Source organism: Sphaerodactylus townsendi, linkage group LG02 (genome assembly GCF_021028975.2).
Source record: "Sphaerodactylus townsendi isolate TG3544 linkage group LG02, MPM_Stown_v2.3, whole genome shotgun sequence".
Lineage (NCBI taxonomy): Eukaryota > Metazoa > Chordata > Lepidosauria > Squamata > Sphaerodactylidae > Sphaerodactylus > Sphaerodactylus townsendi.
The window spans coordinates 165,395,366-165,467,454 of NC_059426.1; positions in this window are offsets into that span (position 1 = coordinate 165,395,366).

A 72,089-nucleotide genomic window follows, 5' to 3' on the forward strand; every position below is an offset into this window, starting at 1 on the left:
CACTCCACTCCTGCTTCCCCTGCCACACAGCCAAGTATGCACGGAGACATAATGGGCTTAATTTATAGCTTATTTGTTATGCCAACTGCACACCTATAGAGCCCTTTTAAATGGCTGAAAGAAATACAGGTTGGAGGCATTACAGGAGCCTAATTGTGTTTTTACTGCTCATTAAATTTTGAGTTAATTACATAGCAACCCGGTTTATGTTTTCTTACATTACATTTTTTACTCCTCGTGCCCTTAACTTGAGGGGGAAACGGTTTCTTTATGGCTTTATTTACCCGATGGTTATTTCTTTTTATTCACCTGCCATGAATGACTGCATGCAAATTTGAAGACAACAAAAGCCACTTCGGTTCTTTGATCTCCATTGGCAAGGGTGACCGAGGCCATTTCGCTGCCCTGAGAAACTGTGCCCACAGATGAGGACTCAGGATCTTTGTAAAGATCGCTGGGGGCACTCAAGACTTTATATTAGTTCATAGATGTCTCTGAAAATGTTGCTGAATGTTGCTAAAAACAGAGAGCAGAGGCGTAGCTATAAGGGGATGGGGGACTGCTCCACACACCGGGCATGCGCTAATGGGTCACGTGGGGGGAGGAAAATCACCCCCTCCCCCTTCTCCCCATGCTGCCTCCCTTCCCCCGCTCCATCCACCCCTTTCCCCTGCACCCCCCACTTACCTTAGTTTAAAGCCACCTGGTGGGAGCTACACTTCCCAGGAGATCTTGCGAGCCCCAACTCCCTACAGGAGTTGAGGCTCGCAAGGTCTCCTGGGTAGTGTAGTTCCCACCAGGCAGTTTTTTCTACAGCAGGAAGCGTAGTTCCCACCAGGCTGCTTTAAACTAAGGTAAGGAGGTGGGGGCGGAGGACAGGGAGGGGCAGGGGGTGGGGGCATGGGGGTGGTGGGGGGCAGGGCAGGGTGCTGTTTCCCCCACGCCTCTGACAGACAGTCAATGTGATGTAGCTGCTAGTGCATCAGTAGGATTTGAGAGACATTGGAAGAAGAAGAGTTTGGATTTATATCCCACCTTCCTCTCCTGTAAGGTGGCTTACAAGTACCTTTCCCTTCCTCTCCCCTGAACAGACACCTTGTGAGGTAGGTGGGGCTGAGAGAGTTCAGAAGAACTGTGACCAGCCGAAGGTCATCCAACAGGAACGTAGGAGTGCGGAAGCACATCTGGTTCCCCAGATAAGCCTCTGCCACTCAGGTGGAGGAGTGGAGAATCAAACCTAGTTCTCCAATTAGAATCCACTCTGCTATGGAACTTTCCTGAGTGATCCGGAGCCAAAGACACACTTTCAGCCAGAGTTGCCTCACAGGGCAAAATGGATAAAATGGATGAGAGGAGAACGGTGTAAACCACTTCGGTTCTCCACTGGAGGGGGAATGCATGTTCCATTTTGGGGTCTCACCAATGAGAAGCGATCAGGCCTACCCTCTTTCCATCCTGCCCAAATACCAACTGGTCGCATTGGATGGTGCCATTCCTTTGGACGCATGAGCTAGTGTGGTGCCATGGAGGTGAAAGAACAGACTTCGATGAAGAGCTCTGTTCTTTCCTGAAGCCCACCAGGTGATATCCCCGCCTACCATACCTCACAGGTGGTTGTGAAGATAAAACGGAGAAGAGAAAATCCACTTGCTCCTGGGGAGGAGGGTCAGTAAAAAGAAGTACACCATTGCCCATACTAGGAAACATAATCCAGCAGAACATCTAAGGTAGGGCAGGTATGGTCCATGCCCTGGGTGCCACTTGAAAGTAGGCACCATCCCTGCCTTCCTGTGTAACCCCCTATGTTAAGAATGGGATGACCCGGAAAGGGGTGGAGTCTGAAAAGAAGCAGAAGGCTGCCGAACTCATGAGGTTGGAGGAAGCAAGGCTACCAGGCTGGGACCTTGATTGATTTTATTAAGCCCTTAACACCTTGTTTAAGGTAACTGCAATGTTGTGGGGAACTAGTGGGAAGGGAGTTGTTTATTTTTGCTGTATTGTAAATGTAAGCATTTATTGTTTCAGGGTTTTTGTGTATGTAAATAGTGAGAGTTTTTTCTGGGGACCTTCATCATCTTGAATCCATTTCACCAAGCCTCTGAAGTCTCCATGAGCCAACCACCAGCAGGAAGAATGGACTTGGCATTACAAGACCGTAAATAGAAGGACTTGAAATGCAACTTAACAGGGCTATGAAGTGTTCATGATAAATGTTAATGTTTAATGTGTGTTCTTTGTTAGGAAAAGTCAACTTTTTTGTTTAAAAATTTAGTTGTTGCCAACTCCTTCCAAGTTCTGCCCCACAGAGCCCACAAGCTGAGATTACACCTGCCTGCCTACCTGCTTGTCGGGATGCCATTTGCTGGGAGGGAGGAATTGTTGGGGAGAGCTTTAGCTTTTTGCAGGTGCCGCTGATCTGCTTCCCTGGCCTTGGAGCTCCGCGGCTGGGACGAGCTCTCAGACTCTTTCTGGACTCTTTCTACTGTTCTGGTTTTAGTGCCCTTTCGCCAGAACTGTCTTCTCCCGTCTTTCTCATGTCTTCAATAAAATCCTTGAATCCTTGAACCCATAAAGTGATTTATTGTCTGAACGGGGAAATTGACACTGCTGACCTATGCCATCCGTGCACCTTGCCTCACTCTCTTTGCTATCTTGTCCCTCAGCCACTGGCGGAAGCCGACTAAAGGAAGCTCCACCTCTGGTCCGCCCCCAGAACACTCCCCAACTATGCCTGTGAGCTTTTTGTGCTGGCAGGCTAGGAAGGACTGCAGCTACTAGGTTGCGCACCACATAGCTGGACGGCACCCATTTGCATGGTGTAGGGGTGGGTCTGCTCCCCTGGATTAGGCTATTAGTGTTTTCTTGCATACACAAAGCTTACCTTTGATTAGATGGGGAAGATCTTTGAGCAGCAGTGGCGTAGTGGTTAAAGAGCAGGTGTACTCTAATCTGGAGGAACCGGGTTTGATTCCCTGCTCTGCCACCTGAGCTGAGCAGGCTTACCTGGGGAATTCAGATTGGCCTGTACACTCCAACACACGCCAGCTGGGTGAACTTGGGCTAGTCACAGGTCTTCTGAGCTCTCTCAGCCCCACCTACCTCACAGGGTGTTTGATGTGAGGGGGGGAAGGGAAAGGAGTTTGTAAGCCCCTTTGAGTCTCCTATGGGAGAGAAAGGGGGGATATAAATCCAACTCTTCTTCTTCTTTCTTTCTTTCTTTATCATATTTATATACCGCCCTCCCCCAAAGGCTCAGGGCGGCGGAGGCGGCTTCTTCTTCTTCTTCTTCTTCTTCTTCTTCTTCTTCTTCTTCTTCTTCTTCTTCTTCTTCTTCTTCTTCTTCTTCTTCTTCTTCTTCTTCTTCTTCTGCTGCTGCTGCTGCTGCTGCTGTGTTCGGCTCAGTCATCCTGAAAGTAGTGTTGTTTTTTTAATACGCACAGCCAATCAGGTCTCCAATGGCCAGCCTGAGACCCTGCTAAAGAAAAGGCCAACCTGGCCTCAACTGCTTTCTAAAAATGCTTAGCAGGTGCCAGGAAAGATATCCGCAGGCCCCCTGGCCCCCGTGGCTAGCAGTCTGGTGACTTTTACTTTCTCGCATTCCGTTATTTTTTACACCCAAGTTTCCAATGCAAAGTAAATACGTTTTGAATCAGACTTGCTTCCAACTTCGGGCCGAGGTGAAAACGATGCACCGCAAAGTTGCGGATTCTGATGTTTTCGTTGGCCGGATCTCCGACGCTGTCGACGCTATCAGATTAGGTGTGAACAGAATTGTCAATGAAGCAGAAAACAGGACACCGCTGATAAAACATCTGAGCAAAAGATAACGCCAACGCTGTAGAGCCAGCCAGAACACTCCCCCCCCGTGAATTAATTTCAGTGTAGAGTGCTTCAGCAATGCAAAATCAGCCAGCACGAATTTTCCTTCTTCAACTAAACGCAGATTGTTTTTGCATTCAGGAAGGCTGGAAAGTTTGGGGGAGGTGTTTTTTTTAATGCTTGGCAGAAATGAGACTATCACACATTTCTTATTATTTGCAAATTATTTGCGAATGGTTGCTTATACACAACCAAGGTCACTAATCTGCTTTAGATGAGAAAGTCCAGCTAATAAGCCACCTGATTAAATTTATAAAAATGGTCTAGCCAGTGGTTAAATTGTAACAGCAGAGAGGTGAATACAGTTTTTCTAATGTGAGCCCAAACACCGTCATGCTAACGAAAGGTCCCTGAAGGTCTTTTACAGCAGTGGTATCCAACATGGCACACATGGTACGGACCAGAGTGTTTGGGGGTATCTGAAAAAAATTATGTAATGGTTTTGCTAATATAAGGGTACAGTTTTGCTAATATAAGGGTACAGTTTTGCTAACATAAGGGTACAGTTTTGCTAATATAAGGGTACAGTTTTGCTAACATAAGGGTACAGTTTTGCTAATATAAGGGTACAGTTTTGCTAATATAAGGGTACAGTTTTGCTAACATAAGGTACAGTTTTGCTAATATAAGGGTACAGTTTTAGTGAAACGAGTTGCCAAGTGCTATGTGAGTGAAAAGTGAGTGGGAACCACTGTTTTAGAGGACAAAAATCCCTGTTTCAAAACAAGATTCTTTTTACACATTAGTTGTCCCACAAGTAGGGATGCTTTATAAAAATCAACTCCTCCTCCTTCAAAATCAAATATCTATCTATCTATCTATCTATCTATCTATCTATCTATCTATCTATCTATCTATCTATCTATCTATCTATCTATCTATCTATCTATCTATCTATCTATCTGTCTGTCTGTCTGTCTGTCTGTCTGTCTGTCTGTCTGTCTGTCTGTCTGTCTGTCTGCTCCGGTCCGTCCGTCCGTCCGTCCGTCCGTCCGTCCGTCCGTCCGTCCGTCCGTCCGTCCGTCCGTCCGTCCGTCCGTCCGTCCGTCCGTCCGTCCGTCCGTCCGTCCGCCCGCCCGCCCAGCCAGCCACGCCATGTAGCCGCCCAGCCCCGCCCGCCCGGCTCGTCTCATTCAGTCCGTCTGGCCTCAATTCACTGGGTCTCGCCCGGTCTCATTCTGCCCGTCTGTCTGGTTCACGTCTGGCCCGGTCTGGCCCTAACATGGCCCGTCTGGGCCGGGCTTCTCAGCTCGGGCTCGTCTCAAGCCAATACCACCAGCCCGCCGTCGGGCCAGCCGCTCTCGCCCGCCTACATACATATGAATGTGAGCAGTGGTGGGATCCAAAAATTTTAGTAACAGGTTCCCATGGTGGTGGGATTCAAACTGTGGCGTAGCGCCAATGGGGCTGGGCGGGGCATGATGGGGGCGTGGCCAGGCATTCCAGGGGCGGGGCATTCCTGGGCGGGGCTGTGGCAAGGACACAGCCGCTGCACTGGTCCTCGAGCGGGAAACGAATGTACGCAGGCGCAGGCGCAGGCTGCCACGCACGCCGGTGCACCTCCTGCTAGACTGCTTCCAGTTCTGCGCGCTACTGCTGAGAGGAGGGGCGTAGCTAAGGCCAAAATCACATGGCAAAATCACCCATTAGTAACCCCCTCTCGGCACCCACAAATAATTAGTAACCTACTCTCGGGAACCTGTGAGAACCTGCTGGATCCAACCTCTGGATGTGAGTGCCAAGAGGCATATCAGTGTAACATGATTCCCACAGGCATCAGGTACTGGATGGATTATAGAGAAGAAATTGTTACAGTAAGAGCTGTTCAACAGTGGAACTGGCTGCCTAGAAAGGTGGTAAATTCCCCATAGCTGGCAGCCCTTAAGCAGCAGCTGGAAAAATGCTTGTCTGCGATGCTGTAGGCTGATTCTGCACTGAGCAGGGGGTTGGACCGCACGGCCCATATAGCCCCTTCCAACTCTATAATTCTGTCACAATAGGGATCACTATTGATACTATCTTCAGTGTACCAATATATTCGACACCATCCTGTACATGCAGAAGATACTCTAGTAGGCCATAGGTGTCAAACTCACGGCCCTCCAGATGTTATGGACTACAGTTCCCATCCTCCCCTGCCAGCATGATGCTGGCAGGGGATGATGGGAACTGTAGTCCATAACATCTGGAGGGCCGTGAGTTTGACAGCTGTGCTCTAGGCAATAATTTGGTTGCACCTAAAGTGATTGCTAAGATTGACTGCCTTATTATTTTTGTTTCTCTCGAAGCTTTCCGGTGCATCCTTTAATGAGTTGAAGAGTTAAACAAAGACGTTCATGCATTTTGTGAAAACAAAACACTTTTTTTGTTGTGGTCTGTTAGCCCTTGCGTCACATGAACAGGGTCATGACAAATATATGTTCTTTAGCTCTGAGCGCTGGACGGTTAAGACCAGAAAACTAAACCTGAAAAAAGGATGAAAATAGTATTTACTACACCCAGGTAGAAATGAAAGGAGGGTCTTCCGTCTGGCTGCGGGGAGATCAGGGGAATGATTTGCATTCTTTTCACTGGCTTGTGCTGTCAGCCTCAAAAAAGAATGCACAGTAATTTCCAACTGATATAAATGCTTGGAATAAAAATTGAGAAACGTTCACGGTTACTGGTCAGCCGTGGAAGGAAGAAGCTCAGGGGCAGAATATCAAATGCCGTGTATTAATTTTGAGGAGGCGATGGAATCAGGAGTTCACCTGCTGATTCCGCAGAGAAACACAGTATTCTGATGGTTTTATAATCCTGGACCTTTGATCCATGTTAATGGTGCCGGCCACTGTCACGAGAAATTGGGGTGCAAAGTCACTGTCACGACTGCAAGGTGGGACAGCTTTAATTGCAACTCATTTTTTATTCCGTGGGATGCTGGCTGAGCGCCTCATGAGAAAGAAAACTGATGGTTTAGTAAACAAACAAACAATATCAGGCGCAAAAGCATACAGCAGAGTTGTAACATCTATGGAACGGTCATGCAGGTTCCGGCTGCTTAGGAATAAAGCTGTCAGCAATAGAATGCCTGCAAACATTTCAAGTTCTGTGAGGTTGCTTGCAGTTCTCAATTTGGTTGAAAAAACCTAACTTGGATTTGGAGAGGAAACGGGGCAAAGCCAGGGCTCAGTCCAATTGGGCCAATCCAAGGAGCTCCTCAGTGAAATATTGTGATTGGCAGCACTGGAACTATTTATTTTATTTACTTTATTTATGCCCTGACTTTCTGCTCAGTGGGGACCCAACGCAGCATACATTATTCTCCTCTCCTTTTAATATTCACAACAATTCTGTGACATAGTGGTAAGGCTGTATGTCTGGCCCAAGGTCGCCCAGCCACCTTACATGGAATTCCCATGCTGGGGGGAAGAATTAGGACTAATAAAAGGAAACACTTCTTCACGCAATGTGTGATTGGTGTTTGGAATATGCTGCCACAGGAGGTGGTGATGGCCACTTATCTGGATAGCTTTAAAAAGGGCTTGGGCAGATTTATGAAGTCGATCTATGGCTACCAATCTTGATCCTCCTTGATCTCAGATTGCAAATGCCTTAGCAGACCAGGTGCTTGGGAGCAGCAGCAGCAGCAGCAGAAGGCCATTGCTTTCACATCCTGCAGGTGAGCTCCCAAAGGCACCTGGTGGGCCACTGCGAGTAGCAGAGTGCTGGACTAGATGGACTCTGGTCTGATCCAGCAGGCTAGTTCTTATGTTCTTATGATTTCCCAGGTTCTAGGCTGACACTTTAATGACTACACCAGCCTGACTGTCATATTTCACTTACCTCCACTGTAGCAGTGGAGAGGATTTATATCTGACATCATAAAAGATGGCAGATGAGAAACAACCTCTCCAAAAGGCTGTAACTTTCATGAACTTCAGTTGAAACCACAGTCTATAATGTTACCCAAAACTTAGCTTCATGAGGATGTATCCAATGATTGTGGATCTCATGGACTTGACAGTTATGCTTCCCACTTCTTGCTACAGCCTATTGATCAGAGGTGGGATCCAGCAGGTTCTCACCAGTTCCCGAGAGTGGGTTACTAATTATTTGTGTGTGCCGAGAGGGGGTTACTAATTGGGTCCGCTTTTCCAGCTCCACACCCTCGCCTCCCCGAGAGGCATACTGCCTTTGAACGTGAAGGTTCCATATAGCAATTGCGACTAATAATGTCACTCCCTGAACTGGGTTAATCCCTTTCAGGTACTGCAATTCATTGATTCTCAGCCTTTCATACCTTTTATCTCGCCAGTCTCTATCAAAGAACTTGTGTGTTTCACCATTGCTGTGTTCAGATTTGTGAGTTGGGGCATTTTCTATAATGTGATGATGATTTAGAAATGACCTGGTGCAAAAAAATTTTTGGGGTTGTGGTGGGGGGGCTGCCCATGGGGGGGCATCCAACTCAGGTTTTGCCCAGGGCTCAGGTTTGCCTAGGAACGCCTCTGCCCCCTTTGCTGGGGGGGGGGGGTGGCAAGGGAACCTGTTACTAAAATTTTTGGATCCCACCACTGCTATTGATCCCTCCCCATTTTATTCCTGATGATCAGCAGACCCTTTGAAATAGTATAGGAAGGAGGAGGAGGAGGAGGAGTTTGGATTTATATCCCAACTTTCTCTCCTGTAAGGAGACTCAAGGTGGCTTACAAGCTCCTTTCCCTTCCTCTCCCCACAACATATACCTTGTGAGGTAGGTGGGGCTGAGAGAGTTCAGAGAGAACCGTGACTAGCCCAGGGTCACCCAGCAGGAATGTAGGAGTGTGGAAACAGATCTGGTTCACCAGATAAGCCTCTGCCACTCAGGTGGAGTGGGGAATCAAACACTGTTTGTAAGTGCCCTCCCCCCTCCCCCCGCCAGTTGCCAAGGTCGACCTGGCAACCAGCATTCCAGAATCTTAAGAAGAGGACTATTCCATCACTTACTACATGATAACTGGAGATGCCAGGGATTGGACCTGAGACCTTTGGCATGCAAAGCAGATTCTCTACTACGAGCCACATTATTTCAGTGCAAAAGCGAAGGACGGATGACAAGGTGCTTTCCATTGGCCAGCTAAAATGGCGGCCTCTCGACGGTTCCGACCCCATCGTGTTGTTCATCTGCGGCCAGCTCCTGCTTCACCTGCCAGAAGAAGAAACTCGTGAATCTCTTCCACGGCTCTGAATTCAAGCTTTTTAAACAGTAGCTGTTTGGGTCGCTTTTGTTTTTTTTTTCTTTAGGTGAAGAAAGGGACCCTGGAAATACTGAAATATAAATAAAGTGCCATAGGTTCCGGGCAATCTTCAAAGAGTGTTTTGGCTGTCTGTCATTTGGAGTGTCAGTCAATTTCAAAGCACTATCCTTCTCCTTCCTAGCCTCCCGTGAAACCATTGTCTGAACCTTGAAATGACTAATGGCATAAAAAAAAAATTTCTTTATACTTTGAATAGACAAGGGTGCATTGGCTGTAGTCCCCGCTCACTCCAGAATGATCCAATTATCGTAATGGGACTACTTTGTAAAGAACTGCTAAAATACGCAGGGGAACAATTATTGCAATTATTATTCCAATTTATATACAAGACAAAACTTTGAAAAATTGGCAAATAAATAGATTTAGCTGGAATAATTAAAAAAAATAAAATCAGATTCAAAGTACTGCAGAATGAGAAGAAAAGAGTTGTCTCACTGTGCCTATTAAGCCGTATTACCAGGCAGCAGGCTTGGTTTGTGTTATACATTGGATCGAAAATCCAAGACAAAGAATAATAAAATTAGAGACAGCGGAGATGACTGTAGGTGTACAGAATTGTTTAAATCCAGAAAAGTTGCTGCAGGGGAAAGACATAAATCAAAAAGAAATACATGCATTAAGAAGAAGAATAGTTTGGATTGATCTCCCCACCCTTTCTCTCCTGTAGGAGACTCAAAGGGGCTTGCAATCTCCCAACCCCTACACCCCAGTGAGGTGAGTGCGGATGAGAGAGCTCCGAAGAACTGTGACTAGCCCAAGGTCACCCAGCCGGTATGCCTTGGAGTGCACAAGCTAATCTGAATTCCCCAGATAAGCCACCACAGCTCAAGCAGCAGAGCGGGGAATCAAACCCGGTTCCTCCAGATTAGAGTGCACCTGCTCTTAACCACTATGCCACTGCTGCTCCCTGCTGAAGAGGGGGAAACACATGCGTAAACGAGAATCAAACCCAAAGTGAATGCATGCTCAATGCAATGGAGACCACACGTGTAAGAACGGCCACACAGATAATCTGCCACTCTAGCCACTGCACTATATGTCTCCCTGACATTTGTAGGTTTTCAAAATTTGCCATTTTAGAAATTCTGATTGGGCGATACATACCATATTTCCCAGCCACAAAGTGTTTCCAAGATTTTTTTTACTAGGGTTGCCAAGCTGGAATTATACCTGATCTCCAGCTTACAGAGATGAGCGCCTCAGAAGAAAATGGCTACTTTGGAGGGTGGTCTCCACAGCACTATACCCTGCTGAAGTCCCTCCCAAACCACGCCCTCTCCTGGTTCCATCCCTAAACCTCTAGACCAGTGGTTCTCAACCTTCCTAATGCCATGACCCTTTAATACAGTTCCTCATGTTGTGGTGACCCAAAGGGGTTGCGACCCCCAGGTTGAGAACCACTGCTCTAGACATTTCTCAGGCCAGAAACCCTCTACAGAGTGTACTCTAATCTGGAGGAACTAGGTTTGATTCCCCGCTCTGCCGCATGAGCTGTGAAGGCTTATCTGGGGAATCCAGATTAGCCTGCACACTCCAACACACGCCAGCTGGGTGACCTTGGGCTAATCTTCGGAGTTCTCTCAGCCCACCCACCTCACAGGGTGTTTGTTGTGAGTGGGGAAGGGAAAAGAGTTTGTCAGCCCCTTTGAGTCTCCTATAGGAGAGAAAGGGAGGATATAAATCCAACTCTTCTTCTTCTTCTTCTTCTTCTTCTTCTTCTTCTTCTTCTTCTTCTTCTTCTTCTTCTTCTTCTTCTTCTTCTTCTTCTTCTTCTTCTTCTTCTTCTTCTTCTTCTTCTTCTTCTTCTTCTTCTTCTTCTTCTTCTTCTTCTTCTTCTTCTTCTTCTTCTTCTTCTTCTTCTTCTTCTTCTTCTTCTTCTTCTTCTTCTTGTACACTGAGGACAGATATTTGGCTTCCTAATGGCCACACACTTCCAGAGCTAAAATGATGATTCAGAAAATCTTGAAGGCAGCTTTGGTGCCATTCCAAAGCCCAAGGATTGAGATATACGATATGTCAGTCGGCCTGAAAACAATCAATCCATCACTCGTTTGCCCGTGATGTCTAAACTATTGACAAGAGTTATAACAGGAAAGATTAACAACTGTTCCCCCCAAAACAATTTAATATTAAACGCTGAGCCTCGTACGTGCCGTAAAGGAATGAGATTGTCTGACTGGCTTCAAGGAACTCTGGTTGAATAATGAACCTTCACTTTCGGTTGGGGGAAAGCTCAAAGTGGGTTTTCTATCCGCCCACAGAGACAGAAAAAGACAAGAGTTGCTTAAAACTTCTTGTTTCAGTTTGAAAGGCACACAATGCCGTGTGTGTGTGTGTGTGTGTGTGTGTGTGTGTGTGTGTGTGTGTGTGTGTGTGTGTGTGTGTGTGTGTGTGTGTGGAGAGAGCACAATGCAACAGCCAGTATGATATATTTATTTTATTTCATTTATTTCCTACCCAAATGGGGACCAAATGTGGTTTACATCACTCCTCCCGTCTGTTTTATCCAGAGGAGTAGCTAGGAAAAATGGAGCCTGGTGCAAAATCTGAGTTTTCCGCCCCTACCCCCCACTCCCTGCGTATGGGCAGCTGCCCTCCCCCACCACGACCAAACAACTTTTTTTTCACACCAGGTCATCTCAAAGTCTTGAAGTCAGTGTACGGACCCGGGGGAAAGGAGGAGGGGAATGGGGGCGATTTTCCACCCCATAGGTGACTAAGGGGCTTTCCGCAAGACTCACAGAAGGGTTTAAGGTTGAAGGCTCCACTCCTCGGGTTCCCTTCAGTAAGGTTGAATTCCAGGCTGTCCCAAGACAGCAACTCTTACTTGGCCCTGGAACCCGGAGGCCAAGTGGGCGGGATCATCTTAGTGCCTGCTTCGGCTCTCAGCCTCCCTGGACTCGTGATTTGGAGCTTTGTGTTTACTTCATGGGAAACGGGAAGTCTGCTCTTTTTGCTTTACAGTTTTACAGTTTACAGCGTTACATGCCTCAGCCACAACTCTCCACTTCCTGTGCATGCCACAAAAAAGCTGCTCCCTGATTGGTTGAATGGATGAGGTGTCGTTTCGATGCGTCCGCACTTCAAAGCTTCGAAGCGGTATCGACCTTGTTCCAGCAGAAAGGTACAGTTCATAACTGTGACAGGGATGTCGCAGTTCTGAGTGGGGGGGGGAACTGAGACAAAACAACGTTGAGCTCAGTTGCAGTGCGGATACACTGAGGTGAACCTGGATAGAAACTAGTACAACTCTGTCAGTGCGGAAAGCCCCTAAATGGCCGCAGCCTGGGGACGTTTGACCCCATATTACCCCCTGGGCAATTTGTCCCTGCTTTTATCCTCACAACAACCCAGTGAAATAGACTAGACTGAAAGTGTGCGGCTGAGAGCTGAAACCTCTTACGGCTGTAATACAAGGAACTGAACATTCCTGTTTGATCAGAAGAGCAGTTCGGAAATATTTAAGGGGAATCCGAATAATTGCAACCAAATGGCAGTAACTGTTCACCAGGTATTGCTCTGTTATGATCTATTTATAATAACAAGGTACACCATCTGTGATCAGCGAGCTTTTTTATCTTTAAAACACAGATAAAGGGGATCAAATGGGGAATGCACATAGATCAAGAGCATCGTTAATAAGGAGCTTTTGCCAGCTATATGACTGAAGACAGTGGTAATTAACAGCCAGGTTAGAGCAGGGAATTGCTCATGGACTGACAGACATATCAAAATGGGTTAGGAAAGCTGTGCGATTTGGCAAATTAAATGTAAAACCTACATGCTCGCACAGTTTATCTATCTGTCTGTTTGCCTGTCACCCACCCACCCATCCCAGTGCCCTAAACCAATACCATGGGGCAGATACTGGCGTTCATTTCCATTAATGGAAACTGAGCTGACTTTTTGCCATCCCTACTCCAGAACATGGTAGACTCATTGTCCCCTCATGGTGTCCCTGCCCCCCACCCCCGTCCTCCAGCAGCAACGTCTGGGGGAGTATTTTGAGTCACAGTAGCCCTTTCCACATGGACCATTTAACCTGGGTCAGGGTCAGGATTAAAACCATTTGGGGTGGGAACTTTGCATAGCTCCCATCCCATCCCTAAATTGGCCCTACCATGGGTTAAATGGCAGAACCCGGGATATTTGAGAATCATGCTATGCACGATTCTTTTTTAATATCCTGGTTGCCGCCACACCTGTGTGAAGGGCCCCACGGCTGCACCGGGATCAATTATCCCAGCTGCACCTTGCGTCCCCCGGCCCACGCGGAAAGGGTCAGTGGGGAGGGGAGGCAGAGAATTTACACGAATTTTCTGTAAGAGGCAAGCTTATATCCTCCATGAATTCATCTAATGGCATCAGCATTTGTAGGAAAGATATGGGGAACAGATTTACTTCTAGGTTCTGTAAAACTGGGTTTTGGTGAGACAGCCTGTTTTATGCTGGTGGTTGTTTTGTTTTATTGTGATGTTTTAATTATTTTTCTAGGAATCTTTTTTGCGAGATTGCCAGTAAAGACCCCCGGCATCTATGGATCTTCTGACTTTATGGGGATAGTCTTTGCCTATAAAGTACACTAGCCCCTATCGCTCTCGTTCCCAGCCATGCACTGGAACGTAACACCTGGAGGCTGTAAACCGTTCCGAGCATTCTAGCAAGAATCTTCAGCTATGATCATCAGATCAAATAATAAATTGGCTGACCTACATGTGGATAACAAACACTTCCAAGAGGCTCACACACAGACAAGAAGGAGTCTCTACATACTCGGGAACATCCTTGATATGTAGGAAATGAAACAAAAATATGACTGACATTTACCCAAAGAGAGGGGGGAACAGAGCCGTCTTAACGTCATGATAGGCCCCTGGGCAAAGCTGTGAGTGAGATAGGTACACATGCATGCACGTGTGGTTTCAGAGCTGACCATGACACTAAACGAATGCCAATTTCCACTTGTTCCCATAAAAATTAACATTAATATTGTGAAAGACTTTCACGGCCAGATTCCACTGGTTGTTCTGGGTTTTCCGGACTGTGTGGCCGTGATCTGGTAGATCTTGTTCCTAACGTTTCGCCTCCATCTGTGGCTGGCATCTTCAGAGGTGTATCACAGAGGGAAGTCTGTTACACACTGTGTCCTGGACTTACCTCTGTGCTACACCTCTGACTTACCTCTGTGCTGCACCTCTGAAGATGCCAGCCACAGATGCAGGCGAAACGTTACGAACAAGACCTACCAGACCATAGCCACACAACCCGGAAAACCCACAACAACTAACATTAATATTGTTCGTTAGCTTTAGTAGAATACACATGCTAAATATGCATCTCTCCGAAAATGTAAACAAATATTGGATCAGATTTGGCATAGTATAGTATTTATTTATTTGTTGACAGCAAGTCACAATATGCATAGATTAGCATGGGGCCACTTCATGTTTTGTGGGGGGTCCCTGGTTCATGTATTACAAGGCAGCCACTGGGGAGGGGAGTCTTCAAAAAACAGCCTGATAAGAAGAAGAAGAAGAAGTACAAGAAGCAAGAAGAAGAAGAAGAAGTAAAACAAAGAGGAGGAGGAGGAGGAGGAGGAGGAGAGGAGGAGGGAGGAGGGAGGGAGGGAGTTGATTTATATCCCCTTTCTCCAGGAGACCAAGGCTTACAATCCTCTTGCCCTTCCCCTCACAACAAACACCCTGTCAGGGTAGTAACAGAGCCCGGTGAAGCTGTGACTAGCCCAAGGTCACCCTAGCTGGCGGTGGGAGGGTACAGGCTAATCTGAATTCCCCCAGAGAAACCCTCCCACAGCTCAGGGTGGTGGCTGAGCTAATCAAACCATTCCTCCAGATTAGATACACGAGCTCTTAACCTCCTATGCCACTGCGTATATATCCCACAACCCTGTATTACCTGATCATTACACTATTACACTGGCTGTTCTAAGCTCCTTCACTTCAACTCCACTGTAGTGCTTGTAACAGAAATCCGCTTCTTAAAAATAAATGGAATGTCTGGGTTTTGTTTCTCATGTTTCTAATGTATTTTGTCACAACAAAAAATCAGTATAGGAAGACTCCCCAAATGTGCATGTTCTGCTTTGGTGGGGGAGGAGGAGGAAGAAGAAGAGTTTGGATTTATATCCCACCTTTCTCACCTGCAAGGAGACTCAAGGTGGCTTACAAGCTCCTTTCCCTTCCTCTCCCCACAACAGACACCTTGTGAGGTAGGTGGGGCTGAGAGAGTTCAGAGAGAACTGTGACTAGCCCAAGGTCACCCAGCAGGAACGTAGGAGTGCAGAAACACATCTCATTCACCAGATCAGCCTCTGCCACTCAGGTGGAGGAGTGGGGAATCAAACCCGGTTCTCCAGATTAGAACGCACCTGCTCTTAACCACCTTTCTACTACCACGCTTAGCTACACCACTACACCACCATCTCCATAAGTCCCTGTGCAACAGGCATGTCTCTCTAGTTACCAACTTCTTGCTGTCGTTTACCCCCACTCCTTTTTTGAAAAAAGAAAAAGAGAGTAACAGAAATCTATGAGTATGTCTAAAAAAAGTAAAAATTTTGGCACAAATAAATTCCATTCCCGATAACATGAATCATTGCATCTATCAGAGCCGAACTGTTTCCAATGTTTATTTCCATCTTGTGGAACAGGATCCCTGAGGACGTATGGGGGGGAACGTTAACATCTGTATGAGTTTTCAGAAGATGAGGCCATTTTAGGGTTTTAATAGAGTTTCAGCTACAAGCATGTCTGGAGGGAGTTAATGGGTTTTTTTCTGCATTGTGTACGGCTTTTGTAGGGCTAGCTGGGTAAATTATTTTCCTTTCCCACTAATAATAAACGTTGGGAGATCTTCGTTCTTTGAGAAGAGAAGAGGAGAGTTTTCTGCAGACGAGTTGGATTTTTGAGGCCTACCTGACAGAAGTATCAATATTTATAGAGCCATCTCACTGAAACTCCCCCATGTCACCTCTCTCACACGGCTGCCAGGTCAACTCTTGTAGGTTGTCTTTCGGATCATCGGTATTCGGAACGGCTGGAGAGGCTGTTGATTCAAGATCGTTATCTTGGATTGACAAGCTCCTGTCTGGAAGAGAATCGTGCTTTAGGAAAAGAGTGTGATCAAAATCAAATAGAAGCCAGAAATTACTTCAGGTGAAGGGCTAAGATGTGAGGATGACTTGCGTCTCTGTAACAGTCTGCCCCGAGGGCATAGCCTGGCACACAGCGGTGTCTCTCAGAAGGGTTGCCAGTGAGGGGAATGAATCTGCCCTGGCACCTTTTCATAGCAGCACTGGGGGGAGAAGGGAATGCTGAGACATCACTTTCTCTTTGGGAACTGTTAAAAACCACGTAGATTTACACATTCTTAGAGCGCTCTGATGTCACTTCCTGATCTGATACAGGAATCTCACAATACCAGAACCAGGGGGCATCCATTGAAAATGCTGGGGGGAAGAATTAGGACTAATAAAAGGAAACACTTCTTCACGCAACGTGTGATTGGTGTTTGGAATATGCTGCCACAGGAGGGGGTGATGGCCACTCACCCGATAGCTTTAAAAGGGGCTTGGACAGATTTATGGAGGAGAAGTCGATCTATGGCTACCAATCTTGATCCTCCTTGATCTGAGGTTGCAAATGCCTTAGCAGACCAGGTGCTCGGGAGCAACAGCCGCAGAAGGCCATTGCTTTCACATCCAGCAGGTGAGCTCCCAAAGGCACCTTGTGGGCCACTGCGAGTAGCAGAGAGCTGGACTAGATGGACTCTGGTCTGATCCAGCTGGCTTGTTCTTGTGTTCTTATGTAGGAAGTGATGTCCCAGTGTTGACCGACACCATTCTCCCACAGTATATTACTGAAGTTTACTCATACTGCCTGCTGGGATTGCTAACCTCCAGATGTTGGAGGGAGATCTCCTAGGACAGTGGTGGTGAACCTTTGGCACTCCAGATGTTATGGACTACAATTCCCAATTGGCCATGCTGGAAGGGGCTGATGGGAATTGTAGTCCATAACATCTGGAGTGCCAAAGGTTCACCACCACAGTCCTAGGATTACAACTGATTTCCAGGCAACAGAGATCAGTTCACCTGAAGATCATGGCCACTTTGGAAGGTGGACTCTATGGCATTCTGCCCCATTGAAATGTCTTGCCTCCTCAAACCTCACCCTCCTCAGGTTCCATCCCCCAAATCTTCGGGTAGTTCCCAACCTTCATCTGGCAGCCATACTGCATTCACAGAGGCAGCGAGCTAGTTCACAGGTATTGCCAGCCCTGTGGAAGGAACCTCACATGGGTAAGATAACTAGACCTCAGTTGTCTCCTAGAAATCTTGTTCTATAGAAGAATGGGCCTTTCCTGAAATGCCAGGAAATGAGCTGGAATAGGGGGTGGGGTAGGGTTTAAGCAGTATAATGACCAAATTTGCAGATGACACAAAATCAGGATGGCGAAAACCAAGGATGACTGTGAAGAGCTCCAGGAGGATTGTCACAAATTGGAGGAATGAGCAAAAATGTGGCAAAAGTAGTTAAATGCAGGTGATGCATGTTGGAACAAAAAAAATCCCCACTTTAAATAGGAGCTTGCTGAGACTGAGAAGGAAAGAGACCTTGGGGTTGTAGGGGGTAGGTCAATGAAAATGTCAACCAGGTGTGGCACAGCTTTGAAAAGATCAAGGTCTGTGCTGGGAATTATTAGCAAAGGGATTAAAAAGAAAACAGCCAATATTATAATGCCCCGCATAGATTTATGGGACATCTTAGATCTATGATGTCTTAGTGTGGTGTAGTGGTTCAGAACAGGTGGATTCTAATCTGGAGAACCGGGTTTGATTTCCCACTCCTCCACCTGAGTGGCAGAGGCTTATCTGGTGAACCAGATGTGTTTCCGCATTCCTACATTCCTGCTGGGTGACCTTGGGCTAGTCACAGTTCTCTCACTACTCTCTCAACCCCACCTACCTCACAAGGTGTTTGTTGTGGGGAGAGGAAGGGAAAGGAGCTTGTAAGCCACCTCGAGTCTCCTCACAGGAGGAAAAGGTGGGATAAAAATCCAAACTCTTCTTCTTCCTCCTCCTCATCATCCGGAAGACTGTGTGCAGTTTTGGTCACCTTATCTCAAAACGAGATTGAAAAAGTACAAAGGAGTGCAATGAAGATATTTAGGATGCTTCATGTGGAAAACCAGGACCTTTCAATTTAGAGAAGAGATGGCTGGGAAGAGGGGTATCAGAAAGGTGTATAAAATGATGCATGGGTACAGAGAGTAGGCAGAAATAACTTTTTCTCCCTCTCCCCAAATACTAGAACCTGAGGACTTTCAGTGAAGCTGATGGGCAGTAGATTCAGGATGGACAAAAGAAAATACTTGTTTAACAGATAAAGGTACTCGCCAGTGGTGGAATCCAAAAAAATTAGTAACAGGTTCCCATGGTGGTGGGATTCAAACTGTGGCGTAGTGCCAATGGGGCTGGGTGGGGCATGATGGGGGCGTGGCCGGGCATTCCGGGGGTGGGGCATTCCTGGGCGGGGCTGTGGCAAGGACGCAGCCGCTGCGCCGGTCCTTGGGCGGGAAACTAATGCTCGCGAGGGCGTTAGGTGGCTGCCACGCATCACCGGGTGCACCTGCTGCTAGACTGGGTTTCCAAGTTCCCATGCTGGCTTACTGCTGGAGAGGAGGGGCTTAAGCTAAGGCAAAAAATCACGTGGGTAAAAAATCACCAAGTAGTAACCCTCCCTCGGCACACAATAACAAATAATTAAGTAACCTACTCTCGTAGGAACCTGTGAGAACCTGCTGGATCCCACCTCTGGTAATTGCCTTTGCCAGCACTGGGCCACTACTGACCCATGGGCTGATAGATAGCACATCATGCCGTTTACTAGGCAAACTATGATTAAAATGTGATTTACCATTGCCTTCCCCAGTCTTCTACACATTTACCCCCAGTAAGCTGGCTCCTTAGTTTTCCAACTTGGGAAGGATGGAAGGCTGAGCCAACCTTGAACCACTCTGTGCCCTGGGGCTACTCCAAGTACTTCTTTTCACAGGAATAAAAAATGGAGTGATTGAAATGTGACATTTTCAGCCAGAGGATGTAGTGATAGCTACAGGCACAGAAAGCTTTAAAAGACACACGGAAGATAAGTCAATCAGTAGCTGCTAGCTACGGTGACTAAAGGGAATCTCCACATACAAAGTTAGTAAACCTCTGAATAGCAGTGCTAGGAGGCAACATTAGGGGAAACTCGGCCTCTACGCCTTGTTGTTAGTCCTCCACAGTAACTGATTGACCACTGTGTCAAACAAGATGGTGGACTAGCTGGATCTCCGGTATTCTTCAGGGCTGTTCTTATGAAGCATATTAAACACAATTGTAGAGAGATACACTGCCAGGCCAGGCCATCTAGCCCAGCATCCTATTTCACACAGAGGACAAACAGTTCCCTGGAGGCCACCAAGCAAGTCATAGGGGCTTTCCCCACTACAGAAGGGAGCTAAGGTCGACTCGGTTCCCTTCAGTGGAGGGCGATTCCAGGCTGTCCCCACAGCAACTGAGTTGGCCCTCTGGAACTGAGCTAAGTGGGCGGGATCATCTTGGTTCCTGTTTCGCTCCTCGATCGTGATTGGCGCTTGTGTTATGGCGGGAAACGGGAGCATTCTTTTTTTTTACAGTTTACAGTTTACAGTTACATGCGCTTTCTGCCCGCCACGACTCTCCCGTTCTGCGCATACCACAAAAGCGGCTTGTGATTGGTTGAACGGATGAGGCGTCATTTCAATGCTTCCCCACTTCGAAGCTTCCAAAGCAGTATCGAACCTTTGTTCTGGCAGAAAGTGAAGTTCATAACCGCGCATAAAGGATGTCGCGAAGTTCTGAGGGGGGACCTGAGACAAAACAATGTTGAGCTCCGTGGCAGTGGGGATTTACTGAGGCGAACCTAGGTAGAAACCAGTTCAACTCTGTCAGTGGGGAAAGCCCCATAGAGGTCATGGTTGTCTCTTGATGTTGACTAATTATACACTGCTACTCTGCCTTGCAGCGAGGGGACATTTGCTTCAGGGCAGAGATTTCTACACTGATGTGCTCTGTATTACGGTGCTGCAGATCCCCAAAGCCCCACAGTTAGTGAGAGTTGGGAAACCCCGATGTTTTCCCTCACTTCAGGGTTCCTTCTGGCCTTCCCCTGCCCCATTCCTCACAGGCATTTCTGGGGGATCTACAACCGGCTTTTGCGAAAAGCACAACAATATTGATACAACACCAAAGTATCAATATGACACAGGTATATTGTTATAACGTAGTAATATCAAAGTATGGTGTAGTGGTTAGGAGTGGTGGAATCGGGAGCACCTGCTGGGTGACCTGGGGCCACTCACCGTTCTCTCAGAACTCTCTCAGCCCCACTGACCTCGCAAGGTGTCTGTTGTGGGGAAGGGAAGGGCAGAAGTTTGTAACCTACTTTGGAGACTCCTAATGGCCGAAAAAAAGGGGAGTATAAATCCGAACTTTTTCTCTCTTCTCCTCTGAGCACAGAGATTCCATTTAGTCACCATGAATAACAGCCAGTGGTGGGATCCAAAAATTTTAGTAACAGGTTCCCATGGTGGTGGGATTCAAACTGTGGCGTAGCGCCAATGGGGCTGGGCGGGGCACGATGGGGGCATGGCCGGGCATTCCGGGGGCGGGGCATTCCTGGGTGGGGCTGTGGCAAGGACGCAGCCGCTGCGCTGGTCCTTGGGCGAGAAATGAATGCACGCAGGCGCAGCTGCCACACACGCCGGTGCACCTCCTGCTAGACGGCTTCAAGTTCTGTGCGCTACTGCTGAGAGGAGGGGCGTAACTAAGGCAAAAATCACGTGGCAAAATCACCAATTGGTAACCCCCTCTCGGCACACACAAATAATTAGTAACCTACTCTTGGGAACCTGTGAGAACCTGCTGGATCCCACCTCTGATAACAGCCATTTATGGACCAACTCTTCCTTGGATCTGTCTAACCCCTTTTAATGTCACATGAACGCACGGGCATCACCATGTCTACTTTAAGCGAATTCCTCAGTTTAATTACTTGTTGAACAAAGCAGTATTTCCTTTTTGTCTGTCCAGAATCCATTGTTCCTCAGCTACAGCCGATGTTGTTTGGAGTATGCCTGGTATTTACACCTTGATGCTGTTTATTTCCTAACACACTTCTCATGTCTCTTTGTTTTCAGTTGAAGGGCACCTTGCTTGGGAACAGCCAGTGTGTGCTAAGCTGAAAGCAGAATGCAAGCAAACAAACATTATGCCTTAAATGGATTGCTCTGAAACGTACAGCCACCTTGACTTTTAAATAAATGCTCAGCGCAAGGGTATCTGACTCCTCCACATCGGGTGGCAATTACACATTTCCATTATGCCTTGTCCAGAGGAAAAGAGGCCTTTACCCATTTGCTCTTGTAGTATTTTGCAAATCAATATTTATTCTGGTCCTCTGCAGTGAAGAGAGTCGGTTGTTTAGCTAATATTTGACTCGGCTCATGTAAGCCAGGGCAGTGTCAAAAACCCTTTCCTGGTCACACTTGCCTGTGTGTATCTTGGAATGATTCACCTGTTATATACAAGGCACTCTGGATGAGGAAATGGTGCAGGAGCTCAGAAACATCAGTGGGATGAGGAACAGAATTATGTTTCTTAACGGCCCAATCAGAGGTGATACAGGAAAATTCCATTATCTGATCTTTTCCAAATTTCAAAAGTAAATATGCAGCATCAGGGTGTAGCATCGATGGCAGGGGTCCCCAATGTACTGCCGTGGTCTGCCCCTTCACATCTTTCCTGGTGACCACCAAATGTTTTGGAAAAGTGGGTGTGGTCAGGTGGCAAGCTTCTGATCAGGCACTGGATATTTTATTGGTTGTGTCGATTTTTCAAAGCAGCACGTGGACATCATATGCCACCACAGCACAACAGTCTTCACTGCGTGACTGAAGATAAGCCACGGCAGCCATTTTCTGCATGGCCAATATATCCTGGGAGAAGGAGGTGAAACATCCCAATTCAGCCCGCAAGTTTTCCTTATCACATGGCTTTCAAAAAGGTTGTACTCAGTGGTGGGATCCAAAATTTTTAGTAACAGGTTCCCATGGTGGTGGGATTCAAACAGTGACGTAGCGCCAATGGGGCTGGGCGGGGCACGATGGGGGCGTGGCCAGGCATTCCGGGCCAGGCATTCCGGGGGCGGGGCATTGCTGGGCGGGGCTGTGGCAAGGACGCAGCCACTGCGCCGGTCTTTGGGCGGGAAACGAATCCACGCAGGTGCAGGCTGCCACGCACGCCGGTGCACCTCCTGCTAGACTGCTTCAAGTTCTGCGCGCTACTGCTGAGAGGAGGGGCGTAACTAAGGCAAAAATCACATGGCAAAATCACCAATTAGTAACCCCCCCCCTCGGCACACACAAATAATTAGTAAACTACTCTCGGGAACCTGTGAGAACCTGCTGGATCCCACCTCTGGTTGTACTGGAATCTAATTGCCCAACCGACAGGATTCATCCCAAGTCAAGGTTGCTGTTTTACCACACCAGGTTCCTATCCATAGAACCTGCACATGGAGGTTAGGAATAGGGTAGGCAGCCTGGTAGTATCTGGAGATCTCCTGGGATTACAGCTGATCTCCTAGTGACAGAGATCAGTTCACTTAGAAGTTGCCATGGTGCCCCTTTGAAGTCCCCAAACCCTCCCCTCCTCACGGTCCACCCCAAAATCTCCAGCTATTTCCCTTCTCAGAGCTGGCAACCCCAGTTAGGAATACTGGGTCCTTCACAGAATGCTTATTTGTCTCATTAAAGCAAGCTTACTTCCTCAAGCCCACCCCAAACCGTAACTGAAAGATAAATTTAAAAAAACTGGCTAAACTTTGCTGTCATCCAGAGACAACCAACATTCCATCTGAGGAGGAAAGAGCTACTTCCCTGTTCCTTTCTTAAGCTGAGGCTAGCTCATGCTCTCCCATCCAGTGGAGTCCCTTAGGCTCAGATCCACAGACAATCTGGATTTGCATGGGGATGAAATCATGGCAATGGGTTCAAAGCCCTGGTGGAGAGGTAGGACTTTGGAGATGACAGTCACACAAGGCCTTAAAGATGGGGGCGTGGCATATGGACAGAGAAGGAATGCATTTGGACAGGGGGAAATCTTCCCATCCCTTGTGGAATTTCATTGATCAAAATTACCTCTGGGCTATTCAGCTGAGAAGGGAAAGAAAAGACAGAACAAGAAAGCTGCCTGTCTTTTTCACTTACCCAAAGTAACCATTGATGAGTAATGCGGCAAGCCAGGGGCATATCTTCAGAAAATGGTGCCTGTGGCAAGCTCTCCAACTGCCCCGCATCAGCCTCTTGACATTTGGACGTTAAGCCACTATTGATGTATCCCAAGACTGCATTAGTCCATTTTGTCACTGCATCACACTGACTGCTCATATTTAAGGGGGAAAGAGAGAAAGGGGGAAGAGCGAGAGAGATGGGGAAAAAGAGAGAAAGGGGAAGACAGAAAGGGAGAGAGAAATGGAGAAAGAGGGAGAAAGGGGAAAGGGAGAGAAGAGAAAGAGAGAGGGGAAAGAGAGAGAAAGAAAAAGAGGGGAGGGAGAAAGGGGAAACAGAAGACAGAGAGGAAGGCAGAAGAAAGGGGGAGACAGAGAAAGGGGAAAGGGAGAAAGGGGGCAAAAGAGAAAGGGGGAAGAGAGAGAAATAGGGGAAAGGGGGGAAAGGGAGAGAAATGGGGAAAGGGAGAGATGAGGAAACAGAGAGATGGGGAAGGGAGAAAGGGGGAGAGAAAGAAGCGGGGGAGAGAAATGGGGGAAGGGAGAGAAATGGGGAAAGGGAGAGAAATGGGGAAAGGGAGAGATGAGGAAACAGAGAGATGGGGAAGGGAGAAAGGGGGAGAGAAAGAAGCGGGGGAGAGAAATGGGGGAAGGGAGAGGCAGGGGAAAAGAGAGAAAAGGGGGATGAGAGAGAAAGGAGGAAGAGAAAGGGGGAAGAGAGAGCTTCAGCGGTGGCAGCAGCAGGGCAAATGTCACCCACATTCTTCCTCTGCTGGCCCCACTGCCTCCACCACAAAAGCCTCCAGTTGCTTTAAAATTAAGTTTAACTTACTTTTAGATGAGTAGTGTTGTGACCAGGAGGGGACTGCAGGGAGGGACAGGCCAGGGAGGAAACTCTTTCTCTTGTCCCCCCTCCCCCCCGGTCCCCTCCTGGCCACTGCTCACCTAGAAGTAAGATAATATTAATTTTAAAACAACCAGAGTCTTTTGTTGGGGTGGTGATGGTGACGGGGGGGGGGACAATGTGGGCCACAGGGAAGCAGGGGGACACAGTGGTTTGGAAAGGTGGCCAGGGTATGTAGCCCTCTCTCGTCCCACCCTCATTACGCCCCTGCTGCCAGCTCTGGATTGGAAACATTTCCTGGGTGGACTTCAAAAGGGTATAATGCCATGGGTCACAGGTGTCAAACTGCATCATTCTGGCAAGGGATGATGGGAACTGTAGTCCATAACATCTGGAGGGCCACGAGTTTGACACCTATGCCATGGGTGGACTTCAAAAGGGTATAATGCCATAGAGTCAATCTTCCAAAGCCGCCATTTTCTCCAGGGGAGTTTTTATTGCGCCTTCACACACTTGCTTTCGCATGGATAACATTTCCAGTAGCGCCTACAAAAGGTGTTAATTACAAATGCAAGCTTAATTTGCCGGGGTGCGCTTTTCCCTTGCAACGGATCTGAAAAAATGCGAATCATAAAACTCTTCCGACAAATATCTTGGTCAATTTGGATCTCTCTCTTTCTCTTTTTCGACAAACAAAAAACACAGAAGGAGCGTTTCCAAACCAGCCCCATATTCATGGAGCAAAGAAGGAAACAACTGTGACCCAGGGCCAGTCCGTGCCGAAAAACCTCTGCCACACGTTTCCGCTACGTGTTGTTTTTTCCAAACCTCCCTCGGGCTGAATTGAGCAACGTGCAAAACCCAAATCAAAATAAAAACAAAGGGATGGAGGAAAGGACCGGCGGTTGTAAAATTCCTAATTTGCTCTCTCTAGAATTGGGATTTGCACATGTCGTTCCACGCAGTAAACTCCCTCCACATGGAAAATGCAGCGCTAGGCTGAGCTTGCTCATAAAGTTTAGAATAACTAGAAAGTGCGGTTGATATGCTTATGTTCAGCCGGCGTATATTGCACGCTGTGATATAAGAAGGGTGCATTATACCAAGCACCCGGCATAGACAGGAGACTGCAAAAGCTATTATCTTGAGGAAAAGAACAGCTTAGGGGAGAAAACTTTCTCTCTGCCGCTGTTACCAGTAGGTATTCCAGGTGATTTAGTGCTATTCTGAGAAAGAGGTGTTTTATGATCATCCAGCAGAGAAGGAAAGTACTGAGTTGGCATGATTTACAAAAAAAGAAAAAAGAAAAAGGGATATATGTTCTGGATGAAAAGTAAAGCCAGTTAGAAAGACAGTGTGGGGTAGTATATAAACTGTCAAAGTGGGACCAATAAGACCAGGATTCAGATTTCTGCTTTCCTGGCAAGTTCTGTAGGTGATTGTGGACCAACCATTCTCTCTTACAGGGCTTTTCAAACAGTGCAACTAGACAAAAAAAATTGCAGTCCCACGAAAAATAAAAAATCTAGTTCTGGGGTGGGAAGAAAGTATGTTCATTTCCATAAAGTATATCTGTGCAGTTCTCAAAATTCGAATTAATGCAAAAGTCGTATTGCACGTTTATTTCTTTTTAAAACAAACGTTAACTGATGTGCAGACTGATAGAAATGAGAAAAGTCAGGTGAGTAGCTTAGGTCGTTTCCACACTTACCTCGACCACCCTTTGCTGCGCACTACTCTCAGCGTGCGTCATTTCTGGCGTGCTCCCAGGCTTCCCCATGACCATCAAAAGGCGCTGTTTTGAGGAGCGCCAGGAATGACGCGCGCTGAGGGGGCGCGAGAGCGGCAGCGTCGGGGCGGCTACGTTGTCGCTGCCCCTGTAGTGGGGAGTGCCGCAGGACCCCGCGCTACTTGGGGAGAGTAGCGTGCAGCAGACGGTAAGTGGGGAAACGACCTTAGACTCATATAGAACCCATTGTCCTGAGCAGTCATATCCATTTTTTCTACCTCTGTCAAAGACATTTGCTACTAAGGTCCTATTATTCTCCACAGTGTTGCAAAAAATGTAGGAAATCATTGTAAAACAGTTGCTGCACAAGGTTAACAATTTCCTCCAGCAGGCGAGTTGGAGGAACGTTTCACTGGGGGACAGCACTCGAGCTGCCCAGTGTACAGATCCAATCCCATGCTGCACCTCATGCTTCTTTGCATCCTTGGTCAATAAAAATGGTTTGGCTATGGTCAAAATCTTACTCCACAGACAAGAGTGTTGTGCCGTTATTTTGATTTGGGACTCTGAGCAGTACCAATCCTTCCCTCGGGTAGCAAAATGTTGCTATGGGAGCAGCAGCCACCGCAGGACAAGGAGCTGTACTATGTTACTGAAGTTGAGCTGTAGCAACCATTTTGCAGCTTGCTCAGCCTCCAGCGGCAGCCATATTGTGGCAGCCATTTTTTTCTGTTGCACCCACTATGCTGTGTCAAAATTCCAACTTTACCTGTAGCCTGTAAAAATTGAAGAACCCTGTTTTGAAAAGACTGCTTTCAGACAACAGGAAATTCCAAAAGTCAGGTGTGAACATCATCACGGGGGTTTTGTTCTCTGAACGATCTTCTGGTCATAGGAGCAAATATACAACTTGGAGTAGAGGTCAGCGGGAAAAAAGTTTCCACTTTAATGGTGCACAAAAGAGGGTTTTGCCATAAACAGGAAGAAGCAGGTTGCTAAATGCTGGCATGGTTCAAATTCTAGACAAGGGCAGGTTATTCAGTGCAGAGCATCTAACCTTTTTGGAGCACCACAGCTTCATTCGGAAAGCTCGACAGCTAGATGTTAGCGTGCGGCAATTATACAAATTAGCACCCAGCAGTCTGCCTGCACAGCTATGGAACAGGCATTTTTACCTGTTAACTAGCTTGGACGTAACAAGATTGTGGTTCTGATGGAAGACACGTGAAAATTGTGGTTCTGATGGAAGACACATGAATGTCCAGGGTGGGGGAAAGAACCATTTCCCTCTTTCTTTCTTTCTTTCTTTCTTTCTTTCTTTCTTTCTTTCTTTCTTTCTTTCTTTCTTTCTTTCTTTCTTTCTTTCTTTCTTTCTTTCTTTCTTTCTTTCTTTCTTTCTTTCTTTCTTTCTTTCTTTCTTTCTAATGCTTTATTTGAGTTCCATAAACATATAATAGATATAACATTACATTGTTTATCATTCATATATCTTAACTAGAGAAAAATAAAAAGAGAGAGAAGAGAAATCAACAGAAAGAAAAAGAGAGAGAAATCGGCATCGTGGAAGATAGAGAGGGAGAAAAAAAGAGAGAGAAAGAAGAAAAGGAAAAAATAAGAATAAGAATATCAATTTGTCAACTTCCATCCTTCATTTTTCAAAAAGTCTCATGTAATATTTAACGTCTTTATATCTCGGGTTCTGTTTCTTTCTCCTACCCTGGACATTCCACAGGTATATATAGGCCCCTTCCGCACACACAGAATAATGCACTTTCAATCCATTTTCAGTGCGCTTTGAAGCTGTGCGGAATAGCAAAATCCACTTGCAAACAGTTGTGAAAGTGGATTGAAAACGCATGATTCTGTGTGTGCGGAAGGGGCCATACTCCACTTGCTTTACTTCTGTCAGATCCTCTGAAGAAACCTGCCACAGATGCAGACGAAACGTCAGGAGAAAATGCTACTAGAACACGGCCATTCAGCTAGAATGCTACTAGAACACGGCCGGAAACCACACAACACACCAGGGATTCTGGCCACGAAAGCCTTCGACAATACGCAGAATAAAAATGGGGAGATAGAAGGGGAGGGGGAAATACAAATGAACTAAGTGCTGCCCGCAAACAGCTTGTACATCAAGGCTAGAATTCATTTTGGAAATCCTTCTAAGCAAAGGAGAATAAAAAGCAGTGCGGAGCGACGTTCCGTAAAAATACAGTTGGCTTTTGCTGACCTGCAGACAAATGCAAGTTCTGTGAATCTAAGGTCATGTTGACATGACAGGTCAGCTATGATTATAGCAAATAAAATATGGGGTGTCAGTATTGAACGCCGATCCCTGTACAACAAACCCTTTCTGGCTAAGGTAGCCGCCCTTGTTAACTGTATATAAGATTTCATCACACAGCAGCTGAGCACAGCGCAGGTTGAAATGGCTGTCAGATACCCAGTTGACCCGCAATTAAGACGCTCAGGTTATCCCAAAGGCTGCTGTCCTCAGAGAGCTTTCCCCATGATGGATGGGGAAAGGGGCTGTTTAGGACTAGCAGCCCAGCCAAATACAAACGGGAGGTGAGAGTTCAATGTGATACACAGCACATGACCGCCCAGAGAAATGTGCGAGGGAAGGAAAGGAGAAAGCTGTTAATACAACGTTTAGAGGTCCTCCGGGGAGCGACCGGACAGCCGCTTGACGGGTGGCCAGTGAAAACTGGAGGCATGACAAGTAGTTTTCCACAACGGGTTATCAACTCTCCGTGGGGAAATAACTGAAGGCCTTGGGGTGGGGGGAGCCTTGGTGGGGCAGGGTTAGGGGCAAAGAAGGCCTTCAGCAGGGTATAATGCTGTAGATTCCACCCACTGAAGGAGAAGGAGGAGGAGGAGGAGGAGGAGGAGGAGGAGGAGGAGAAAAAGTTTGGATTTATATCCCCCCTTTCTCTCCTGTAAGGAGATTCAAAGGTACTTACAATTTTCTTTCCCTTCCCCAACTCCCTGTGAGGAGGAGGAGGAGGAGGAGGAGGAGGAGGAGGAGGAGGAGGAGAAGGAGAAGAAGAAGAAGAAGAAGAAGAAGAAGAAGAAGAAGAAGAAGAAGAAGAAGAAGAAGAAGAAGAAGAAGAAGAAGAAGAAGAAGAGTAGGGGTGCTGTGTGGTTTCTGGGCTGTATGGCCGTGTTCTAGCAGCATTCTCTCCTGACGTTTCGCCTGCATCTGTGGCTGGCATCTTCAGAGGATCTGAATACACAGATCGACAATACACAGAAGAAGAGTAGTTTGGATTTATATCCCCCCTTTCTCTCCTGTAGAAGACTCAAAGGGGCTTACAATCTCCTTGCCCCTCTCCCTTCACAACAAACACCCTGTGAGGTAGATGAGAGAGCTAGCCCAAGGTCACCCAGCTGGCGTGTGTGGGAGTGCACAGGCTAATCTGAATTCCCCAGATAAACCTCCACAGCTCAGGCGGCAGAGCGGGGAATCAAACCCGGTTCCTCCAGATTAGAATGCACCTGCTCTTAACCACTACGCCACTGCTGCTGTGAGGTGGGTGGGGCTGAGAGAGAGCTCCGAAGAGCTGTGACTAGCCCAAGGTCTCCCAGCTGTCTTGGAGTGCACAGGCATGTGTAGGAGTGCACAGACTAATCTAGTTCCCCAGATAAGCCCCCACAGCTCAAGTAGCAGAGCGGAGAATCAAACCCAGTTCTCCAGATTAGAGTGCACCTGCTCTTAACCACCATGCCACTGCTGCTCCTATCTTTCTCCAGAAGAAAGATAGGAGCAGCAGAAAGAAGCCACCTTACTCCAGGAGAACTGATCTTTGCAGTCAGAAGTACAGTTGTAATTTCCAGGAGATCTCTGAGTACCACTTGGCAGTTGGAAATTCTAAAAATGTATCTGTTTCCTGTACAACGATCGCCTGTGGAAACTGAATTAATAAAGGTCAACGACAAGCTAAAACAACAAGCCCAAACTGAATCCAAACAAAGCAGAAGTGATTCTCCGCGAAGCCCAGTGTCCTGCAAGGGCTTAGCAGAGCATACTTTAGATCAGACCTGGGCATTATACGGTCCCCGGGCCACATCCGGCCCGCTGGATGACCGTGACTGGCCCCTCTGCCATGCTGGGGAGCGAGGCATCTTTGAAAGCCCCGCAGAAGCCGGTTGCCTTGGCTGCCGGCTTCTGCAGGGCTTTCAAAAGTGCCTCGCCCCCCTGCCTTTTGGCCCGGCCCTCCACAATATTTTCTGTTTCTTATGTGGCCCCATAGAAAAAATAATTGCCCACCCCTGCTTTAGATGAAGTGAATCTGGCATTGCCTGCATCAGCTAAGAATTTAGATTTAATCTTGATCTTGGGGTCCATACGCTTGAAGGACCTCCTCTCCCTATACTAGCCCATAGCATTGTCATGTCATAGAATCATAGAGTTGAAAGAGACCACAAGGGCCATCAAGTCCAACTCCCTGCCATGTCCCCTCTGGCTGTCTGGGGTGGGAGGGGAGGGTTGCGCAACTCCTCGATATTTGGGGATGGAGCCTGGGAGGACATGGAGCTCAGCTGGGTACACTCCCATAGCATTCCCTCCAAAGCATTCATCCCCCCCCACCCCCCGCCCCGGGGAAGTGATTTCTGTAGTCCAGAGATGAGCTGGAATTCCAGAAGGTTCCCAGGTTTCATCTGGAGGCTGGCATCCCTACCCAAGTGGCACCTGTGCTCCTGCTTAATGTCTTTCCATGCAGGCCATTGAAAAAAGCCTGAATCCAGTCTCTGGATTTCTCGATAAGAGACCCTACACTTGGGAGCAGAAGGTTGGAGCAGCAGTGGCATAGGAGGTTAAGAGCTCATGTATCTAATCTGGAGGAACCGGGTTTGATTCCCAGCTCTGCCGCCTGAGCTGTGGAGGCTTATCTGGGCAATTCAGATTATTCTGTGCACTCCCACACACGCCAGCTGACCTTGGGCCAGTCACAGCTTCTGGGAGCTCTCTCAGCCCCACCTACCTCACAGGGTGTTTGTTGTGAGGGGGGGAAGGGCAAGGAGTTTGTCAGCCCCTTTGAGTCTCCTATAGGAGAGAAAGGGGAATATAAATCCAACTCTTCTTCTTCTTCTTCTTCTTCTTCTTCTTCTTCTTCTTCTTCTTCTTCTTCTTCTTCTTCTTCTTCTTCTTCTTCTTCTTCTTGTCAGTGCTACTTGAGAAATCCCTGAATGTATGCAGGGGGTGTCTGGGGAGGGTAGAGTTTAGGGAGGAGAGAGAGCTCAGCCATTCCATTCCGTCCACCCTGTGAAGCGGCCATTTTCTCAGGTGAAATTTCTGTCGCAGAGCTTTTTAGCTGGGCTTTGAGGTGGATCATTAAAGCTAAAGGAGGGGAAATGGGGGCTTAGATGGCTGGAGCCAGCTTGGTGGCACACACAGCATGAAGCTGCAAGGACATCTTGTAGAGCGGCTACGATAGTGGCGAAGGCTGCTAAGGAAGCTCATTATTCAGACTCCGTTGCATCTGCTAGCTCTCACCCGGCACAATTGTTTAGAGCGGTTCGGACTTTCCCTTCCCTCCCTGGGGAGGTTCAAAACTTGGCTTTTAGCTGTGAGGATTTTGTGAGCTATTTAAAGTCCTGTCGCTCAGACATGAGCTACCTGCCAGTTTTGATATCGTAAGAGAACTGGAGGCTAGGGGTGGGCAATAATGTTTGTTATTTTTAGGTTTAATAGGCCTGGGAATTTTCAAATCCCCCCCCCCCATCCCCAGCCAATACTCCATATCACCTTATCTGGTTTTTCTAAAAACATACAGGTTATTAAACCCAAAACCCAAAATACACCTACCTCTGAATTCCAGGTGGGTTTTGGAGATAGCAGGTGGCATCCACACCACCTGTTGTCTCTGAGTCCCCTGTGGAGTTTAGAGGCAGATAGAGTAGAACGCCTGGCCCTGCTAGGCCGAGCCGAGCCCAGCATTCAACTGCAGTGGTGGCACTCCAGATCTTATGAACTACAATTCCCATCAGCCCCTGCCAGCATGGCCGATTGACCATGCTGGCAGGGGCTAATGGGAATTGTAGTCCATAACATCTGGAGTGCCAAGGTTCGCCACCACGGAACTACGGGCTCAGCCTGTCTGGGTCCAGCTTTATACTGCTGGTGCCACCTTTGAAGCTCTGCCTCCAAAGTCAAATGGAGCTCAGAGGCGGAGCCTGCAGTTTAAAGCTGGACCCAGCCAGGCTGAGCCCAGCATTGAAATGTGTGCCTTGCTCCCAAACTCCACGGGGAGTTTGAGGTCAAGGGGCACAGTTAAAGGCTGACCCCAGTTGAATACTGGGCTTGGCTTGGCCACGTTGACCATTAAACTGCTGGTGGCAGGTACAGGAGGGAGAGGTGTTTTTTTTTTAAAAAGGCAACGGGGTTAAGAGGCAAAAAAAATGTTTTAAAAAATCAGTATTTTTCGGGATCTGTTTATTTGACCAATTGGCCATGCTGGCAGGGGCTGATGGGAGTTGTAGTTCATGAACATCTGGAGAGCCGCAGGCTGCAACCCCCTATGCTTACTAGTATAATCACAACTCTATTTTCCGGATTAATTCAGCTTTTCTACAGTACTGTTGTTAGATAAACATTGAAAATGAGTTGATTTAAAAACACACCCAATCCAACTCAACAACTCTTTTACTAACCTACCTTTGACCCTTTCTGCACATGCAGAAGAATGCACTTTCAATCCACTTTCAAGCTGGATTTTACCGCGCGGAATAGCAAAACCCACTTGCAAACAACTGTGAAAGTGGATTGAAAGTGTACTATTCTGCATGAGCAGAAGGGGCCTTTGTCAGTTCTGACAAAGTGACCTTTGACTCTTGAATGCTTCCATCCCGACAATCATGTTGGTCTCTATGGCGCTCCTGAATTCAAATTTAGTTCTTCTACTGCAGACCAACATGATTACTCTCTGAAAAAAAAATCAGAGCAGAAATTCCGGATTTTGGAGCGTCCTCAATCTCACTGTGAAGAAGCATTTGATATGTCTTCTGATGTGATCAATTCCCCCACTCTGCACTTCCCATCAGGGTGAGGAGTGAGCGGCATCCCATCCATCACAAAGAAACGATCAGCTGCAATATCCTGCATCCCAAAATGAAACACCGGTCCTCGGCTCCTAACATTAATAAAACACCACAGCCATTTTGGAAGGGATTAGTTATTTGCTGAATGAAAGGGATATTTTGGACAATAAATCATTCCGGCTTCTCCTGAGCCTTTCAAAGGCCACGTTAAATTACGGGAAGGGTGGCTGACCAGTTTCATCTCTTGCTGAACAAATAAGCTATTTTGTCTGTAAACAGGACCTGGGATTCTCCCCGCATGCCGGCCTTAAATAACAGCATGCCATAAATATTGCAGGTGGAATTTTCCATGTTCCATGAAAATGACTTTGTTCATGTGATTTTCCACTTGACAATGGAAAGCATAACAAAAAACAAGGGACTCACAATGCAGAGGAGGATCCACAGCTTGTACAAAGCCCAAAGATGGAGAATGCGGCTTAGATGTAAATTGAATTTTTTTTCGCCTACCAAATGAGGCAAGTATTTGGGATTGTAAGCCTAGGTTCATTTTTAAATGGGTAGAAGACGTAGAAGAAAAGTTGGTTTTTAAATCCTGCTTTTCTCTACCTTTAAGGAGACTCAAAGGTGGCTTACAATTGCCTTTCCTTCCCCTCCACACAACAGACCTCTTGTGAGAGAGTTCTGTGGACATTGTGACCCGTTTCTTTGTGAGGGATGTGATGGTGTTCACATCTCACCTGGTTGTGAAGTGTGGAGTGGGGGAACTGATCACATAAGACATATCAAATGCTTCTTTGCGGTGAGATCAGGGATGCTTCCACAGAGCTGTGTCACCATGCAGGCTTCAGGTCCTCCAGATTAGAGCCTGAAGCTCTTTTGTAGGAACAAGAAATCATACCTGGTCCCAGTGGTGGGATCCAAAAATTTTAGTAACAGGTTTATTTATTTATTTATTTATTTATTTATTTATTTATTTATTTATTTATTTATTATATTTGTATACCGCCCTCCCCGAAGGCTCAGGGCGGTTTCCAACAACATAAAAATTTAAAACATCATAAATATAAATATAAATTAGTTAAAATACATAAAATTTTAAACTAGAGATGGCTTCAGCTATTCTATTCCCCCTTTTATGAACCCACGGGAGGCCAGATGTTCCCATGGTGGTGGGATTCAAACTGTGGTGTAGCACCAATGGGGAGGGCTTGGACAGGGCTACAACGGGGGCGTGGCCAGGCATCTCTGGGGGGGTGGGGGGCATTGCTGGGCAGGGCATGTGGCAGGAGACGGCGGCCATGCATACCGGGTCCTTGGGCGGGAAACGAATGCACGCAGGCGCAGGCTGCCACGCACGCCGGTGCACCTCCTGCTAGACTGCTTCAAGTTCTGCACACTACTGCTAAGAGGAGGGGCGTAACTAAGGCAAAAATCACGTGGCAAAATCACCAACCCCCTCTCGGCACACACAAATAATTAGTAACCTCTACTCTCGGGAACCTGTGGGAATCTGCTGGATCCCACCTCTGCCTGGTCCTCCAGATTAGAGCCTGTTGTTCTTAACCATTACACCATGCTAGCTCCAGATGGGACCTGAAGATCCCCTGGAATTACAACTAATCTCTAAGCTGCAGAAATTAGTTCCTCTGGAAAAAAAATGGCTGCTTTGGAGGGTGGACTGTAAGGCATTATACCCTCTTCCCACATTTGCTAGAGCTAGTTATCCATACTCAGCCTGACTAACCACACAAAGTTGAGACCAGCAGCAACATCACTTCAACTAATTACCTGGAAGTGACATCACTCCCTCTAGGAATGCTGCTCTAGGAATTGCCCAGTCTCTATGATAAAGACCATAGAGATTGGAGAAATTGCTGGAACATTATGGCTGTGATGATCAAAAGCAATGTCGCTGAAGATGCAGGCAAAACGTCAGGAGAAAATGCTGCTGGAACATGGCCATACAGCCCGGAAACCCCACAACACTCCAATGTCACAGTGTTGCTCTCCCCCACACACACCCCGCAACCCCTTTGCTGCTATGGGAGTGGAGAACCCAGTTGGCAATCCCAGAAAGAACTCATAGTGGCATACATGTGTTGATTTTCACATTTTATGCACCAACAACACCCCTAAGAGGTAGATAAGGCTGAGAGAAAGAATGGCTTAGGGTCGCCCAGATCACCATAGTTGAATGATAATTTAAATCCATGTTTTCCAGACAGAATTGTAACATGCTAGCCATTTCGCTATGAAGTACTCCCAATATGGATGGATGAACTGTTCAAATAACTATGACAATTATTCTTATCAGTTGCTGAATTTTTTTTCTAAGCAAATGAAAACAGGTATATTATAAACTTGCAAATTAATTTTCCAAGCGTTGTGGAACATCCATATTCAAGGCCGCCTACATTATTTTTCAGGATTATCCATTATCCTGATGAATCTGGAAAAACATCTTCCAGAGTGCAGACTGGGACCAAATAAGAAACAGGAAGGGAGGTGGCTAGATGGAGTCATTTCCTTATTCCACAATATCCCAAGCAAGCTTTCATCCCACATAGCTTCAATTGCAAAGTTTCAAGGGCAAACACAGCCATTATTTATTTATTTGTGTTATTTATAGTCAGCCTTTCTCACAGAGATTCAAGGCAGACCACACAGTGTAAGCCAATACAGTCACCAGGATGGGACATCCAATAAAGAATGCCTAGGACAGTGGTGGCAAACCTATGGCACGCATGCCAGAGATGGCACTCAGAGCCCTCTCTGTGGGCACACATGGACCAAGATAGTTATGGGGGGGCGAAAATCACCCTCTCTCACACACACACATATAGGCTGGCCTGGGCCACTGCGTACGACCCGTTCAAAGTGTTGCATGGTTGCTTCACCAAGCTTGCTCCCGAGTAACGCATACCTCGGAGCCAACCATTTTTTCTAAACTAAAACCTCAGTATTCAGGTTAAATTGCCGTGTTATTTATTTATTTATTTATTTATATATTCATTCATTCATTCATTCATGCATTCATTCATTCATTCATTCATTCATTCATTCATTCATTCATTCATTTATATACCGCCCTCCCCCGGAGGGCTCAGGGCGGTGAACAACGAAACATATAAATAGAGCACAAAATAAAATCAATAAATCTCAGAAGTAATTAAATAAATCATTAAAGAAATGGCTCTATACACATTAAAACCAAACCCCATTAAAAGCAGTGTATTAATACCGAAGTACAACAGATGGCGACCTACTAACTAATCCCCTAAAAGAGGTGAGGGACAGCAGGATCCACAGATGTTAAAAAGGGGGGGGAACCATCAGCGGCCGGCCTCCCCAAAGGCCCGGTGGAACAGCTCAGTCTTGCAGCCCCTGCAGAACTCATTGAGATCCTGCAGGTCCTGCACAGCTGGAGGAAGAGTGTTCCACCAGGCAGGGGCCAGAGCTGTAAAGGCTCTGGCCCGGGTGGAGGCTAGCCGCATCATGGAGGGGCCAGGGATCACCAGCAGATTGGCCTCTGCTCAACGCAGAGGCCGGTTCGGGACATATGGGGCAAGACGGTCCCGCAGGTATGGGGGTCCCAGGCCGCGTGTTGGCACTTTGCAATAAATAAGTGGGTTTTGGGTTGCAATTTGAGCACTCTGTCTCAAAAAGGCTCGCCATCACTGGCCTGGGAGATTGCAGAAATCTGGCACACCACAGAAATCTGCAAACAGATCTGAAATGAAACATCCCTTTCTACCACCCATTACACATCCCATGTTCTGCCCTGTTTTAATTAAGAAGTCAACACAGAAGTATATCAGATTTGTCTCCCTCCAATGAAATCATTAGCAACTCAAAAAAAAAATTTGACCCTTAAAATTACTGATTAATTGTCCATTTCCCCCATTGGGCTGGGGGGGGGGGGCATTTTCGACTCAGTAAAACATGCAGAGAAGTTAGCCAGACTCTAGCTAGCCAGACTTGTCAGATCTCAGAAGCTAAGTAGGGTCAGACCTGGTTAGTACTTGGATGGGAGACCACCAAGGACTTCCAGGGTTCCTACACAGAGGCAGGCAATAACAAACCATCTCTGGACATCTTTTGTCTTTAGGGATGACAACCTCCATATGAGAACCAGGGAGCCCCCAGAATTACAGCTCATTGCCACACTACAGAAGTCTGGAGAAAATGAATGCTTTTGGCAAAGGCTAGTCAATATGGAGAAACAACTAATATTTGCTCATGCATTGAGACCTCGTTCCCCACTGATATTCGATCTTCCTATAAGACCAAGGCTCCTTCCAGCAAGCTTTGTTACGGAAATAATCCAGAACCAGTAATAATATGTATAATTCCAACTCCATGTTCTTGGCATATTTGTATGCAAGCCAGAGTTAACATTCTCCCACTAGCTACCTACAAGGGAAGATTTGCAAACATTCCGTATAACATATTCCTTATAGATGCCAGCCACAGATGCAGGCAAAACGTTCGGAGAAAATGCTACTAGAACCCGGCCATACAGCCCGGAAACCACACAGCACCCCAGTGATTCTGTCCATGAAAGTCTTTGACAATACATTGAAAAGTCAAATAGTTACTCAGCAACAAAAACTTCTGGATAACCACAGATGTTGCTGCATTTTTAACAAGGGCGATGAAGATTCGAAATCTCATAGTCACTTCTGACTAAATTATATGGATAATCAACCACAAATGGCGTTTATACGTTCTCTTTCCTACCTATATTGACTAAGTGGGTAGTTTTATGCCTAATTTAGCTTATTTGCATGCCAATAAAAGGTGTTGTTGTTGTTGTTGTTGGATGCTTTGGAGGATGGAGTGTATGGTATTGTACCAGAGGCATAGCAAGGGGGAAAAATGCGTCCTCAACCCCTGCCAGGCCCCCATCCGCCCACACCCCGGAATGCCCCCACCCCAGAATGCCCCTGCAACACCCCCGGAATGCCCCCGGAACACCCTTACCATGCCTCCACAGGAGGGCGCGCCTGGTGTGTCGCGTCCCCACCCCCTTGGAGCTACACCTCTGTTTAATTGTACCCCCCCTGAGGTCCCTGTCCTCCTCAAGCTCAATTTTTCAATCTTCCAGAGTGTCCTGTCCTGGATCTGAAAATCCTATCCCCACCTCTGGAGATCAGAGGATACCTGGCAAACCTACTTGGCTTGAGAACTCTACAAGATTGTTGGTTCTGACTCGACAGCACTTTCCACCACCACAGAGGAAACCCACCCGCTTCCTTGATCCCATGGCCCCAATCCACATTCCTCTCACTGCAGCTTTTTGGAAGGCCCACACATACTTCCAGGTGTCACATGTAATTTGGCCCTCAGAGACATGCGACTCTTGAGAAATGGCACTAATCTTATTAAGACTCTTCCAGCTTCCTTTGAGAATCCTACAGCTATTTTGCTTGAGCAAGGAGCAGGCTGTTTTCATAAGATCTGACAGAGCCCTCAATTTGCATCTTATGTATTTGTATTTCAAGTATCTTTCTCCTTCTCTCTCTCACAAACACCTGGCTTTCCCCACAGCACCTGAAGGCCCTTTGATTATTAGAGGTGTCTGAGCAGGAGAATTAGAAACACCAATTCTATTTGCCACTCGGGCATCCTTTTGTGAACCAGCCCATAATACTTAGCCTGTTGATTTAACAGTACCGTATTGTTGTTGTTTCTGTTTGCTATGAACCTGGAGGCTCCAAAAGGCAGCTCGGCATTGTTTGGATTTTTGGCACTGCTTTGAAAGCGCAGAAGAGGAAATGTGAACCTCTTGTCAGGAGGCTGGTATGGAAAATATTCTTCCAGCGGCGGACTGTGGACACATTTGGGGCTGGAGCTCATTCAAAACATCCCTTTGTGACGGTGCTCAGCCAGCTGTCCTATGTGTCTTGGAGTGCTTCTCTCGGAGACAAAGTATACCAAGCCTATCCCCCTATAGGTCGAAAGTGGGATAGCATTGAATTAGGATTGCCAACCTGCAGGTGGTGACTGGAGGTCATCTGCTATTACAACTAATCTCCAGGAGACAGAGATAATTTCCCCTGGAGAAAATGGCCACTTTGGAAGGTGGACTCTATGGCATTATACTCAGAGGTGGGATCCAGCAGGTTCTCACCAGTTCCCGAGAGGGGGTTACTAATTATTTGTGTGTGCCGAGAGGGGGTTACTAATTGGGTCCGCTTTTCCATCTCCACGCCCTCGCCTCCCCGAGAGGCATCCTGCCTTTGAACGTGAAGGCTCCATATAGCAATTGCGACTAATAATGTTACTCCCTGAACTGGGTTAATCCCTTTCAGGTACTGCAATTCATGGATTCTCAGCCTTTCGTACCTTTTATCTCACCAGTCTCTATCAAAGAACCTGCGTGTTTCACCATTGCTGTGTTCAGATTTGTGAGTTGGGGCATTTTCTATAATGTGAGGATGATTTAGAAATGACCTGGTGCAAAAAAAATTGGGGGGGTCGTGGTGGGGTGGCTGCCCATGGGGGGGCATCCAGTTTTTGCCCAGGGCTCAGGTTTGCCTAGGTATGCCTCTGCCCCCTTTGCTGAGGGGGGGCTGGCGAGGGAACCTCTTACTAAAATTTTTGGATCCCACCACTGATTATACTCCATTGAAGGACCTTCCCAAGCCGCACTCACTTAAGGATTCTCCCCCCAAATTTCCACATATTTCTCATCCTAGAGGTGGAACCCCTATATTGAACACAACTGCAGAATGTAAGTACATCTTTGGCCTGGCCCTACTTGGTTCTTGCGGCTGAGATTCAGCTGGAATTAGGTTTGCCGGACACTGACTAGCAACCAGTGGGAGGTTGAGGGAGGGGAGTGGGGAGTAGGCTTGGAGATTAGGGTGCAACAAATACTGGATTCAACCAGAATCTGGGCGAGTTCGGGCATATTCAAGCCAAAATCGGCCAATATGTCCTGCCTGAATATGAACAAATCCGAATGCAGGGTATTTTTTGTATTTTTTGGTGTTTTTTCACATTTTTGTGATACCTCCCAAGTTTGGTGAAGTTTGGTTCAGGGAGTTATGGACCCTCAAAAATTATGGACCCTCAGAGGAGTATCCCCCATCCTGTTAGCTCCCAATGGAAACAATGGGGCACCTTTTGTTGGGATCCATAACTTTGAACTTCTTGAACCAAACTTTACCACACTTGGGTGGTATCATCAGGACAGTCTCCAGATGAGACCCTGAAAGTTTGGTGCTGCTAGCTTTAAAAATGAACTCCCTGAAGGCCGATGCACAAGACAACACCAAAAAATACCAAAAAAATCAGACGGAGCCAAATTTTTCGGGTATACCCGAATATTCGGGTATATTCGTATATGTTATTTATCTTATTTGGCCATACTGATAATTTTATGCCCATATAAATTCAAATCTGAATGTTACCGAATTTCTAGGGTGTTGACCAAGCCTAGTGGGGAGCTGCAACACTTTTTTACAATTCTTGTAAAAAAAACCCCAGTGACAGGATAGATCTAGGAGTGTCTAGAAACTTTATTATAAAACCATAGACTCTCCAATGATTCCTAGAGCTACCCAACGTTACTTTTGAATATTAACAGAAATGACATAGCCCCACGCACAATGCTGCTGCTTTCTTTTTTTCCACTGAATCCTAGAGGGGCATGACATCACTTCCAGGTTTTCCTTGGAAATGATGTCATGCCCCCCCCCCATCCTCTCCCCTGCAATGTCCTACTGGGTGCCCGTCATTGTCTGGTCCTATCTGCTTGCAATTTGTGCTCTGGCTGCGGTATAATAATTACGCACCATTATTTCAATTGTTGCTTTTTTAATGTCTTATTTTGTGACAGGGGGCTTTTCTATTCTTTTTATTATTATTTATGCTTCTTTATATCTTATGTAGAATGCTATACAACAGTGATGGCGAACCTATGGCACGGGTGCCAGAGGTGGCACTCGGAGCCCTCTATGTGGGCATGCACACACAGAGTTCGTTATGTGGGGGCGGAAAATCACACACACACCCCCACACATATCTAGACTGGCCTGGGGCACTGAGCACGACGTGCACACACTGCGGTGAGCAGGTAGGACTTGGCTGGCGGGCCTGGTGCCTGTGCTCTGGGTGGTTGCTGCCCGAGGGGGGCGGGTGGTGCAGAGGAGGCAGAGATGTTTGAGAGGCACAGAGCGGTACGCGGGGGACTTGCTGGAGGCTAGAGCAGGCTGGCCCCTGCTTGAGCGGGTGGGGCAGAGGAAGAGGGAGCCAACCGTTTTTTTGTAAACTAAAACCTCAGCATTCAGGTTAAATGGCCAGGTTGGCACTTTGCGATAAATAAGTGGGGTTTGGGTTGCAATTTGGGCACTCGGTCTCAAAAAGGTTCGCCATCACTGCTATACAAGAATGAAAATGTTGAAATATCGTCTTCAAAGTGCCAATGCAATCCCAGCCTTTGGCCCAACTTTTGTGTTTCAAGAGTGTCGCTTGTGGAAGTGGATGAAACAAGCAACGTCTGATGTCTAGGGAACACATTTAGCAGACGTTATCCGTTTCCTCCCCTGAAAACAGCCGGTGCCCCCTTTTCTATTGCTCATGTTCACCGCCCCAGCCCTACACATCTAAAAAGGGGGTAGACACAAAAAAAACAACACCATAAAACACTAGCTTGAAAAGGAGGCATTTTATGACATGTGAGAAATGCAGCAGGAAAAATAAAATCTGCCCAGGCCCCGCTCCTCCCCAGCACTAAAGATCTGTGTTTAGAACTTTATGGGCACTCTTTGTTGCTTCTGCATGCTGTGATAGAGGCCAAGTTCCAAACTTACTCATATTTTTTTTCCTTGTAAAAGTGGAGGGTTTATTTCTCTCTGGAATGCGGTAAATGGAAGGAAAGAAAACAAAGAGCAAAATAAAGCCAGTATGGGAGGTCGATAAAATCCTCAGTTGCTTAGACTCGAATTTGAATCCTTGTTGAATGCAGTGGGTGGCGAGGTAGGGGGTTGTTACCTCTTCTATATTCTAGTTTCTCTGGCCATGTAATTATTTGGTTTATACACATATATGCTGTTGGGGGGGGGATATTTTAAAAAATCACCTATACAGGATGGGCTTGTGTGGTTTCCCCATTCCTGGCATGGCTGCAGATAAAGGGCAGGTTTCCACATAGTTTCGTTGTCCCAGCCCTATATTTGCCTGCTCAAGCTTGGAAACGTTGTGAGAATGTAGGGGCAGTGCTTTGGGATAATGGGGCGTACCGCTGTAGCTAAAGAGAAGAAGAAGAGTTGGATTTATATCCCCCCTTTCTCTCCTGCAGGAGACTCAAAGGGGCTTACAATCTCCTTGCCCTTCCCCCCTCACAACAAACACCCTGTGCGGTAGGTGGGGCTGAGAGAGTTCTGAAAAATTGTGACTAGCTCAAGGTCACCCAGCTGTGTGGGAGTGCACAGGCTAATCTGAATTCCCCAGATAAGCCTCCACAGCTCAAGCAACAGAGCAAGGAATCAAACCCGGTTCCTCCAGATTAGAATGCACCTGCTCTTAACCACTACGCCACTGCTGCTCCTCGCATGGGGTATACCGGTGTAGATAAAGAGAAGAAGAAGAAGAAGAAGAAGAAGAGTTTGGATGTATACCCCACTTCCCACTTTTCTCTCCTGTAAGGAGACTCAAGATGGCTTACAAGCTCCTTTCCCTTCCTCTCCCCACAACAGACACCTTATGAGGTAGGTGGGGCTGAGAGAGTTCTGAGAGAACTGTGACTAGCTCAAGGTCACCCAGCAGGAGTGTGGAAACAAATCCCGTTCATCAGATGAGAGTCTGCCGCTCATGTGGAGAAGTGGGGAATCAAACCTGGTTCTCCAGATTAAAGCCCACCTGCTCTTAACTCCGCTGGAATAACGTTTATGTTTCTTTAAGATCCCACTGGACTTCTGGTTCTTTTTGTTTTTACACCAAATTCACATATCCGCTTGGAACCGCTTATCACTTTCTAACTACTTATGTTATCGAACTGCACCACCGGCTCTTAACCCCGGCATTCCTTCGAGGAGCACGGAGGGACATCTTCTTTTTACCATGATCTTTGGATCCCCGTTGCTTGTAGCCTTGGGTCTGAACGCCACCAGGAGCCACCGAGGCCTTCAGGAACAGAGATGAGCCTATTGACCGAGTGGCTCCGTTTGGAAAGAAATCTGCCTGTCGCCCGGCGATCGATAAGGATTCATTTGGAATTCAAAGCAGCATTGGCAATCAGGGAAAATTCATTAGGGAGTTTGTCGGCAGCGCCACAGACACTTCCGCGCGCAATCCCGACGTCGCTCAGCATTCGTTAAATGCTATTTCATGTCGGAAATAATGAGCTGTAGAAACACTGTTAGCGGGGAATGATGGAATAAAGGTGTGTTTACATATTGTAAATACTTTCTGCTAAACTGCTTACCGCGAGAGATGCGGGGTTGTCCTCTGCTCCTCACTCCCAATCTTTGCCGGTTGGATGCACCTCAATTAAGCATCAAATGAGAGCTCGGCAAACTCAAAATTGGAAAAAAAATTTAAAGTTATCCCTGACTTAGTGTCTTCCAAATGTCAACGGTTTAATTATCGTATTGTTTCCAAGTGAATACCGTTTGGGCAGGGATGTAGCTGCTTAATGGGAGCCGTATTGTAATTGGATCTGTGTAAAAAAAAAATTCCTCCTCCTTTATTAGAGCGGACGTTTTTATACGCAGCCCTCTTTCTTTCTACTTGGACGACAAAAAAAGCGCTCGTCTTTTTTTTCCCCCTCGTGGAAGACTTTCAAGGGGATCAAAACCCCACAGACCTTCTTTCAAGGGGTCTTCAGAATCCACCCGTCACATCTGGTCCCTCAAAGGAGAGAGGAAAGCCAAATATTCCTTCTCTGCCAACCACGCCGAAAGAAGCCTCAAGTACTGCTGGGAAGGCTTCCACTGAACCCAAAGTCTAAGGGAGTACAGGCCAGTCCAAATGCTGAAGAGTGATAAATTCGCACGGCTGCAGCATCAGATGGCAGTGAGGAATTTAATCTTCTTCCGCTATAATTTCCCTAATAGAAATTTCCCCCGTCTAGTAGCGAAAAGAGGACGAGCACCCTTCTTTCCCTTTCGAAGACTAATAACAGTTATATTCTGGAAAACAGTACATTCCCACACACACCGATCTTGCCTAATAGTACCTCGTCTCTGTCATAGTGATTGGTGGACTGGTTCTGTAATAAAGAGGGTGCCACTCAGCAGTGACGAATTATAGTATTCCTATCTTAGGTGGGTTTAAAAGAGGGTCAGACAGATTAACAGCGGGCATGTCTTAGTCCTAATAGCCAAATGGGGACTCTGAGTTCAGAGGCACAATGCCCCCATAGCAGTCATCAGCGGAAGGGTGTGCATTATGATCTCTGCTTGTGAGTTTCCCTTTGGTTCCTTCTGCACCCGCAGAATAATACAATTTCAATCCACTTTCAATGCATTTTGCAGCTGGGCGGAAGAGCAAAATCTACTTGCAAACAATTGTGAAAGTGGATTGAAAGTGCATTACTCTGTATGTGCGGAAGGGGCCTTTTGGCATCAGACTGGCCACTGCTAGGAAGCAGGATGCTGGAATTCTACGGACCACTGGTCTGATCCAGCATGGCTGCTCTTATGTTCATTGTAGATATGCTGTGAATGAGCTCAGGCATACCTGGAGAAATTAACTGAGTAAGTTCTCTGGCACAACTGTGGCACGGTAAACACCTGAAAGGGAGAAAACTTTCTGTAGCAGAAAGATCAGGGGGACAAAGAAACAAAACCATGTGGAGACTGGCAAATCAGTTGGGAAACACTTCCTCCCAAAGAGCACGTATTTTAATTATACCATATACCGAACAAAATCTTCTTGTTAGTAAACAGTGCCTTCAGATTAGAATACACAATCTTCTTATTGGTTAACAATTTGGAATAAACATAAAAGAGAGTTTTTTCTGTTCCTAGAAGTTGGAGGCAAGCATTGCTTATAAGGCTGTTGTAGTACAAACTGCCCAGGCTTGGTGATCATAGGGTGGACAGAATCTCAGTTAGCTTCTCCGTTTCAGTGAATTTTCTTCAGTGCCTTGATCGATAAGAGTTTTTCACAGATCCATAATAAACAATTCACAACATTTTATACTCAATCCTTTTTTTTAAAAAAAAAATGTTTACCGCAAGAGTTAACACAGAGGCGTAGCTCCAAGGGGCCAGGGGGGGCAACGTACTGTGCACATGCCCCTGTGGGGGTGTGGCATGGGCATGGCATGGGCATGGTGTGACGGGGGCATGGCGGGGCATTCCAGGGCGGGGTGGGGCGGGACAGGGATGGAGGACCCACCAGTGCACCAGGCACTTCCCCCCTTGCTATGCCTCCGATTCAACATTCTTTTAAGGAGACCAAGAAACTCTTTCTTTTTTATTTGTAGAGCTGGCTTACTGGAATACTGCACCCACAAGTGCTCTTAAAACAGCATCTTAGAAGCCCAGCGAACCTTAACAATATATATATATAAAAGAGGAGATTCAACAGGTGTGTCCCATGCACTACTTAACAATTAACATTATCAGTGTGGGTATTTAATCCTTAATCCCATGCTGGTAGGGTTGGCCATGGCTTGTACGTGGATGAGAGGCCACCAAGGAAGTCTGAGGTAGCTATGCAGAGAAAAGCAGTAACAAACCACCTCTGCTCCTCTCTCCTCTTTAACACCGCATGGGTCCAGTCGCCACGAGGCAGTTTATTCTCAATGGCGTGTTCTTCTTCCAGAACAGACATCCTTTTTTGGACAATTAGGATGTTTTGGTTTGTTGGATCAGAGCTTGTTTAGCAAGCAATGTATTTGGAATGACAGCATTTGGTGTTGCGTCAACCTTTCTGTCGATGTGGCATTTGTTCTAACCTTTATTGACTTACAGCAGCCATCCATTTCCCCCTTCAACCCTATTCGGCGTGGAAATCCAATATACAGCAGACAGAGATGTAAGAAGGCTTTGAATCGTAAATGAATCGGCTTCTTTCAAATGCGAGCCAGAGTGCGCGATATTTGCAAAGCCTCTTTTATCTTTTCTCCCTCTTTCTCCGCAAGAACATCAAGAAAGACGCCAAGTATTGTACTCGGATGGGAAGCTTGATACTTAACAATAGCCACTGGATTCTAATATACCTGAAGGATCACCCAATTGCATAAAAAGCCAAAGTTTGAGATGTGTTTGTGGCAGTGATGGGATCCAAAAATTTTAGTAACAGGTTCCCATGGTGGTGTGATTCAAACTGTGGCGTAGCGCCAATGGGGCTGGGCGGGGCACGATGGGGGCCTAGCAGGGCATTCCGGGGATGGGGCATTCCTGGGCGGGGCTATGGCAAGGACGCAGCCGCTGCGCCCGTCCTTGGGCAGGAAACGAATGCACGCAGGCGCAGGCTTCCATGCACGCCGGTGCACCTCCTACGAAACTGCTTCAAGTTCTGTGTGCTACTGCTGAGAGGAGGGTGTAACTAAGGCAAAAATCACATGGCAAAATCACCAATTAGTAACCCCCTCTCGGCACATGGAAATAATTAGTCACCTACTCTCAGGAACCTGTGAGAACCTGCTGGATCCCACCTCTGGTTTGGGGGTTCTTATTTGGGCCAGTACCAGTGGCGTAGTTCCAAGGGGGAAAGGGGGGGGCGTTCCGGGGCAGGACAGGTGCATTCCGGGGTGGGATGGATGCGGACGATGCACCAGTGCACTGGGCACTTCCCCCCCTTGCTACACCTCTGGCCAGTATGGTGTACTGGTTAAGAGCAGTGCACTCTAACCTGGTGAACCAAGTTTGTCTCCTGACTCTTCCACATGAAGCCTGCTGGTTGACCTTGGGCTAGTCACAGTTCTGTCAGAACTCAGCCCCACCTACCTCGCAGGGTGTCTGTTGTGGGACTATGATGGTTTTTCCGATGATGGATTTGAGCCCAGGCTCACCTTAAAGACTACCAGGATGTCCAGAGTATAAGCTTTAGGGAATCACGGCTCTTGAAAACCTTATACAATGGAAATCTTCAGGGTCTATATGGTGCTACTGGACTCGCATCTTACTCTTCTGCTGCAGACCAACACAGCTGATCCCTGAAACCTTCCTACAATAGGGCACTTCCGCACATGCAGAATAATGCTCTTTCAATCCACTTTCAATGCACTTTGGAGGTGGATTTCACTGTGCCCATGCAAACAATTGTGAAAGCGGATTGAAAGTGCATTATTCTGCACGTGCAAAAGTGCCCTTAGAATCCCGTCTCTAAAGTTTATGCTGCGGTGAGAAAAAGTCCCTGGTTTTGATTGAGAATCCATAATACTGCTTGTGATATATTAGAGCACAGCTTGTTCAGAGCACCATCAATCAGCCCATTGGCTTAATTAGTTAAAGAGTTTATTAACCATTCAAAGAAATAACTTCAGTGGATTAAGAGCCTTAATCGAAATCATTCAACGTCGGTATTTGAAGTTTCTGATTCGGGAAGTTCTCCCTCATCCCCATATAATGCTAATTGTCATGGGTAGAAGGACACTGGCCCTTTCCCCACTTACCGTTTGCTGCGCGCTACTCTCCCTAAATAGCACGGGGTCCAGCGGCGCTCCCCACGAGTCCGGGCGGCAACAACACAGCCGCCCCAACTCTGCCGCTCTCGCGTCCCCCCAGTGCGCATAATTTCTGGTGCTGAAAAAATGGCACATTTTGATGACCCCGCGCAGAGCGCGGGGCAGTGGGGAACACGACCCTGCACCAGAAATGACTCGTGCTGAGAGTGGCACGCCATAAACGGTAAGTGTGGAAAGGGCCATGAAGAACATAAGAACATAAGAAAGAGCCTGCTGGATCAGACCAGAGTCCATCTAGTCCAGCACTCTGCTACTCACAGTGGCCCACCAGGTGCCTTTGGGAGCTCACCTGCAGGAGGTGAAAGCAATGGCCTTCTGCTACTGCTGCTGCTGCTCCTGAGCACCTGGTCTGCTGAGGCATTTGCAACCTCAGATCAAGGAGGATCAAGATTGGTAGCCATAGATCGACTTCTCCATAAATCTGTCCAAGCCCTTTTTAAAGCTATCCAGGTTTGTGGCCATCACCACCTCCTGTGGCAGCATATTCCAAACACCAATCACACGTTGCGTGAAGAAGTGTTTCCTTTTATTAGTGCTAATTCTTCCCCCCAGCATTTTCAATGAATGCCCCCTGGTTCTAGTATTGTGAGAAAAGAGAGAAATTGCTTCGGTTCTCCTTCCTTAGCGAAGTCAGCATTTTATCCTGCTTCTTTATCCCCTCCTTTCTCCGACCGACAACTTTTTCTTCCCCCGACAGAGCAAACACGAGACACAAAGCAGCGGATGGGGCTCTAATGAAAATTTAAAAGTCAATGAGACAAACACCGAAAAGGGGGAAGGGGGAACGAGGGAGGGAGGGAGATGACCGAGGATGAGAACAGTCCAATGAATAAATTCAAACCGTTTAGAGAATGTTTGGAAAGATCAGAAGGGCACCTTTGCTCGCTGCATTTTAACGAGCCCCGGAGAATTAGCAAGAGCCCTGAAAAATGAGTGGCACTGCGCACAGGCCGAGAGTAATTTGGTGGCGATCACTGGCGGGTGATGAATGAGGATGCGGCGTCGCCTCTGCAGAGAAGAATCGTCTTTTCCCTCAAACTATTGTGTTCCGTTTGCGTGACCGGGAGAGAAGGTGCTGCGGTGACATCGCTGGGCACGAATGCAATCAAGGCTGTGTGGTTCACATGAGAATCGTCTTGTTGGATCAGACCAGGGTCTGCTGAGCCCAGGATTCCATTCTTGGCAGCAGTCAGACAGATGGTTCTGGTGGGTTTTCCGGGCTGTGTGGCCGTGGTCTGGTGGATCTTGTTCCTAACGTTTCACCTGCATCTGTGGCTGGCATCTTCAGAGGTGTGTCATAGAGGGAAGTCACTGGACACAGTGTGTTACAGACTTCCCTCTGTGATACACCTCTGAAGATGCCAGCCACAGATGCAGGCGAAACGTTAGGAACAAGATCCACCAGACCATGGCCACACAGCCCAGAAAAACCACCAGAAACAGTTGAATCCGGCTGTGAAAGCTTTCAACAGTCAGACAGATGTTACTGGGGCATTTCAGAAGAAGGCGTGATGATTCCTGACTGCAGAGATGCTCCAAAAAATATTATCAGTATTCTGGGTGTATATTCAGGTATCAAGATCGATGTTTAGAGTTCTAAATACACTATCGTGGTCCTGAATATTTGATGGCATATACAGGGCCAGCATTTTAAGGATTTTAAGCCAGGATTTTGCCCATTTTACAGATTTCAGATCACACATTATGGGGTGCACTAGAACTGTCTGGTGAATGACAATTCTCTGATAGCCCGTAGAACTGTCTGCTCAATCACAGAACAAGAACTGTCTGCCCAATCACAAGGATTCTCTAATAGCCCATAGCTTATTGAGCTTGACCAAGAGAATAAAACACAGAGCTGGCTGCAGCTTGACTCCATTTCAGGGTGAGATTTTTAGTTCAGGATGAGATTTATTTATTTTTTTAGTTCTGTTGATGCTCTGCGTGGGCTGGGCTGGTTGGCTGCCTTGGTACAGGCTTTCCAAGCTGTTTTGGCTTGGATTCCATGGATTGATGTTGATTCTGTTGGGCTTGCAACATCGCCTTGGGTACTATTCGGCTTCTGGATTTAACACTGGTTCTGTTGGGCTTGCAACACTGGCTCTTCTTTCAATGGGTTCTGCTGGGATTCTCTGGTCTGATGTTGGGTTTGTTGGTTCCGTTTTCATCCGGAGGCTTGTGACCAGCAGTTGTTCTTGTGCATTTGCATGGGCTTCTTTTGTCCTGAAGAAAGTTTGTTCCACCACTGCCACCACCCAAAGGAAACACTGGAGACAAGTCGAACGGCTGGTGATAGCATCTTATTCAGAAGTCCGCAGAATCGGACCTCTTGATCCAATTTAGTTGAACCTTGCTGTAGTGGATTGGCGGGTCTATGTCCTTTTCAATGTTAGTGTCATTGGGTTGTAAAACAAGCATTATGCCCCCCCCCCCAGAAAGTGTTCCCCCAACAGGAAAAACGAACTCTTCTTTAATTCTGGAAAGAACCATAATTCTTTAATGGTATGGGGTGGGGACATCAATTCTCTGGGATACTGTTACAGAACCAATCCCGGAATCTGAATAATACTGATTTCTTCCCCTAAGCACATCCCTACACAGCAGGGCTGGGAAGGATCAAAATGAAGATATTACTTGCTCGAAGGCCAGGGTGTGTGGCTCAGTGGTAGAGCATTAGCTTGGCACGCAGAAGGTCCTAGGTTCAATCCCGGGCATCTCCAGTTAAAAGGACCAGATAATAGGTGATGAGAAAGACCTCTGCCTGAGACCCTAGAGCAGAGGTCTGCAACCTGGGGGTCTCCAGAAGTTCATGGACTACAATTCCCATCTGCCCCTGGACCATGGTGGCAGAGGCTGATGGGAATTGTAGTCCATGAACATCTGGAGGGGCGAAGCTTGCAGACCCCTGCCCTAGAGTCTGAGGCCCATTATGCAGGCATCACTAGTGCTGCGGCAGCTCGCTCAGCTTTGGGGTTTCCCTGTGGCTTGCTGTACTCACCAGTTCCTTCCCTGGGAAGCAGAAAGGAAGGGCAGGAATAGAGATTGGCCAGACCAATCACTAGTCTCTCTTCCTCCTTCTGCTGTAGCTTCTGCTGCCACGGGAGGAGAGAGAGGTTTGTTGCTCTCAGCCTTCTCTTTCCAAGAAAATATTGCCTTTCCCCTCTTTGCCCTGCTCTGGTGGAAAATCCTGAGCCACACGTGCCATTTGGCCCAGCAACCACTGCCTTTCCCCCCCTTTGCAGTATTAAATTGTTTTCTCTTCATAGAATCATAGAGTTGCAAGAGACCACAAGGGCCATCAAGTCCAACCCACGGCCATGAGGAACGCACATTCAAATCTTCATTAGATCTTTCATCGAAATTAGGGTATTTTGATATTTCAGCATTATATCTATCATTATTTCAATAGATCTAAAACTGTACAAGTGCTTAAAGTTGAAAAAAAAAGTAGAAAGGGGGAGTCGGGGTGGAGCCAAAAAGCCCAAAGCAAAGACTAAGGCAGAGCCATTTCTTCCCTGAAAAGTAAGGGGGAAAGGTCACTCTTTGCCCATTCTCACAAACAGTGGAGATTATCAGATCTACCATGCAGCAGTGGCATAGCACCAACAGGACAGGGTGGGCGGGACGCTCCGGGTGCATGCCAGTGTGAGGTCCTGGTGTGAGCGTTCTGAGGGTGGCGGGGACATTTGGGGACGTGGTAAGGGCATGGCAGGGGTGCAAGGCACACTCGTGCCCCGGGCGTGGTTCCCCCCCACTCTGTCCCTGCCATGCAGTGAGTGTGTGTGTGGTGGGGAGGCATCCATAACAGAAGCTCTGCCCCAAATAGAATATCCCTTCTGTGTGAGGCAGAGCACCAGTTTATAATTGGCCTGAATTGACAGCACTGATCTTGAAGTACCACAGGTCTGACTAAGAAGAAGAGGAGGAGGAGGAGGAGGAGGAGGAGGAGTTTGGATTTATACTCCACCTTTCTCTCCTGTAAGGAGACTCAAGGTGGCTTACAAGCTCCTTTCCCTTCCTCTCCCCACAACAGACACCTTGTGATGCAGGTGGGTTTGAGAGAGTTCAGAGAGAACCGTGACTAGCCCAAGGTCACCCAGCAGGAATGTAGGAGTGCAGAAACACATCTGGTTCACCAGATAAGCCTCAGCTACTTAGGTGGAGGTGTGGGGACTCAAACCCGGTTCTCCAGATGAGAACCCACCTGCTCTTAACCACTACACCACGCTGGCTCTCCTGTCATGTCTAGCTGGTTGGGGTCCTGACTCTACATAGGTCAGAAGCATGTATTTGTAATACCCAGATTTGAAGAAGATCCAAGTCCACTAATCTCCCAAGACTGAAATATTTCCCAGCGCAGCATGATGTTGGAGGAGGCTAATGAATTCGGTTTTTAGCAAGGGAGATTGAACATGCTTTAGAGTCACTGGGGTCAGGGCTGCGAGATATGTTTTGAAATCAATGAAGGATGAAATAAGATTAATGAGGATCTTTGGAACTGACTAGAGTCAGCAGCTCTGCTATGAAGATGATGTGAAAGGCAAGAGGTCCACAGACGGAATACAAATTTCATATATTACTTCCTTGAGGAATTTAATCATTTTTTTAAAAGTCTGTCCTACAGCAACCCCCCGCTACCATATTACCATGACATCTATAGCGTACTGCATCATGTCGGTACACTGGAATAGGCAGCCTTTCAAAGTCGCCCACCATGTCGGATTAATGCACAGGCCAGGCCCACTCTGCCCACCTAACCCTAACCCTAAATCTAACCCCTAACCCTAACCCTACATCTAACCCTAACCCCTGTCCTGCCTAGGCTTTCCCCCAGGGTGGGCGGGCCACAACCAGATGACAGGCCCCTTCCCCACTCCCGGCTCCCCAGGGCGGGTGGGCCATGACCTAGGCCTAAATTCCATGACGAATTATACACAAGATCTAAAAGGGGTTGGATCCAATGCAAAATTTCCACAGGTGCCAAATGCTCTTGCGTGAACAGAAATACAAGAAGTGGAAGAAGAGTTGGTTTTATACTCTGCTTTTTCTCTACTGTAAGGAGTCTCCAAGTGGCTTAGTGGTTAAGAGCAGGAGCAGCAGTGGCGTAGTGGTTAAGAGCAGGTGCATTCTAATCTGGAGGAATCGGGACTGATTCCTTGCTCTGCCGCTTGAGCTGTGGAGGCTTATCTGGGGAATTCAGAATAGCCTGTACACTCCAACACACGCCAACTAGGTGACCTTGGGCTAGTCACAGTTCTTCTGAGCTCTCGCAGCCCCTTCTTCTTCTTCTTCTTCTTCTTCTTCTTCTTCTTCTTCTTCTTCTTCTTCTTCTTCTTCTTCTTCTTCTTCTTCTTCTTCTTCTTCTTCTTCTCCTCCTCCTCCTCCTCCTCCTCCTCCTCCTCCTCCTCCTCCTCCTCCTCCTCCTCCTCCTCCTCCTCCTCCTCCTCCTCCTCCAATTGCCTTCCCTTCCCTCTCCCACAACAGGCACCTTGTATGCGGGGCTGAGAGAATTCTGAGAGAACTGGGACTTGCCCAAGTTCATCCAGCGGGTTTCATGTAGAGGACTGAGGAATCAAACCTGATTCTCCAGATTAGAGTCACCTGCTCTTAACTACTGCACCATACCAGCAAGAAAAAGGTCTGTGCTTGCTATTGGTGCTATGACAAACTTACCGTTTTCATGACTACTTGTGCAACCAATTTCTGGGCCCTACGATGTACAGGGACAAAAGTGCTGGACGTCGCACAAAATTTCATGCAAGTGGGACTTCACTAAGTTTATTTATGTTTCTGCTTTGCACTCTGCTGGCTCCAAGCCAAGGAAGCAAAGACTGCTGAGGGAATTATAAACAGTTCAGATGAATCTGCTTCATAAGAACATAAGAACTAGCCTGCTGGATCAGACCAGAGTCCATCTAGTCCAGCTCTCTGCTACTCGCAGTGGCCCACCAGGTGCCTTTGGGAGCTCACCTGCAGGAGGTGAAAGCAATGGCCTTCTGCTGCTGCTGCTCTTGAGCACCTGGTCTGCTAAGGCATTTGCAATCTCAGATCAAGGAGGATCAAGATTGGTAGCCATAGAACGACTTCTCCATAAATCTGTCCAAGCCCTTTTTAAAGCTGTCCAGGTTAGTGGCCATCACCACCTCCTGTGGCAGCATATTCCAAACACCAATCACACGTTGCATGAAGAAGTATTTCCTTTTATTAGTCCTGATCCCCCCCCCCCCAAGCATTTTCAATGAATGCCCCCTGGTTCATATAAGATCAGAGCGTGAACCTCTCTATGCTATCTTCCTGCCAACTTCCAGGCACAAAAAGGTCTTCTCTTTAGATATTTTTTTAAAATGGAGATAGAGGAATTGAATCAAGAGCTTGTGCACGAAAAATATGTGCTCTGCCACTGTCCTGGGCTCCCTCCCGCATAATCCAGTCTACTCCATTTGACATCAGTTCTCCATGAGGTCAGTCAGAGAACTTTGCTACTTCACTACTTAAGACCCTTGCTTTTGTTTACATTATTTGTAGTCTGCCTTTCTCGTTGAGACCCAAGGCAGGTTACATAATGGAAGAAGAAGAGTTTGAATTTATACCTCACCTTTCCCACCTGTAAAGAGACTCAAGGTGGCTGACAAGTTCCTTTCCCTCCCTCTCTCCACAACAGACACCTGGTGAGGCAGGTGGGGCTGAGAGAGTTCCGAAGAACTGTGACTAGCCCAAGGTCACCCAGCAGGAATGTAGGAATGCGGAAATACATCTGGTTCACTAGATAAGCCTCTGCCACTCGGGTGGAGGAGTAGGGAATCAAACCCCGGTTCTCCAGATTAGAATCCACCTGTTCTTAACCACAACACCACACTGGCAGAAGTATCTCTTGGCAAGTGTTTTCTCAAGAGGGGCACGCTGACCACCTCCTAAAAAGGATCATAGCTCTATTTAAAGGACGACATCTTTGGCACACCGCCCCCTTTCCTGACCAGTCTTTCTCCACCCCCAAAAGCATACAGTTTTGCAGCAAAGGGTGATTTCCCTCTTTCCCCAGGACAGTCCTGGGGAGAGCCCACAAAAGCCTGATAGATCTCAGAAGCTAAGCAGGATCGGCCCTGGTTAGCACTTGGATGGGAGACCACCAAGGAAGCTCAGGGGCTCTACACGGAGGCAGGCAATTGCAAACCGCCTCTGAATGTCTCTTGTCCACGAATTGGCTGCAACTTTACAGCAAAAGGGGAAAAAAATGACACAGTGCTGCTGTTGTAAGATAACGGTGCCCTCCAATTTGATGTGTACGTGTGTTGCAAACTTCACAATACACTGGCGCAGTCTGAACTACCCAGATGCTGCTTGCTTGTTTTGGCCAGCCACCAAATGCCAGAGATAATTTCGCCTGGTCGGGCTTTGTGAAGCACAAGGCCTTCTCAATTTCAGCCTCCACTGGACAGTGCCAGGAGGGGCTCAAGTCCCAGCAACACCTCCGTGCGCTCCCAAATACACGGTTTTCTTTTTACCCACCTGTGAGATGGGTTGCATCACAATGCCCATCTGGTTTGGCAAGATAGAAACGGGAGCCTCTCTCACACCCATTCTGTCCTGGGTGGCTGCGATCGGAGGAGAGTCGGTGTGGAAGCAGACGCAGAGGCCTCCAGTAACGCCAGGGCCTTTTTAATAATCCTTCATCCTCAGACCTCTCCAGTCTTCCGATGGCTTCCTTATTATCAATTCCGTGCTAATCTGCTGCGGAAATGCAGAAGTCGGTCTTTTCAGGTGAATTCCGCTAATCCTTTCTCCCCCCCTCCCCATAAAAACTGTCAAGCCGTGCCCTTCCGGAGACGAAGCCGAATCGCTGTAACTTCAGATGGGGAAGTAAATATCCAGAGAAACCGCTGGAGCAGCTTCGTCGCTGCATTTTTATAGGACGTCGCTCCAAGGTAATGTTTTGCCATTTCTTTTTTACACTTGAAACATTTTAATGGCTATATGGTTGGGATGGGTGCTGGTATAGTGTCGTGAAACTCCTACAACTGGGCTGGGCTGGTCTGAAGGCAGTCTTGTTAGGGCTACTTAACTTACAATATGTGAGATGAGTGACAAGATTTGGCCTGGCTGTAGGGATGCCAGCCTCCAAATAGGACCTGGGGATGCCCTGGAATTACAGCTCTTCTCCAGACTACAGAGGTCAATTCCTTTGGATAAAATGGATGCTTTGGAGAGTGGGCCAGTGGTGGGATCCAAAAATTTTAGTAACAGGTTCCCATGGTGGTGGGATTCAAACGGTGGCGTAGTGCCAATGGGGCTAGGCGGGGCACGATGGGGGCGTGGCTGGGCATTCTGGGGGCGGGGTGTGATGAATGCCCTTATAAGGCATTCAGTTTCCAGGGTGAGAGTCTGCCCCAAAGGGGTTTAGCCCTGGCCAGCCCTGATTGGCTAGAGGGAAATGGCAAGAATATAAAAGGAGTCAGCCAGAGTGCTGAGGGGCTTTTCTTTTGGTTCTTTGTGCCTTTTGGTGCGTTTTGGCAGAGTGAGCAGATCAAGCAGAGATCTGTCACTGCTGTTGGTCTGGCAGGAGTCAGACAGTGTACTCTGTAAGCTGAGGAAGCTTATCAGAGACATCAGGAAGCCCTGAGTTTGGTGGAGGGTGACCTCGGCCACTCCAGGTGTTTGATTGAAAACCTCTGTCCAGGACTTTTCAGAGTCTGTCCTAAACCAAAGTACAACCCCAGTCTTAGGAGGCTCCAGCCGTCCAGTGGCAGTGTGGCCAGTTTGGATGGTGGGAGAGGGAGGCTTGTGTGCCAGAATCCCACAGGGCATAGACTGGGGTGTGTTGATTTAGTGTGGTTCGGTACGGAAAGACTAGTGTCTGACAGAAGAGGGAGTGTGATACTCTAAAGTCAAATCTTTTTCTGAAGTAAAATCTTTTCTTAAGTGACACCTGCGTGTGTCTGTGAATGTTTGAAACTGAAGTGCTGACAACATCTCTGAAACCATTAAGGTCTTGAAACCAACAAGCTTTTGAAACCAAAAAGCTTTAAAATCCTCTCAGGTTACCTGAGAATCCTACATTTAAGCCAGTAATAAACTTTTCAAGTTTTGTTTAAGTTACAACCATTCCAGTCTATTTTGTCTGTGTGTGTTCCTAGAAAGAGTGGTGTCCATTTATCAGGTTATGGGCTACCGAACAGATTATATTTTTGGTGGCAGTGAACTTTAATTTTTTTTGTTTTATTAGGGGAGATCCCTCCAGCTAGAGAGGAACCAGTTTCCTGAGGGAATATCTCCCTGGGGCTTGGCACTTTGAAATAGGTGTCAGGGAAAGGGGAATTCCTTTTTCTCTCCTTCTCCTTTGCCCCTGTTTGTGCTTTTGTGGACATTGGTGACATAAGGGTGGCTTGGAAGTTTGGGACAAATGAATGCCTCAGGTGTGGGCCGTGCCCTGAGTTGTCACACGGGGCATTAATAATTTCTCTGTTACTGTAAAAAACTCTTAGTGTAAAAAAAAATTCCTAATTTCCAGCTGGTATCTTTCTGTCCATCATTTAAACTCATTACAGCAAATCCTATCGTCTACTGCCAACAGAAACAACTACTTCTCCTCGAATTGACTGCCTGTCAAATACTTAATACTTTCAAATACTTAATTTTGTTTCTAGAAATCAAAAGAAGGATACTTTCCTTAAACAAGGAACTCTTGACCATATTCTCTAAAACATGTTTTTAAAACAGCCCAACGGGGAGAATTATCCCCTTTTCTACCTTCGCTAACCAGCCACATAGGAAACAACAGGACTTGATGATATTTGGACCTAATGGAATTTCTAATGGAAAAGCAGACCCAATTAGTAACCCCCTCTCGGCACACACAAATAAATAGTAACCCACTCTCGGGAATTGGTGAGAACCTGCTGGATCCCACCTCTGGGGTGGACTCTATGGCCTTGTACTCCACGGAGGTCTCTGTCCTCCCTAGGCTTCACTTCAAATATCCAGGAGTTTCCAACCAGAGGCATAGATCCAAGAGGACAAGTGTGTGTGTGACACACCGGGCACGTGCCCCTGTGGTGAGGGCAGGCAGGGGCATTCCAGGGGCGTTCTAGGGGTGTTCCAGGGCGGGGGCATTCCAGGGCAGGATGGGGACGGAGGACACACCAGTGCACCGGGCGTTTTCCCCCTTGCTACGCCTCTGCTGACCACCCTACCTGGCCCCCAAACTGAGCCACCAAGAAAACCAAAGGAGAGAGATGACCACATCTCCACTCAGTCCATTAGCTGTCCATTAGGTTCAGTTCAGGGTATTGACTATCACATACCAAGCCCTTCAGGCCCTTGGTGCTTCAGATCTGCAGGACCACCTCTCCACCATGCTCCACCTCGGCAGTGTTGTTCTCAGCAGGACCTTCTGCAGCCAGATATGTGTATGTGCAGTGGTGGGATCCAAAATTTTAGTAACAGGTTCCCATGGTGGTGGGATTCAAACTGTGGCGTAGTGCCAATAGGGCTGGGCGGGGCACGATGGGTGCGTGGCCGGGCATTCCGGGGCCAGGGCATTCCTGGGCAGATCTGTGGCAAGGATGTAGCCACTGCGCTGGTCCGTGGGCAGGAAACGAATGCACGCAGGCGCAGGCTGCCACGCACGCCAGTGCACCTCCCACTAGACTGCTTCAAGTTCTGCACGCTACTGCTGAGAAGAGGGGCGTAACTAAGGCAAAAATCATGTGGCAAAATCACCCATTAGTAACCTCCTCTCGGCACACACAAATAATTAGTAACCTACTCTCGGGAACCTGTCAGAACCTGCTGGATCCCACCTCTCTGTATGTGATGTGCCATCAAGTTACTTCTCCCCTATGGCAACCTTATGAATTAATGACCTCCAAATCATCCTCTTGTTAACAGCCTGGTTCAGGTCTTGCAAATTGAGGGCCATCATGGCATCCTTTGTCGAGTTAATCCATCTCCTGCTGGATCCTCCTCTCTTTCCTGCTGCCTTCCACATTTCCTGGCACGATTATCTTTTCCAGTGACTCATTTTCTCATAGTGTGACTAAAGTACAAAGGCCTCCATTTAGTTGTTTCAGCTTCAAGAGAGAGTTCAGTCTTGATTAGATCTAGAACCGCTGATTTGTCTACAGGTGTCATCTGGCAAATGGACAAAATCCATAATGTATGGTCGAAGGCTTTCACGGCCAGATTCAACTGGTTGTGGTGGGTTTTCCGGGCTGCGTGGCTGTGGTCTGGTGGATCTTGTTCCTAACGTTTCACCAGCATCTGTGGCTGGCATCTAGATTTCCCTCTGTGATACCCCTCTGAAGATGCCAGCCACAGATGCAGGCGAAACGTTAGGAACAAGATCCACCAGACCACGGCCACACAGCCCGGAAAACCCACTACAACCAGCAAAACCCATAACTGTTCATATTAAATGGATCCTCTGTTGCAGCCCCCTCCTTACAAGGTTAAAATGGCTCCCAATCTGCCAGCTTCCTGTGAACTATGCAAAATGCCATTGTTCAAGAAGGATTTTTTGCATAGGTAATAGGATGTTTCTGTACTGTAGTGGTGCAGAAAGTAGCATTGGTAAATGGACTGGGACTGTGGCTTATACAATGCAATTATATTCAGTTTCACAGGGCCAGTTAAGATGGAGCTGTTCCAGTAGGCTCATGGTTGAGGCCACCATGGTACCAGCTGGTCTCCCTGCTCTCCTTCCCCTCTCTTCCTCCTCCTTCTGTTTCCTTTCCTTCTTCCCCTCCCTTCTCCTCTACTTTCCCCACTTTTCCTTCCTTCCTTCCTTCCTTCCTTCCTTCCTTCCTTCCTTCCTTCCTTCCTTCCTTCCTTCCTTCCTTCCTTCCTTCCTTCCTTCCTTCCTTCCTTCCTTCCTTCCTTCCTTCCTTCCTTCCTTCCTTCGATGTGGAGGTATTACATCTGTAGGCCCCTTGAAACTCTTAGAACTATTGAGTTAGTGGAATTTTTAATGATGATGTGTTTATTGCCGGTTTTATGAATATAGATATTTACTGCAACTGAACTGTGTTGTGAGTTGCCCTGAGCCCAGAAGAGGAGGGGTGGCCTATTAAATCAAACAAATAATAATAAATAATGCAGCAATACTGCCTATTGCTGCAAGTGTGCTCTGATTATGTTTCTCCACTGCCTGATGTGTTATGTTTCAGTGCTTATGCTTTGTTTCAATTCTGTCTTAGACTTCTGGTCATTTTCAGACTTCCGTAGCCCAAACCTGCTTGCATTGTTCATTGGCCATCCTGTCATGCCCCCACAGAGGCTTTTGTTATTTCCCCATTAAGCTTCAGTTTTCCCATAGTTAGCATGGCTTTAGTTCATTGTTAAGTCTTCTAAGGGAGGGTATTTTAGTTAGCCCCTGTCCCTTTAAGACATTTCCCAAGAGGCAGTTTCCTTTTTTTACCCAGTGATCCCCTGTTTTAGTTCTAGCCAGTCAGTCAGAGTGAGGTGCTAAGAGTAGTTGGAAACCGGAATATTTGTGACGTCCATATTATTATATGGTGGTCCATAGAGCACAAGTTAAGTTTAACAGCAGTTAGAACATGACAAAGACTGAAAGAACTGAAAGGAAGCAAGACAAATGAGACTTTCTTGAAAGCAACCAAGAGAAGACACAGGCCCTTTCCCCACTCACTGTTTGCTGCGCGCTACTCTCGCCGAGTAGCGCGGGGTCCAACTGCACTCCCCACTACAGCAGCCCCGACTCTGCTGCTCTTGCGCCCCCTCAGCGCGGGTCATTCTGGCGCTGCTCAAAACGGTGCCTTTTGATGACCCCGCGCAGGGCGCGGGGCAATGGGGAAGCCCGGGGAACATGACCCTCGCGCTAAAAAGGTCCTGGACCAGACGAAATGGATGTCATTTTAAAAGTGGGGAAACAGCCACAGTCTGCAGTCTGAGAAGACACACCTCAAATACTGCCTGGTCCTTTCAAACCTGCTCAAGACAAGCAAGTACTCTGAGTTAGATAGACCCAAGGGAGGAGTTAGGGTCTTGTTTCTCTCAAATAATAAACCCATCGTTTGAACTGTTGAACCTGGATTGTGTCTCCCCCACTCTGTCCAAACCAAGTACAGGGCACCTCAAACAGATTCACTTGGGGGGCAGAACAAGTCCTGCCCTATTGATTGTATAGGAGCCAGCTGCTGCTTTAAGGAGTCAAGCATTTTCACCTGTCTTCATGTGTCCCATACCAAAGAGGAAGGAAACACAAACGGCAGTGGTGCTCGGGGGGAAAATATTTATTATCTATACAACCCCTACGCTTTTTGCACGAACTTCATCAGAGGCTATAACTTCAAAGACTGTCTACAATATTCTCTTTGAAGAACAATATGGCATACTCTTCTTCTGTAAGCATCTGAAGGCTTCAGCCGACCATATGGCCCAGATTGCTAGAACTATGGTCAATTTTTGGTTTTGTTAGTTTAGCTTTTCCTCTCAGATCACAGCTAACTTCTGACAGCCTTGTAGGGTTGTCAAGGCAAGAGATGCTCAGGGGGAATCTGGTCTTCCATGGTGATCGCCCAATCAAGTGCTAACCGGAGCTGGTCCAGCTGAGCTTCTCGTATCTGACAAGATCCAGCTAGCCTGGGCTATCCAGGGTCAAATCCCCACTACCGTCTTAGCCAGGTTTCAGAACACAAACTAACCAGGTTTGAGGGACGACCTCCCCATTGCTTGTGTGGCAGATTCCGTTTCTGGTGCTCGTTCTCCCCATTAATCCACATTCTGGCAGGACCTGGTTGCAAGTGACATAGACCCCCATTAACACGGCTCAGAGCTGATCCGAGGGAAGGGATGAGGGTTGAAACTCTGACTCGTTTCTCACCCTGGAGTGTGACGCGGAATTTGGGCAACCAATAAGCACTGAGATGTGTGCACAGCCTTTCCTTGGTTTCAGTTCCGCTTTTGCGATTGGCCAGCAGAAGGGGATGCAAACGTTAAACAGTCAAACGTGTAACTTTGAATCATTAATGGTTTACACAGGTAACTATTAACTGTTTGCACAGTTAAACAGTTAAACGTTAAACTTTTACTCACTGGTTTTTTTGATCATGCCCCTACAATGTACGTTTCCGCAGTGGGAAAAGGTCCCACCCCATCAAGGCACGCCTGCCAATCAGGGGAGTCCGGCGAAGCGAGCTTGCCTGGTAGTGGGGATTGATGAGTTCTGCAACCAGGTGTGCCTGTGTAAGGAATTCCATAGAAGCAGAAATAAAAGGCTTTTGGGAGTAAAAGTCCATTTATTAAGACATCTTAGAAAGCTCAAGTACACGCAGTGGCAGGAATGACACTTCCCGCCAGAAGCACAGGTTATAACTCTATTCACCCCATCCCCCATCCTGCTTCCCATGGGAACGGAGTCCTCATCTCCCGCGCAAAGATAAAGTCTCCGCCGATGAAGCTGGCCCATCGCCCGAGCTGTGGAATGCACTCAAGGTTACTTCACCATCAACACCATTGAATCCTTTACACTCTGCCTCCCCTTAAAGAAGACCCCTCCCCCAGGTTTATGCGGAAAGTAGCGGTGAAAAGCAGAAATAAGGAATTAGGGGGCGCCAATATTTTCGGAATAAACCCATTGATTATACCCAGAGGAATATCCCACCTAAGAGACTACAAATATTGCAAGCGTTGCCGCGATTAAAGCTGAGAGTCCAGGATAAGCGTCAATTTCTGTGAGTGCTTGTGGGCCATCAATAATAGTCGGTTAGGGGGCCTCTCCGGCGGGTCGTAAAATTGCCAGGCATCGGAAGCAGGAGCCTCAACTTTGAACAGGGCAAGCTGGAATGGAAGACAGGATGAATGTTACTTGCCTAAAGGAAGGAGTTAAGAGGCAAATCCAATCCGGAGCAGTGACATCATTAATCACTTTAGTAATCTGAAAAGGTCCTACCCAGATCTGGGTCTGCCCAGTTTGGAAAATCTATATGCACGTGCTCCTGAGATTTTTTGGTGGACAAATACACTCCAAAGCACCTACACGCAGAGGGAAATCCGAAATGGTGTTTATCCGCTTGCAGCTTTTGGAGGAGTCCTTAGCCTGTTTGTAAGGCGCTCTGGAATCGATTCCACCCCTCGGCTAGGGGACGAAATCCATTGTTGAAGAATTCTGGAGGGTCCAAAGCTGCCAGCGGTAGTTGGATGTGGGCTTAACCTTGGCGGGAAGGAGCGTATATTGTGACACAATGTTCAAAGGGAGTTTTCTTTGTACTGCTATGAACCGCATTGTTATAGGCAGTATCTCCGCGAACGGAATAAGCTCGCACTAATTGTCTTGGTGGTAGTTGAATTGTAACAACGTAAATACTGTCTCGAGGGTCTCTGTTCGCTCTCTCCTCAATTCTCACCGCGTCACTTTGAATCGTGGTAGGGCGGCGATCAGTCGAAGTGACCCCCAATAACCCCAAAAACGCCTTCCAGAACTTTGAGAATGAATTGGGGGCCGCGGGTTGGAGACCACCTTTATCGGGGGCGGAGATGGCAAGACGCGTAAAACATGTTGGAATCGAACAGCCGTGCCTTAACTTAGGAGCCGAGGGGATGGAAGCACATGGAATATAAATGGGCTTGTTTAGAAAATAAGTCCACTTCACTACCCACAAGAACCGTTAATTTGCCCGCTTGACTTCGGGCAACCGTCTTGTAATAAAAATCCATGGAGATGACTTCCCAAGGGCGGGAGGCCATCGGGAGAGAGGATTCTCCAACAGCCCATGGGGTTTTCTCCTGGATGGTTTTGGCTTCTGCACAGACCGAAACGCAGCCCTTTAATATATGCCTTCCAATGTCCTTGCGCATTCGCGCCACCAGAACTGCTGGCGGGCCAAATGCAGAGTTTCTTTGTCAGAAAGCCAAAAAATGTCCAGCTGGCCCGGAGCTGGCATCGCGGGCAGGCTTCAAGAACCTGCTTCAAGCGGAGGGGGGGAGGTGAGGTACCAACATTCCCCCTCCGCCCAAACCCCCCCCATTCCTCCAAACGCGATGGTTGGGGAGTCACTTTCTTCCAGCTTTGGAGGGCACCAAGTGCAGCCCCGCCTCCTGCAGAAGTTCCCACAGGAAAGGAGATGACAGAGGAGTACAGGAATGGGGGGGAGGGAGGAGGAGCTGACGTTTGAGAACGGGTGACAGCCAGCCCCAACTGGAGGGGGAGAGAACAGTCTCGCGTGGAATGTCTCGTAAGGCAGGCTCCACACCCTTGGTGAGGCGCGAGGTAGCCGCTGGTCAGCCAGCTTCTATTGGTTTTCCCGAGGGAAAAAAATGGACGGTGAAAAGAGAAACGAGAAAAGAAATCGGCCCAACGTGAGTTGTTTTGCGGACATCTTGAGGGGGTGGAAAGGAGGCTGCCAAGTTTTGTGATCCGACCAGAGCCACCTTGAAAGGGGTGTTTGAAAGCCCCCTCCAGCCAGTGAAGCTTCCAGAGTGAGAAGTAAAAGTGCTACTTTGATGGTCATGAGTCTACTTTATCCCCTACAGTCCAGTTGAGTTCAGCACCAGAAGGGAATTTCTTAGGACAAATAAGCACCACGGAACCAGCCTACCATCTTTTATTTTTTCTGCAACAGGGCTGCCCCAAGTGCTTTATTGTCCGGAGGCATCCACGTGAACCACAAACGGGAGATCTTGGGTCAGGGTGCTTCAGGATAGGTTCTGGTGGTAAAGCCTCGACTTTAAGGAAGTTGAAAGGCTGTTTGACACTCTTCAGACCAGGAAAGCAAATTCCGGGTTTGGCGGACATTGGATCTTTTACCTTTAGATGCGTAAAAGAGGTCACTGTGAGAGGGAGAGTCCAGTTCAGCCAATTGGGGCATAAAGTCAATGATAGAAATTAGCAAAGCCAAGAAAAGATTGGAGTTCCCTTTCTTGATTTGGTGGGGCGTAGGCTTCATTGGAGGACTGGCGCTCGAATCTTAGCAGGATCCATTTTAAGCCCTCGAGGCGAGATCCGGTAACCTAAATAGTCAATGGAGGTCACTGGTAGAAAACAGCATTTGGAGAGTTTGGCTTAAAGAGGGAGTTGTCGAGCAAAGCGGCTTCAATACCTCCTGAACCAATGTTTCATGCTCTTCTATGGTTTGTGAGTAGAATTAAAACGTACATCTAAGTGTATACCTACAACTCCCTTGTACAATAAATCCATGGAAGGGAACTCGTTGATAAAGGGCCATAAAAAGTGGCCAGGGGGCTGCACTTTAACCCGAATGGCATTTATCAAAGCATTCAGAACTGTCCAAAACCCTTTGTGTTAAAAGCTGCGCAGTCAAGTGTTCATAGCCTTCAGCAATTCTGAAGCTTCTGTAGTAAAAAGCTTCTCTCAAGTCCAATTCTAGTGAAATGCCTTTGCCGAAAGTGCATCTAAAAAAGGTCCCTTGATCAAAGGCAAAGGATATTTATTTCTGGACACAGGAGACCGCATTGAGACCTCGATAATCTAAAATGCAAAGCCGTAAGGACTCCATCTTTCTTTACAAAACAAAACGGGAGCAGCGTGTGGTGTGTGTTTGGTATGCCGCCCGATATGAACCCAGCGAGCCGGAGGTTCTTGTCCAGGAAGGCACGCAAGTTCTAGCCTTCTCCTCATTGGGACTCATCACGGTAGATTCTACCTTTAGGCAGTTGGCGCCCCTGGTTGTATAAATCGCTTGATTTTGCAGTCAAGTGTCTCTGTGGGGTGGCAACTGATCGCATTCTTGCTCCTGAAAACTCTTGGCTAGGATCCATGATAATGCAGGTGGGATGTCAATGGAATCGGGAGCAATCGCTGAAGAAGCCAGAGGGTGTGTGTCCAGGAGAAGTTGGGTTTTCCCCAATTCATGTGTTCACACGTGAGGGAGGGTCAGTGAATTCTAAAGATCCGTTCCTTCCAAAATGAACTTTGGTTCACATGTAATAGTAACTCATGGCATGCCCAAAACTATGGAGTGTTTGGCCATTACTGGCAAGCCTAAAAATAAAACTAATTTTCTCCCAATGAGTCGGTATGTAACGTGAGGAGAACCGGGTTGTGTTTTGAACTGGGCCGGTCCTTCGCTCCCCGAGGGGGTGCCGTCCATTTGGGTGAAATGGTATAGGCTTAGCCAGGGGAATTCGGTCAAGACCTAAGCTCCTCTGCCACTCTAGGGCCGTGCATTTTAAGCAGTTAAGGGAGCAGCCAGAATCCACAAGGGAGCCGGAGGCTATAATGCGAGGTAAGCCGATTATGTTTGGGGTTGGCCAGAAACGCTTGGACAGTAATGGGAGCTTGCTACCTTCACTCCACCGCGTCAGGAGTCCGGGCCCATGTCCATGGGGGCTGAAGAAAGGCAAACGGCTGCTTCCCCCTCCTCCGGGTTAAGCCTTCGATGACCGCTTTAAGACGCAGTCCGTCGGATAGCGGCCCCGATCTGGCGTGGTGGCTTGGCAGATGGAGTGCGTGTAGCGTTGGAAGCTGACGAGTTGGTTTTGTTTCTTGGGACAGTTGGCCCGGCTAGATGACCTGGCCCTCCGCAGTAAAGACACATATCCCAGTAAAGCGGCGACGGCTGTTCAGAGGTGGTTTCGGTAGGGGCTGAAGCTGGGCTTGGCTTGGTAAGAGCAGTGAAGGTGGGTTTTGGACGTGGGCTGGCCTCCGGCACGCAGCCGTATTCCAAACGAGACGCCACCTGGGACCTCAAACTGGATCCAATCTGGGCAATAGTACGAGGGAACTCAGAATTAAAAACACCGCTTTCACGCAGCTTGCCGTCCACAGCATCCTCGAGAAGTATTCGGTGATTTCATCGCGTTCAGGCCACTCAGGAGGAAGTTCTCGAGCAACGCCGCCGCATCGCAAATTCACGGGCAAAATTCTGCAAACGGAAGCGGTTGCCTTGCTGGATAGTTTTGATAGGTGCTGGATAAGCTTCATTACTACCGGCGCCTGGATCTTTGGAAGCCCAGCGCTCGCTTCAGGCTTGGAGGAATGCGGGCACTACGTCACGAGAGTCTTCATCTTGCAAATCCAAAAGAGTCCCGAACCAGTCGGGCTGCTGCCCCATCCAGGACTGGAGGCCGCATAAGTCCCGTATTTTTTCGCGCTCAGACCGGTATAAAATCATCATAGTCTTCAGAAAGTAGGCGGGTAATTGGAGATTTGCAAAATGGCGTAGGGAAGTTTAAGAGCGAGTCCCATCAAAAAAACGGGCTGGTATCAAGGGGCCTATAAAGTAGCCCCGTGCCTCCACGGCTCATAGGCGCCTACTGGGGCGGCGCTTGCTTGTAAGGTTGGGCTGAGTTGGGCAGGCAGCTGTTGTAATGCAGGGGCGGAATGGGCTAAGCCTTTGCCGCTTCAAGGCGCTTTAGGTGGCAGGACCCAGGTACGTGGCCCCCCTGAAGCCGGCATGATCAGTAACAGCATAGACTCCAACTTGGGAAGCTACCTGGTCTGCTTGCCTCCTTAGCTCCTCTCTCCAACGCAGCGCCAGCTCCCTCTCCTTGCGGGTCAAGGCATCTTGATGCGCATGCAGAGCAGCTTTTTCTCGTTCCAATTGTAGCCAGTTCATTCCGTTTAAGAGCTTCCAGTAGAAGCTCACTCTGCGTGCGCTAACAGGCCTGAACACTTTCGCGTTGCCGCTGTAAGAATCCAGTCTGGAGTGTTCCCAGGACCTTTATCATGGACTGACAGATTCCTGGAAGGCATATTGTCGTTGGAGCGCATCTTTGGCACGGGTCCAACTCCGAGGGCTGGACCTCTTTGGCGTTGCTGTTCCCGGTCCCTCTGCAGGTTTTCGCGCTCTTGCTGCAACTTTGTGCCCGTTCCTCCCTCACTCCATAGCTGGCGTTCACGCAGTTCCATGCCGCTTGGGCATCCTACGCAGTCGCCCCACTTCCTCATCCCAGTCCTCTCTCGCATGGGAGAGGAAACTGGTCCGGCTAGAATGCAGGCTTTCTTCGGACTCTTAAATGCCGTCTGGAAGGCGAGACATCGGAGACACCAGTAGCCGTTTCTCGGTGAAGCCACCGGTGGCTCCCCGAGGCACCTTGCAGGTGCGGTAAGCTGGCCCAGGATTAGGAGTCCGATTGGGAAGCCCAGTGCGCAGATACCCCTTTCAATTCCAGGTTTAGTCCCGGTGTCAACTTTGGGCGGGCCCCAGTGCTGTGCCGCGGTGGTGGTCCTTGGGAGCATCACCAAAATACGAGTCCAGGGAATGCGTTCAATGGATTCCTGGGTTGCCACATGAAAGGTGGTCCAAGCTTCCGTCTCCTCCATGACATGGAGTTGCATCTGAGGTTTGTAATCCACACGGCAAACGGGTAGAGAGATCCGATCCACAGGCGAAACCGATCCATAGACAGAAGCGCCCCAAACGACTCCATGGAAGTCCCCATGAGTCAGCTTCGCCAATCGTCCCTCGTTCCTTAACGGAGTAAAGGGAAGACTTCGTGGCTGATACGAGGGTGACGGGGAAGAGCCACCAGCGAGGGCCCGTTCTCCTGCCGGTTCCTCGGTCAGATCCAGAAGGGAAAGGTCGGAGCCCTCTTTGGGGAGCTCACCGCGCGACCTTCCGCCAGGTAACATTCAACCTCTCCATCGCCAAGACAAAGGAGGTCCACTGCACAGGAATATAGATGAATTCAGGGATTCCTGCCACAATGTAAAGGGAATTCCATAGAAGCAGAAATAAAAGGAAGCTTTGGGAGTAAAAAAGTCCATTTATTAGAAGACATCTTAGAAAGCTCTGGCGGTACACGCAGGGTGCAGGAAATGACTTGCTTCCGCGGGCCAGAAGCACAGGTTATAACTCTATTCACCCCATCCCCCATCCTGCTTCCCATGGGAACGGAGTCTTCATCTCCCGCGCAAAGATAAAGTCTCCGCCGATGAAGCTGGCCCATCGCCCGGGCTGTGGAATACACTCAAGGTTACTTCACCATCAACACCATTGAATCCTTTACAGTCTGCTGTGTGCTCGCTGCGGTGGGGAGGGGGAAACTCTGATAAAGAGGACACGGTTTCACCACGAACAGGTTTGGATCTGTACGCAAATTTCAAGTGGGGATTCAACCCAGGTCAGCAACACTGAGCAAACTTGGTTAGTTGTGATTATGCAAACTCAAGCTTTTGGTTTTTTTTTTTAAAAAAAAAACCTTTGATAAATCATTAGCAATTTTGCTATTTGCCTTAAGTCAGTTATGTTCCCAATAGCAGTAAAGCCCACTTTAGGGTAAGAAATACATCAGGCCTAGCTAAGGGAGAGGGTGAGGGCAAGTAGGGGCTGGGAGGACTTGCTGGGGGTGGGGGGGAGGGGGCCTTTTAAGCCCAGGATCAGTGGCGGCAAGGTGCTGCTGCCCCATGGCAGGGGCGAGAGGGAGCGGGAGAGGCAAGAGGGCTGCTGGGGGTGGGGGAAGCGCAAGGGGGCTTTTGGAGCCCTGGAGCAGCAATTGTAAGGTGCCGCTGCCTCAGGGTGGGAGTGGGAGAGGGTGGGAGGGCTTGCTGGGTGTGGGAGAGGGCAAGGGGGATGGAATGTCTGACGACAAACCCTCCACCAATAAGGGAACAGGACATTCCATCCCTTAGCGCACAGGTGTCAAATTCACGGCCCTCCAGATGTTGTGGACTACAGTTCCCATCATCCCCTGCCAGCATGATGATGGGAACTGTAGTCCATAACATCTGGAGGGCCGCAAGTTTGACACCTATGCCTTAGCGCTCAATTATTCATAAGATGACTCTAAGGAAGCACTCCTAAGCAGGTCTACTGAGAAGTAAGTCTCATTTTACTCAGTGGCAATGACTCACACAAACACACACAAATACTCATGAAGCTGCCTTATCCTAAATCAGGCCACTGGTATATCAAAGACAGTGTTGTCTACTCAGACTGGCAGTTGCTCGCCATGGTCCCAGCCAGATGTCTTTCACCTCACGTACAGCCTGGTCCTTTTTATCTGGAGGGGCCAGGGATCGAACCTGGTACCTTCTGAACTTAAAGTCGATGTTTACTGCTGAGCCACAACCCCTCCCTTGGAAGAGGTCCTTCATGTTGCAGCCACTTTTGAGTGCATCTGCTTCAGATTGCTCCCAAAGTCTCTTATTCAGTAGGCAAATGTAGACACACAGCATTCTTAGAAGCAAAAAAATACTGCAGATTGGAATAAAACTGATTCCGCTTCTCGAAGGAGCTCTGCTCTCAAAAATCAATGCGGTAATACCCTTTTCAAAGGCCTGCTTTCCTGCTCAGAGCTGGGGACGTGGTGCGGCTTAATGACAGGCGAGCCACGGAAAGCAACGACCCACCTTCGATCTAGCCTGGCCGGCGCTGCTTAATGCCGCCGCCCTCGCTGTGAAGGCGGACAAAGGGCCTCCGAGATGCCTTCACCGGTTCAGGGGACGTCCCGCTCAACCGCAACCTGCTAGACAATAATAAGAGGGTCCCTTACATCTCTTTGACAGAACATCAATGCCGGCCTCAAGAAGCCTTTGATCGCTGGCAAGTATTCCAGCCTTCTGAGTAGCCAGCGGTGAAGGAGAGAATAAAACACGTCCACCTTCATCACAATGAACAATCCCCTCCAGTCACCGTCCTCAGCGAAGCAAGGATTGGTACGATTCCCGTGCAGGGACGTTATCATTTTCACTCGGCACGGGCATCTTGCGGGCTCCTCGGGGGCTGGGGCTCTGCCCATGATAATAGAAATAACAGTCGTTACGTTGGGAGGGGGATTCAACCAATTTTGGAACAGATTAAGCAGATCCCATTCGGGGCAAGACGAAGAAAGGAGACTACGAGGGGTTTTGATAAGCTTTGGGCAATCTGTTGTTTTTTTCCTTTTGAAGCGTCTCGTCACCCAGCGGCCAAAAAAAAAAAAAACCCTGTCGGTGAAGCGCCAAAGAAAGTGAGTCGTTGAAAAAAAAATTAAGTCTCCTGTTGTCCTCTGCAATCAGCTCTGCCATTCAGAGCCGTGGGTTGAAAGACTGTCTCTGCGGACTGGGCCTAATCTCAACCTTTGAACACTATCAGGCACGGGCCATTAGAGACACCGGCCGTCCAAAACAAATTACTTACTGTAATCCCTTGCCTGATGTATGCAGTAAAAAAAAGACAATAGCGCAGCTCATCAGCCGGGGCCGCTGAGCGAGATTTATAGTGTGCCGCTGAGAAAACTTCCATTCCCAGAGGTATCCCCAAATTGACCCACCAGCCACAAGGTGTATTAAAAACTGTTATACCGAAGGAATGGGATGGGACGGGGCCTTCGACTTCGCAAAACCGGTCTTCGTTCATTGCAAATTCGTGCAACGTTGTCGTTTGCTAGCAGATGAGGATTTGCATGGGGTTCTTCCGCTGGCCTCTCTGGGAATCAAAGAGTCTTGTTTCTGTGGTATCAACAAAGGACTGCAGGCTGTGGCATGTAATTGGCTGCCCCACGTGTTGCATAACGGAAAGTCATGGCACACAATGAACCGGTCTTTGCTCCCTGCAAATTCATGGAGCCTCAGATGCCAGGCCCATGTAGTTTACAGGCAAAACTGGCAAGTTATGCAAATCCTTCCCAAGAGACTCGTGTGCGTCCAAAGTACCGTCAAGTCACCCCTGACATGGTGACCATGTAGGCTTTTCAAGGCAAGAGACAGTCAGAGGTGGTTTGCCATTGCCTGTTTCTGCAAAGCAACCCTTTACTTTCTCCATGGTCTTGCATCCAAGTACTAACCAGGCCCAACCCGGGAGAACCATCAAGGTGTACTGATTAAGAGCAGGTGGATCTTAATCAGGAGAACCGGGTTTGATTCCCCACCTGAGTGGCAGAAACTTATCTGGTGAACCAGATGTGTTCATGCACTCCTACATTCCTGCTGGGTGACCTTGGGCTAGTCGCAGTTCTTCGGACCTCTCTCAGCCCCACCTGCCTCACAAGGTGTCTTGTTGTGGGGAGAGGAAGGGAAAGGAGCTTGTGAGCCACCTTGAGTCTCCTTGCAGGAGATAAAGGTGGGATATAAATCCAAACAACCACCTCCTCCTTCTTTGTTTTCATGTTCTGAAGACATTAGTACACAGAAAGGAGACTACCAGGGAATCCAGAGCCATGACACACAGGCACGCAACATGGCAAATCACCTCTGTTCATCTCTTGTCTTGAAGCCCTGTGGGGTCGTCAGAAACTGGCCATGCCTTCCCATTCATCCCTTGCTCTCCCTGCCCTCCCCACCTGAAACATATAATGGAGGCTCCTTCCCATGCTGAGGCAGTGGAATCATTGAGGGTCGCTCGTGCTGCAGTAGGCGGTAGCGACACAGACAAGTGGGTGGTCCAGAGTATGAGCTGCCGCCCTGCCTGCTGCATGACCCATCCTTGGGAGAGTACAT